The sequence below is a fragment of the Chenopodium album genome, chromosome 18, assembly GCF_948465745.1.
Source record: "Chenopodium album chromosome 18, dcCheAlbu1.1, whole genome shotgun sequence".
Classification (NCBI taxonomy): Eukaryota; Viridiplantae; Streptophyta; class Magnoliopsida; order Caryophyllales; family Amaranthaceae; genus Chenopodium; species Chenopodium album.
This window is the reverse complement of record NC_137851.1, coordinates 40475078-40547166: the sequence shown is the minus strand read 5'-3', so window position 1 is coordinate 40547166 and position 72089 is coordinate 40475078. Positions and strand designations below refer to the sequence as shown.

Sequence of the window (72089 nt, the reverse complement as noted above, 5' to 3'; positions counted from 1 at the left end):
ATAAGTTTAGTTCAGTTCACATATCTTAATGCTTTCGGAATCAACGAACATAGTGTGTCCTAAGTCGGTAGCAAGATCAGAAGGCTCTAAGAACTCTAGATAAAGATTGAAATCTTGAACTAATCAAAACTCTCGTTCAATTCAGTTCAGTCAATGAGAATAGACCCTAAGTTAAGTGGAGAAATAAGGTCCAAGGATTAATAACAGTAGATGTTGAGTGATTGACTGTGTGAAATTGTCAATCAAGTTCATTCCCAATTCAAATTTCTACCAAGCTAGTCTTCAGTTCAAATGAGTAAAAACTTGGGCAATTATTGCTGAATCTTAAGAGTCACCAAACTAACTAAACTATCTCAATGGCATTAATACCGCAATCTCTTGAATAACTTTCTGGTTATTGTATTTGACCAACCTTTGTCTTAGCTTCTAGTTTTTTTTTTTATTTTTTATTTTTTATTATTTTTTTTAGAACTACTCATATGATCTTTTGGATTTCACTTTCATGAACTTTTTTAAATGAACCAATACCCTTGTAAACTTATATCAAAATCATGGACATCGGTTTTCTCTTACTGTCCGAAATATAACCGATTCACCAACCCACACTTGAGCCTGATTTCTCATATATCAATTTCAGTTTCAAGTTGCTTTTGCACTATATTGGACAAATGCTTGCTTCCATAGTTCCTTGTGCTTCATATAGGAAAGAATGTAAAATCAAAACCTCTCATAATCATACTTATGAAGGTTAGGTTTTAAAAAAAAAAAAATACTTATGAAGGTTAGAATAATTAAAGCAATCCTAAATTGATTATACTGACAAGTGAGCAATTAAATTAACGATAAAAGCCATGTTGTGAAATTGATCAATAATAACAAATTAGCAATAAAATAAATACATTGATTATTCATAAACTACTCATACAACATTAATGGGGGTATAAAGGTAATTAAATATTTTCAGGGTTAAAAATATCCTAACACTATTCATAAGAGTATTTTCCCACTTTTTATAAGGTAGGGATATATATAAATATTTTTTTTTGAAGAGTGCATGTAATAATAGGCTGTGTATACGGCAAAAAAAAAAAGCATTCAAAGAACAAAATCTTATTGAGTAAGAGCTCTGTTCACTCCACTTTAGAAAAATGATATTGAGTAAAAATAATTTCAGTTCAATAAAAATAATTTCAGTTCACCAAAAATAAGTTCAGTTGAGTAAAAATAATATTCAGTTCAGTAAAAATCAATATCTTCAAAGAACAAATATAATAAACAATCAGTAAAAATTATTTCAGTTCAGCAAAATTAATTTCACTTCAATAAAAATAATTTAAGTTCAAAAAAGTAATTTCAGTTCAGCAAAAATAAGGTGAAGTGAACGGGGCCTAACTCTTAAGAATTTTGCTGTATTCCTCCAGCATAATATGGGGTAGACATGAAACAAACCAATTCAAGGCATCAAACTAAAAGGTTGTACATAGTTCAACTTATTTTTACTTATTTTAGATCAAATTAAGAAAAATAAATTCAAATTAATCAGTTTAGAAAATAAAAATAAAAATTTGACATGCTTTATCGTTTAAATTTGCGGGTTTTCATAGCTAAATATCAATAATTTAATAATGAAAAAAATATAAAGTGTACATATTAATAAAATACATATTATTACGAATCTAACAATACCTCATTTATACATTTTTTTCTAATATTTATAAATTAGCATACAAATGAGGTCAAATTTTAGTCTAATCTTAAATCAGATTAGATTAAAAAAGAAAAAATAAGTACTGATTACATAAGTAAAAATAACTCGAATCAAATAAGCCCTAAGTTTATTTTAATGATAGCACTTTCCTTCCAATCATAAGGTTGATGGTTCAGTTCCCCACTAGGGTCCCAATAGGGGACAAATCCATTTTGAGAGTAAGAATCCCTTAACTTCACCCATCACCTTTTAAGTGACTAAATTGATATAATTGGGTTATATTTACCTTCAAAATAATAAGTATTAGGATTAATTAAGTCTAATCAGAGTCTAATACTTTGTAAGAAATTAGAGGTAATCAGCTTTACTCAAGTGTATTAAGGCAACAATTAGAACTAATCAAGTCTAATACTTTGTAAGATATACTACCATAAACTTTTTAAAAAATTCAGATGAAGAAAAACGTATGCTATCCCAACTCCCAAGAGTTAACTTATATTGATCTAACCCGGGAGTTAACTTTTATTGGATTTTGACCCAATAAGACAGTTATTCTTGCTTAAGAAGAATAATAAGAATTCATGGCTTACAAGGTTGAAGACAATTCCTAGCAAAATCTATTCCTTTCCTTTCCTAACTTTGCCATCAACATCTAATTCCTTTCCTCCCTTCAATACAGAGGTTACCGTTTACTTCAACTCCAAAACTGCCAAATGTCAACCATCCAAACTGTCACCCAATTCACCCACATTAGCCGTCCGATTAAACTTTAAACATTCAACTAACTCATTTTCATCCCCACTATAAAATAAAATAAATAAATAAATAAAAAACCTTGAAAAATAAATTTTCCCAAAAAAAAAAAAAAAAAAAAAAAAATCTAAAATCCAAAAAAATGAAGAGAGAGAGAGGGAGGTGGTAAATTTGAAAAAAAACAGGGATAGGCACAAATAAACATCTCTGACTCTCTCTCTTCCCTTACTTTCTCTCTCCTCTTTCTCAGTCACTATCTCCGCCGACTTCGCAACGGTTAGCCGTCGCTCTTCGGCGGAGAAATTTTCGACCGCCGCCTCCGTCGTCGTCTTCTCTCTCTTCTTCTTCTGCTCTTATTCATTTTTCAATAATCCGTTAAGATAATCTACTACAGGTACGGAACTACGGATAATCTATTTATTTAGTTTTTTTGAATGTTTGATATTCTAATTTGTTTGATTTTTGTAATGATTTTGTGATTGTATATCTCATTGTAGTATTTGATTTAAAATTTTGTATGTTTCTTATTGTTTTTTTTTTTATTTTTTATTTTTTATTTTTTTTTTTTTTTTACCTTATTTGAAGATGTTTGTTGGAATTGAATTTTTGAATCTGATTTTGTGCATATGCATTGATCGAAGTTGTTTTTGTTTGATTTTTGATTGTATTATTGTAATTACTTCAAGTTTCAGCTTCGAATGTTATTGTATTAAGCTTTAATTCATTTATTTTTGATGTCAGAATATTGATATATGTAAAATCATCTTTTGTACAATGCATTTGATGCAATTAATCGTAATATTACTATGTGAATCTTAGCTCAATAGCTATGAATTATCATCATTGTGGTTTAATGGTGTATTTAAGCTGCGATTTTTATTGATTGCGGCTTGAATTAGGCGATTCATTTGAAATTATTTAACAAACATTGGAGTTTTGTATAATTCCTTCATTTGGTAATTATATCTATGTTATGAATGTAATAGTTATTGCAGGTGCTGAACATGTCTTATTTTGGGTGGAATTTTGATTACCTTTTCTGCATTTGTTTTGTTGTGTGTTTCAGGAACTCAAAATGATTGGGCATTTTCTTACTAGAGGACTTGTGTAAGTCACTTACTAATACTCTATTGTCTTGCGATTTTAGTGGTGGCTCTAATTTCGGTCTTAATTGGATGATTGTTTCGCAGGATGATTTTTGGCTATGCCTATCCAGCATATGAGTGTTATAAAACGGTTGAGAAGAATAAACCAGAGATAGAGCAGCTCCGCTTTTGGTGTCAATACTGGTATATACTAATCTGATACCATCTTTTGTGTATTTCTTTTACTTGTATTTGCAATTTTTAATATTGTTTCGGTATGATTTCAGGATTTTAGTTGCTCTAATGACGGTCTTTGAGAGGGTTAGTGATACGTTCATTTCATGGTAAGGGTGCTGCTGGAATTGATTTTGATTTTCTTTGCAATGTCATATGGTCGTTTAATATTCATTTTTTTATAGGCTTCCCATGTACAGTGAGGCTAAATTGGCATTCATAATCTACCTGTGGTATCCTAGGACAAAGGTAATAATATACGTATGCACAATTGTTTGATTTTGATGTCAATAGATTAGTTTTTATTTCTTGTGCGACTGATTATTTTTCTTCAGGGAACAACATACGTATATGATTCCTTCTTTAAACCATATGTTTCAAAGCATGAGACGGAAATTGATCGCAACTTGCTGGAATTAAGAATTAGGGCTGGTGATATGACTTACACGTACTGTCAAAAAGCCATGAGCTATGGTCAGACAAGAATCTTTGAGATTTTACAGTATGTTGCAGCACAATCTACCCCAAATCGTCGTCCTACCCAGGTATTCATTTTGAGCTTTATTGTTCACCAGGAAAATGACAGTGTGACATTTTTACAACTGTTATATAGTCATTTCCATTAATATCTTTGGTTGATTTGTGTTTGGGTAAGTGTGGTTTGCTAGTTCAACTTGGGAAAAAAATTTACAGAGTTTAGGTAAGCCACAGCCCACAAGTAATATTCAGCCTTTTGTGATTCGTCATTTTATCACCAAAAGATTCAAACTCTTTTATATTCAGTAACAAATTCATAATATTTCTGGCATTTAGAAATAGAAGTTTCAATTCTGGAAATCTTTATAGATTGCTAATGCATCTGATTATGATGAATAGTTTTAGTTATCAGAGATATAGAACCCCTGCTGTTCTCAATACTTTTATGGTTATCTCATTTATAAGACAGAAGGAAGTTGAATTATACAGCTCAATTTTACAAATGGTCTGTTGGCCATTTTCTTGTTATTTGGGGAAGTGTGTAATGGGCAATGTTTGGTCTCCACTTTAAATAATCAATAGTCTTGTTTGTGAATGCTTTTTGAAAGGGTAGGGCATATCCAGAGGTTAATTGTTTATGTCGTTTGTGTTTATCAATCGATATCTAATTATTTCTTTTGTTAATGTTGATTAAAAATGTGCTATCCTGTTCATGAAAAGGGCATCTAAGTGCAATCCTTGTCATCAAATTGATGCTAGTTATACTTGGTTTACGTTATTTTTTGGTTCAACTGATCATGCAATCCTGCTTGTATCCAGCCTCAACAACCAGCTCCAAGACCCCGCCCATCTCCTCCTGCTGTCAATGGCACTGCTGCTCCTCGGCAACCTTCGACAAAACCCCAAACTACAACACAGACGCAGGATGAGGAACCTATGTCTCCTACTTCAAGTACATCCTCCAGTCAAGACAATGAGATGGAGGAGGATCTCAGCTCTGCCAAAGAGCCATCAAGCTCTGCTTCTGCTCCTGCTCCTGCTCCAGCTGCCGCTGCTCCTCCTTCACCATCCTCAACCTCTATAAAGAAGTCGGTATCATTGCCTTCTGCACCTGAGAGCCGCTCAAGTCAACCAGCAAGTAACACACTAGATGTCAAGCTGATTGAATCAGCTCCCACCAAGGTTGTAAAATCACCAATCAAGCCTTCAGGGGCAAAGTCTCTGCCTACCCCAGAAGAGACGGTAATGGAAGAAGCTATTCGGGTGACTCGGGGCAGATTGAGGAAGACTAAATCCACCACAGCAAACAAATAGATTGACTTGCCACACTTCTCATCTCATTATATTAAATGTGAGTATTTTAGCAGTAGGTTGGATGTGCTTGTGAAATGATTATCCGATATAAAGATGGAATAACTGGGGATTATATTTTGGTCTCCTTGTATATTCGTTCCTCATCTATTTTGATTCAATTGGTTGCTTTATATAGTTTATATATCTTCTGATCTCATTAGCTATGGTAAGAATATACACAATGTGACGCCTTATGCGTTACCAACTTTCTTTAAGTTGCCATCACCTGCAAGGACCACCACTGGTTAGTGGTTACAGTTTTGGGTAGTTTGGATAGCATTTATTGTAATTTGTTTTATGTTTTATTTTGGTTACGTAGCATAGATGAGATTTGGTAAAAGAGACATACTACTATTAAATGTATTGTTGGTTTAAATTTAATCAATCTTATGTTGATTAGGTAGATGGAAAATCAGCTTTACAGTGTTTAAAAACTTGATGTTCCATTTAAGCTTTACATGTTAGAATATGCCTTGAATCTGTTTGTCTACTACAAACGACTTAGCATGGGGATTTCACTTCTTGGTTAGTGACTCGGGGTCTGGGCGTAATGTGCTCTTGTTGTAGGGTTTAGTGGTGCAATGATATTTATTACATTGGGCTATGATAATTTGTTTGGCTCAAGTTCAGGGGACTTATTTTAACTCTTCAAGTTTTAAACTAGCAATCTAGCATATTTTTAATTTGTACTCGGAGTTAACATTGTTAGTGAATTACTTGGTCAGCGAGTCAGGGTACTAGGGTGACACGCCTTAGTTTGGGGGCGTAGGGGTGCATTAATTTTTGTTATATTAGGCAATGATTTGTGTTAAGGCCTATTTTGTGGCCTTTTTCATTAGTGTTTTGGGAATGTCATATAAACAATTTAGTTTTAAGCTAATCTCTCCGTAATCTGTATTATCTTCCAAACCAATAAAACTTCCTCTCGCATGATTCATTGTCGTGGATATAGACAACTAGAGTTGGTAAAACCCGACACGACACGACACGAACTATACATGAAAAAATCAGGTTGTTGTCAAGGGTTTACGACATGCTTAATTAAACAAGTTAACATGACACGACACGTTCAATTAAATAGGTCAGGTTAATGTTGAGAATTCCAACATGAAACTAACATAAATCAACCCAGTTAAGAAAAATAACCAACAGTGTAAGAAAATTATGATAAATGTTGTGCTTTTTTTTTTTAAAAAAAAAAGCTAACATTTAATTTATGACACGACAACACGAATCAGATACGAAGATAGTGGGTAAGTGTTAAGAATATTCAACATGATTGATTAAGCAGGTCAATATGACACGTTTATTAAGTGGGTCGAGTTAGTGTTGAGGTGCTCCAATCTGTTTAACTTCAAACATGAATACGATAATGACTCAACACAACACGTTTGTTAATTATGTACGTATGTTCTTAGCATGTCTTTCATAACATAACATCTAACGATGTGGATCGGATCACCCCCTTTTGGCCCCGGCCGAACTCTAAAGAAACGTAGTGTTCCAACATCTAGAGGATTACATTGTTGGAAATGCGACTGATCCACCTACCAAAGAGGGCAACACGACTATAATCCAAGTATATACTTATTGTTTTATCTTTTGCGAGAACCTATGAATGATTTTATCGTTTACTTGTTCACAATCTCAGAGGAGATGATCACGTGGATTAGGTGATTACTCTGATTAGGGTTGGATTGTTTGATTTAGAAAATCTGCTTATTTCCCTGGGTCTCGGGACCCAGATTATAACATAATTAGAGAATGCTCATTGGAAGATCTTGTTTCATGTCTAACGTTCAACAATTATAAGAACTCTCACTCTCACCGTCTCATAATATCGGCAAATATAAATTTATCTGCCAAATAAACGAATTTTTGTTAATCTGGTGATATTTCTGTAAAAATATTAAAAAAAAACGTGGTAATTTATTTAATACTTTTGGTGAACTGTCAATTACTGTTTGCAACTTGCTTTTACTGTTTGGTAAAGAAATTACACATGTACCCCTCAACTAGTACATGAAAAGACACATATACCCCTCCACTGGTACTTGAAAAGACGATTATACCTCTAGATAAACAAATGGGGAATTAGCTGGGCACAACTCTTATAATATAGCGTATATTTTCATTATACAGTTTTCAACGTATAACTTTGACCATCAATATCATTATTTACATATTAACAAAATTTATATAGAGCTAATGGTAAAAAACTATATGTTGAAACGAATCTATAAATATTTCTATTAGAGCAACTCCAATGGTTGTAGCTAGAAACTTGCTTGCAATATTAAATAATCTCTAGCCACTAGCTTAACCATTGGAGCTTGAAAATGCAAATAGCTTGGCCAATTTGCTTGGAAAAAAACTTACTAAAATAAAACAAATTAGAATAAATACAATGAATTTTATCAACTTAAATTAAGGAGGTGTGGTCTACGTTAATAGTAAGCTATTAGCTAGCAATTGAAGCTAAAATGACAATTAATTTAAAAGTTTATGTGGCATGACAAGCTAATTTGACAATTAGCTTGCCATTGGAATTACTCTTATTATGCTGGTTGTAGAGGTAGATACTACTAAGAAACTTAGTCAAAATGTAGAACGTGTAACTACAGATATGGAAATAGGCACCTTATTATAAAACGAAAGGAGTAAAAAATTTATAAATATTGAAATGTAGTGTCGGAGTATTTGCATGTCTGATTTTCATTGTTAATAATAGCATTATGCGGCAACACACTATCCAACATTGTGTTACAGATTGCGGACTGCTCTATTATTAAAGATTGTACCAAATGGCTAAAAGCTATTTAAAGATCAAGTTTAATACGAAGTAGAAAGTAGAACCTAGTCTCAATTGACCGGGCCCTGATACAGATTGGGCTGCTCAGCCTTGTATCTAAAAATCCACTCCTACTTGGTACCACTCCAAACTAATTACTCCTTAGCAGTTGACAAGGCTCGCCTAATCTAATCATCCAAAATCATTAAAGTTTAATTTAAACTGACCTACCGAACAACAAATATGTATAATAATGATTATTTGGTATATAATTCCATTGACAAGAGAAGTAATTATGATTTTGACTTGAATCGATCCAAACCGAAATCAACCCTAACGATGCTTTAGTCAAATTTGGCTTAATTTGAAATGAATAGACTCAAGTCACTCAACTATGGCCTGAACGAGTTTAGTGTCATCTCTAGTGATCATGTCTCCATCTATGTCATCATAACCCGACAGATGATGTGGTGTCATGTCATACTATTAAAGATTACTATTACTCCTTAAATAAAAAGTTACAAATGCTAACATAATTTAGAGAACATTAATGTGTGAACCCATGACCTCATGTAAATCGTCCAGGCCATAAACTATTTCTACAGCTAAAAAATCTTCTCTAAATTGAATGAATTTGTTACCGTATGCTATTAAAATTTAGAGTATTTAAGCCACATTAAAGTGACGATGTACATCGTAATTTGTAACGCTATACAACTTGATTGGTAAGGGGCTTCAATCAGAGTTATGGCCTTGTGGGGCACTAGGGCTTGTGTTGTTGTGGGGATTCATTGCATATGGGCCAAGTGATCGAGTTCTAAAAGGACAGGAGGATACAATGTGAAATGTACAGCATAGAATTGTTCTATGTAACAACTGAAACGAGCTTAAAAATCCGAGAGTGCCTTTGCCACTATCAAGAAGTCAAGAATTGGCACCAATGGCATTTAGTATAGGAAAATACCTACACCTCTTTATAATAAATAAATAATACTCCGTAAAAAAAAAAAAATTCCTACTGCTCCAAGTAATTGCATTACTTATATTATCATATTTATTGATGTACAAATTTAATCCTTAATTTGACTCGAGAATTTTAGTACCAGAATTTGATCTTTAATTGATCTAAACTTAACCTGAATTTGAATATTCATGTTTTTTTTATTCAATTTGTACTTTTTTTTTTTTTTTTTTTTTTTTTTTTTTTTTTTTTTTACGAGAAGAAAAAGGATTTTATTTATGAAAGATAGCCAAACGACACTTACAAACAATTCCTAGGAAATCTAAAATTCCAATACAAGTACAAATCACCTTAGAACTAGTTACATCGCAGATTCGATCAACGATCGCCTTAATAAAAAAACTTCATCTAAAGCAATACAATCTGTGAGTTAGCTCTAATTCGGCTTGAGATCCATGGATGAATAGTTGTTTGGGTGAAGAAACTCATATGGCCTTCTAGATACTTTCGGAGACGATGAAACCCTAAATCTTCAATCTTTAGCACACGTACAAAAAAAAAAGAGCGTAATTGAATAAACCCCATCATAAAGATGGGATCCATTTGTTGAAAGCAATTAAAAAGTTTTTTGGGGCTTACCACCGGTGGAAGCTCCTACAAAAATTTACAATGGAGATCCGAAAAAAAGAGATGGAAGAGAAGAGAAAAAAAGGAGAAGAATGAAAGAAAACCTTCAAAAAAGCAGAAAAAATCTAGCAATGGTGGCTAGAAAAACCCTCCTAAAGAAAAACCCTAGAGGGAACCAAAAAACCCTCCCAAGGAGAAAACCTAGAGGGAACCTGGAGCAACGCTATGCAATTTGTACTCATATGTCTAACTTAGCTTTCATTGGTGGTAAGGGCAAGCATGGGTCGGTTCTCAAACCATGAATTGAACCAAAGTTTTTAAATCGAATATCTAAATAATATCCATGTTTGAAAAGTTATAAACTTTAAAATTAATATAAGTTATTATGATATCATTCAACACTAATTACAACACTACCACATAATTTCAACTAAATTACAAAATTATCCGTATTGTTAAGGTTACTGGATTGGGTAACCTATTTTGTATCGAATGTTTGGATTTTCAGTTTTTAGAAATAAATATGTTTAGCCCAAATTATTGGCTGTTAAATTTAAGTCTTGTAATTTAAGGATTAGCTTAAAACCTTTGTTAATTATGGATTTGTTATTTATATTCGCATATCTATTAGTTTAGTTACATTTACTCCAACCAAAAAAAAAAAGCTATAAAATTTTAATTTCTGTTTCGAACAAGATGTTAGAATTACAATTTGGTTTAGTTTAGGTTGAGTTCTAATTTTGGCAATGGTGTGGCAGACCACATTTAACGTTTTTTTAAAATACATTTATAATTTAATATGAACTTATTTATATAATTTTTCTTTGAAAAAAAAAAAATTCTATAACACACTTTTAAAATCTTTGTACATACTCGTAGGTTCTAACACAGTAACACATTACTCCCTGAATTAGCTAAGATAGTTAATTACAATTTTTTTGTGTCTTTCAAAAATAAAATCCAAATAGTAAGAAAACAAAATTATAATTACAAAAGCAATGTTGCTGGAAATTTATATTATGTTTCAGTATAATACACAAGTATGAAATTCTGAAAGGCAACCTTTTTTTTATATGGTAATGATCCAATGAAACACCAAAAATGTTAATTGTAAAAATGTAAGCGACAAGGGAACACCACTAGTTGTGAAATGGGGTGTCCGAACCCTGAAATTTATACTTTCTAACCACTCACTCACTTCTTACATATTATTCAAACAACCAAAATTCTTTCCACTATTCTGTTATTATATCATGATGTTCATCTTTTTATTTTTATGTGGAGCACTCCTAAGTCTTTTCCCCAAAACCTTCATAAAAGCCACCTTATATTAAAAGTAAGATAAATTTGCATGGATGTTAATGTTATATCTGAGCATTATAACGGGCGTACACTTTTTTTTTTCGTATGGAAAAGTAATGGATTAGACATACCTTGTCGATCTTTTACATTTATGATTCATAACAGTTCAATTTAATTTGAATTGGGAAAAAAAAAAAGGAAAAAAAAGAAGCAAAGGTTGCATGATTTTTGGTTATGTTGGAGTTAGTTGGACCTCAAATCTTGTTTTGGTGACACTCATATAAGATAATTGGTACATTATCAAAATCAAGCAAATTTAATTTGGCTTAGGTGTGAGTTTGGTCTCATGACCTGATAAGGATTGTTTGAGGTTGGGATTCTCATATTCTTCTCCTTCATTGTCAATGTTCCCAAATGCAAATCTTTACTAGATTGACTTGTGAGAGGTATAAATTTGCTTAATACGATTGACCGTGAATGACCTTGTAATCGCGGTTATTGAGAGCCCAAAGGAGGCTTCAATACTGAGCCAATATGATTGCTTGGACGTGCAGATCAACGGCGACAAGGCCTTGATCCGCGAGGCCACCCTGAGGGGTGGGTAGGGGCGAATGTTGAGCAGGGATGAGTCTAGTCAATATAGGTCGAGTTCAATATTGAATCATGCAAAACCATTGTATCCATGCAGGTCGAAATCTAAATTGAGTCATTTTAGATCGCGTCGGATGTAGTCAAGTTAATTTCTTTGTACCTATAGTAATTTAATAACCCATATAAATCTAAATACATTCTAGATGTCTTAAGTTTGAGTAGTAGCATCTTCTTTTTGATTCAGAGCAGTGGCATCTTTATTCTTTCTTGATCAAGATATAATGTCCGTTAAATTTCAACTACCCCACATGCCAATTTGCTCAAAATGGTAAGCCTCATATACGATTATACATATAAGACAATTTAGATATAACATAGGTGGATTATGTCGATAATTATTAAACTAATATTGAAGAATTATTAATTAATATTGAAGAAATTAAGGGTACAATCTGAATTTGGAATCCCAAAAATAGATGGTTGGTAATTGTATCCAAAGAATGCATATTAACATGGTGATGTTGCTAACTATACTTTCTTCATTCCTGTTGTATATGCTGTCATCTGGCTCTTTACCCTTTTGCTAGATTCCGGAATCTTAATTTAGATTTTTGCATACTAAAAATAACACCATGCAAAAAAAAAAAAAAAAAAAAAAAAAAGCGTTTCCCAATAGATAAATGACCACATGCTTTCATTATATTGCATATATATAATTTACAAATTCAAAAAGTTTATTAAGGAATAAAAGTAGACAAGATCATGAAAATCTTCATGGTGTCCTGCATTTTATTAGTGTTTTATTTTTTTTGGATTAGCCACTTAGAAAAAGGCACTTTATACAAATATTTAAATTTGAAATTTAAAAATCAATGTAATACTATTACATTACTTGTTACTTACTTATGAACTTGTATTTTATATGATGTAATTCCATTACATACAATAAAGTGTTAGCAACAAAAACTATAGGGGAGGACAAAAAAGGGCAAAAAGATGTACTTTAAAAGAACTTTTGTACTTTTGTAATTTTTGTTCCCTTTCAAAATGAAGAGCTACTTATATTTTTCCCATCAAATTATTATTTGGCTCCCACTAAATTCGCATAAATATAATCTTTGCTAGCATTGTTTTAAATTACAAGGTTTAATTTGAGAGAATGTCAATTAACTTAGTATGGGTTAACATATATTGATATAAAACATATTAGAGCTAATTAGATCAACTTGATTAATCTTGATTTTCTTGATATATGTATGCTTGATTGGACTTTGATATCTTTATTATACCTACTTAATTAGCCATGAAACTTACTTTTTAAAGGAGAGCAAAACACTTCCTTAAAATTAAGGGAATTACTCAATACTTATGGTTGAATTCCATTTATATAATTTGTTCTTTAAATTAATATTATTAGTAGCATTTGCAAGACTAGTGACTCCTTTGCTTAATTTTTTTTTATTTATTTTTTTGCTTAAAACATTTCTACTGTAATAAACAAAATACGTTCTATTGTTTTTGCCAAAATTTTCCACAAGACTGACCAAAAGTCATGGCTGTTGTGGTGCATATAGGCATATAGCAAACATAATGTAGCTGCACACAACATATACAGAGTATTTCAACCAATAAATGTGCACGTGATAATATGTATGACACTGAAGGCCGGAGATTGCACTTAAATATTGAGAATTTTAAATATTTTACGAGTATTATTTAACATTTAAAGTAATAATAGCTATGATAAATAACACAAATAATGGCAAAGGCACTCAACACACAACCTGAATATGTAAAATTTATTTTTCAACCCATTTATTTTTCAACCCATTTATTTTTGTGAGGAGCTCATTTGTAAATTGAACTCAATTGTTTGAATTAGGACTTTTTGTTTGGCTCATCAATTGTACTATTTGTGCCTTTAGTTCTTTGAATTAGCCCAATTCAATATTTTAATAATTAAGTGGTCATTATTTTAGTAGGTAAACAAAACACCTCCAACACTTAGTCAGAATACCCACAATTATTCTTGGAATATTAATAAGCTAAAAACCTCCTACATTTTACTTTTTAATTATTTTTTTTATCTCAAATAATTTGCATTTCATTGGTCATAAATTCATATATAAATATTACGGAGTAAGTAAGATAGCAATAATTATCCACTTTTATTTATTTATTTATTTATTTTGAAACAAACCAATTCATTAATAAAAATCCATCCGGCATCTATAAATGAAATCTAAATTAACAAATACACAAAATTGAATCACATTAGGGTTTCCTTCATCAAAACTACGATCGTTGAAAAGATTTTGCACTGTAGTACATCTCTCGCATATATTGCTGGAATATACAACCTTTTCGGATAGATGGTCTAACGATTTGTTATAGCCCGTAAGGATGATTCTCATCTGATTCGTCTGAACGCATTAGAAAATTTGACAACCGTTGCGATCCTGAACAAATCTTTACCAAAGAACTGACAATTGGGCAAAAGATGATTACTTTTTTGATGAACCCTAACACACAAACAAACCCTAAACATAAACAAACAACTAAACTAACAAAAATTAACGATTCCACCATAGGGAGACTGTTATCTACACTACTCCCTCCGTTTTTAAAAACTTGCTCCACTTTCCTTTTTTTAGCCATTTTTAAATACTTGTTCCATTCCTTATTTGGAAAGCTTTTATAATATTTAATTAATTTCTCTCCCCTATTAGACCCACCATTAATCATATTTTATTTATTTCATGTTCTCTCTCCTCCAATTTTCTCCACTATCTTTGCTCTTTACAATTTTTTATTCTTCCACCTCTCCCACTACCTCCATATTTTATTACTTTCTCCAATTTCTCCTAAAACTCCGCGCATGGAGAAATGGAGCAAGTATTTAAGAACGAAGGGAGTACTTGTATATATTTATTAAAACCTAAATTGCAAAACTAAATAAAATTAAGGAAAAAGGGTCGAAAATAGTTTAATTTGGCCTAATTTGGAGAAACCCTAGAAGGGAGGAGGAGAGAAGAGGAGAGCAGAGGCGAGGCGAGAGACTTATAAGAATATTATTTTTTTCCACTTTTATTTAATTACATAAATGTATAACTTCATAATAATAATAATAATAATAATAATAATAATAATAATAAAATTAGGCAATAGCATATAATAGTGATACGACTAAAGGTGAAATATATATTGTAGAAAGTATTACTCAGTACATAAGAATTATTAATTTGTGGAATTTCAGGGGGAAAAAATTAGTTAAGTAATGGGAAGGAGTTTCAAATCCAATCACTCCAATAGAAAATTACTCCATCCGTTTTGTCACAATACTAGGTATTGCATATAGTTTTAGGAAAATTACAAGGCGGGGACCAAAAGTAGAATTTGTTAATATAAAATATAGTTGGTAAAGATATATTTAGTTGATAGTATGAGAGAAAAATAATAATAATAAAAAAAGTAATATAAGTGAGGTTGGTAGGAGACAAAAATAATACGGAGTAAAATATAAATGGGTCCTTATCAAATAAGGAAGTGTTACAATTATTATGAAATAGATGTAAAAGGAAAGTATTGTGATTATTATGAAATGAAGGGAGTAACAAGGTTCTACTTTCGTGATTATAAAATTCCAACTTTTGGGACCCCAAGAAATTTGAGTTTGGGCTGTTGCGGACTAATAGCCTGCGTCGTCTTTGATATTAGATTACTACACATTGACCTTATTTGCTAAATACCTTTTAGCTTATTGAAGCCTTTTAGAGGTTTGACCAATTGAAAGAATAAGTTAATTTGATTATTTGGTAAATAACTTATTGAGAGAGCTTAAAAAAAAGTTTTTTAAAATTAGCTTATTGAACATTTAACATTTTAGTTATAGCGTCAAAGGAAACTGCTATTAATTAACAAATATTTAAAACTTTTAGACAATTAACTAGTCAAATTAGCTACTACAACTGATTAGGCAAACTAGTTAATAGAACCAGCTATATTCATCGATTACCATTTTATTAACAAACAATTTATTATCGACTTATGATACTTGACTGGCTTTAATATCAACTTGATTCGTCCATAAGTAGGCTACACCTACGCGACCCTCACCTTTTGGGGTCCTATAAGTACCCAACTAGCATACTAAAATTTGAAAGTACTAAACAATTTCTCCCTCCATTCTAAAATAACTACAGGTTGAATTTTTTTTTTTTTACTATTAATATATTAACTTTGACTATACTTTTTTTTATTAACATAATAACAACACACATTTTATTGTAAAATATGTTATTAGATAGGTATTGATATAAAGTTTCATATATAACTTTTTCATAATTTTCATTAATAAATACAAAGTATTTAGGTACAAATAAGGTCAAAGTAGTATCTCAGCATATGTATATGCAAAGTTTGACTGTGTCAGTTATTATGGGACAGATAAAGTATCATAAAATGCACTCAATAAAAACTTTACCTTTTACTGAATTAAAAGAAAAAAATCATTTAATAATACCAACATTGCCTTTTATAATATCAATTTTCAATTATTTTGTAATAATCCCAACTTTTCCCTGCGTTTTCTTCTAATAATTATGAACTAGTTAACAACGAACCTATAATCATACGTTATCTAATTAGAAATAATAATCCCAACTTTACTGCATTTTGTCTCAATAATCCCAATTTTGGATTATTCTGGAATAATCCGAACTTTGGGGGCGATTGATTGTCTTCAATCCCTAATCGGTCAACAAAAGTCAATGACTTATTATATCAGGTCATTTGACACGTGTCAAGTCCTGATTGGTCCAAAAAAAATAAAAAAAATTAAATAAATGAAAAAGAAAAATCACAAAACTGCCCACCTTAACACCAGCCCACCGCCCCACCTTAACACCCGCTCTCTACCCGGCCAGATCGCCGCCTAATCTGTGCTGATCGACTGCCCCTTTTCGTCCGCCACTTTCCTCCCCTGCTATTTCCCCATTCAACCACAAAGCAAAATCCTCCCCTAGTCACAAAAACCCTTAATGCCCTTTTCCCCACCTCAAACCCCAACGGATAGGGTATTCGGTGGTTGGGAAAGGGTGTTTAGGGGGGTTTTTGGGAGTTGGGGAGAGTTTTAAAGGGAGTTTCAAGTGGTGGTGGTGGTGGTGGTGGCTGGAAAAAGGAGCTTCGCTAGCGGGAGTGACGTTTTAAGGGAGATTGCATGCGGATCGAAAAAGGAGGGGAGAAGGTGGGTCGTATCACTGGCGTTGGGGGAGGGGGGAAACCGGTGCAAAGAGAAGGGGAGTACAGTAGCCGCTGGTGGTAAGGTTTTGGGTGGCCGAATCTAGGGTATGGCTGGTGATTTTTTTATATATAATTTTGTTTGTTTTTTATTTTGTTTGTTTTAATTTTTTTAACCAATTAACTTGTGACACGTGTCATTTTTAAAAAAAAAAAATTTACCTGTTCAACCGATCATCAGTTTTTGGGATTGAAGAAAAAGAAGAACCCCCAAAGTCCGGTTTATTCCAAAATAACCCAAAATTGGGATTATTCTAGAAAAATTCATGAAAGTTGGGATTATTATTTCTAATTTTTTCAAAAAAAAAAAAAATCAATAAATAAAAACAAAAAAAAACCCAACATTTAAGCTACCAGCTCACAACCAAAACCACGCTCTTCCTTGCCGCATTACCGGAAACATCCCCCTTCCCCAGCCCCTACCACGCCCAACACCGCGCCTCAACCTTCCCCATTCCCAAAACAACTCATAACCAAACCCCCATCCTTGAAATACCTACCTCGAAACCACGCTTAACCAAAACCCCCGCGCCCAAAACCCAAATGTCCCTTCCCTACTACCCCAAAAACTACGTGTATCTCAAACCCCCAACTCCCGAAATTGATGAGTGCCCACCCATTTGATGAGTTTTTAGGTTGTTTTTACCGTCTTTTCATGGCTTTCTTCCTTAATAAATGCTTAGTTTTATTCATTTTTCTCTTTAGTTTCCTTATTATTACTTATTTTGTATTTTGTCCACTTTTGTGGATTTTCTAGCGTTTTTTCCCTTTTATTTGTTCTTTTCGTTTGGTTGTAGGTTTAAGGCGAAGCTCGAGACTCATCACGATGATCCTCCGGGTTGGAAGAAGCCTTTTTGTACAAAACTTTAGCTCATGAAAGCTAATGGAACAATTGATGGCTAACTCCAAGGCTTAGTGGTTGCGCTTGCATGCTACACTCACATGAAAATATGATGTTGAACCCACCGTCAAATCCATTTGAATCTGCCATACCTAATGTTGATCATGAAGAGTGCACAATCAACATGAAGCTCGATCACACCGAAGGAAAGTCCCTTGCTCTAGCAGTGCGGGTGCGTAGGAAAACTCTACCACGACACGGTAACCACTGACGCGCCACGGCAGGCACAACCGCGACACGTCAACCTTCGCCGCAACACGAGAGTCTTTGCCGCGCCATGATGATCCTCTGGTTGCTCGGGCGCGTTCCTCTAGGACCTGTTTTCGTACCCTGATTATCATGGGCGCGCTAGCTCAAGCGAGGGCGCGCTCGGCTTCTTTTATTTCAGGATATTTGCTTTACTTCCTTTGTATTATAAATAGCTTTTCTATTTATTTTTTTTAAGTAATTCATTAAGCAATTTTAGATTGGAATTCTTAGCTTAGTTAAATTTCTCTCTCTAGTTTTAGGGTTAGTTTTGGATTAGATTTAGAGAGAGAAAGTGAAATATTTCAATAGTGATTTAAGAGATTGAAGATTCAAGGTGACAATTGTATTGAAGATCTCCATAATCAATCAATGAGGATTTCTAACTCTATTTCATTTTATTGCTTTGTTTAAATTTATGTTTGTTTGATTTGGTTTTGATGATTGATTCTTGATTAGCATAGTTGTTCTTGAATATTTGTTGATGCTTGATTTCTTTCACTTGCTTCTTTGATTTGAAGATGATTCTTGAGTAGTTGTTTGCTAGGGTTGGGTAAAACATGTATGATCGATGGATTGAGATTGATTTGGGAATTTGAGTAGTTCTTGTGTTGTAATTAAATTGATTATTAGAGGTTTGCATGTTGTCTACCTAGTTTCATTGGAGTAGCTAACCATGATGATAAACTTGATTGCATGATTGAATTGATTAACATGACCACTTGATATTAGTTTGATCATAATTGGTTGATATTTCGATTATGTTTCTTCTTATTATTTAGCACTAGAGAAATCTAGGTTAAAGAGTATGAGAACGATTAATTGAATACTCCTAATTGCTCCTACTATTTGTCTTTATATTGCTTGCATTGTTTGATTTCCTAATTAGCTTGATTATCATGAATGCATGTTGATCCCCATTCCCTAGTGTTTCATTTGTTTGTTTCTTATTTTGTTAGTTGGTTATTAGTATTGGTTACTGTATCCTTTACCTTTGATTTTGACCTAGCTTAGGCATTGATTTAAAGAAATTGAACATAACCGTTCCTAGTAGTTCGACCCTAGACTTACCTCTATACTTGTATTTTGATTTGTTAAGTGATTATAAATATTGTTTGGCTCTAAAGAGGATTAATCAACGACCTAGTTTTCCCTACGTCAAAAACCACCTCCCCCACCCTCGAAACCAGCCAAAGCCTAAACCCCCACTTTCTTGATCTCTCCTCCATGTACCGGAAAACCCAAATAAAATGGGGTGAGGGGAAGGTTTTCGATGTAGAGGGAAAGGAGGGAGGTCGAAAATGTGGGGTCAGGGATCGGTAAGGATGGTTCGGGGGTGGGGTTGGCCAGCCGAGGAAAGGGGTAGCCACGTTTGTGGCTGGTGGTTTTTATTTTTATTTATTTATTTTTTAAAAAAATAATATTTAATTTTTTTTGGAGTCAATTAACATGCAACACGTGGCAAATAAATAATTTGTTTTTATAAATTCAACCTTTTCTCCAGGTTATCGATGTTTGAGATTTAAAAAAGAAAACGTAGGTGAAAGTTGAGATTGTTGTAGATTAAGCAAAAGTAGGGATTATTAAATGTAAATTGGACACAGTTGGGATAATTGTTAAATGTATTTATTCTAAAATGAATAGACTTTATCAGCGTAGCGGGTTTCCTTGAATTACACCCGAATGTAATTGATTTTATTAACTGTGCAAATCATAAGAGACTCTTCAAAATCATACGTCGCTAAACAAGTTTCCTAATCCATACCCATAACTAGACATGGTTATTGGGCTGGTCGGGTCAAGGTCATTGTGGGTCGGGTCAAAGATGGTCACATTTTATAGGCCCGATAGCACGTCAGGATAATGTGGGTCGTGGATCAATTGCGGATCGATAATGGACATGCCAATTAATTACTTATTTAGATAAATATTGGACAAAACCATCGTTAGTTATTTTTTATTTTTTATTTTTTTTTTTTTTTTTTTTTGAAGACAAACAAAACTTTTGTTAAATACTACCTTCGTTTTTTTTAGTTGACACGTTTTGACTTTAACAATATTCTCACACTCCCCTTTGACCGTATTTTGTGGTTTATACATGATGAAAAATATAGTCATGTGAGATCTTGTTAGATTTGTCATGATATATGTTTTCAAAATATCAAATTTTCATATTTTTTTTGCTTATCGGTAATTAAAGATATGAACAGTTGAAGTTGTGCGTTTGCAAACGTGACTAAGAAAACTTGTCAATTAAAGAGAAACGGATGAAGTATATATTAATACGAAAATATCTATATAAATTTTTTACAACATCTATTTTCTTTATGTATTAAATTGGATAAACACTTTGGCCCTATATCGACCCTATCCAATAAAAGCCATGTCCATTAAAAACCCTATCTATTAAGAAACATTAGCTCGACCCAAATCCTGTTATCATTTGGATACCAATATACATACCCAATAACCAAGTCTACCCGTAACAGATTTTGTAAAAAACAAAAAAAAAATTGTAACACCACCTCACACACTACAGAACCAGATCGAACCTTTCATTCTGTTTTGTGCGTCGTGATAATTTTTGGATTACTACCAATACTGGGAATTACAAATTTGATTTTATCAAAATCCTAGAATTCAGTTAGCAATAACGTAGGTGTCTAGTTTGTCTAGAAGTATTTGGGGGGTAGCAAAGTTGGAATACGTAAATGTGGTTTAGAGAAGTTGATCTAACAGACAAGACGCTTCCAATGCGGTGACCTCACTTAGTGATGGAATGAGGAATACTATGCTACAATAATATGCATTAACATGCCAAATTATTGTGAGTTGGTTTAGGTTACGTAGCGTTTTGGTTGGACGACTTTAAATAACTTATTGTAGGTTGCACGAATTCATGTTAGTCAACCTTTGGTAATTGCTATATACGAGTATTATGGTATTATTACTTCGATGGAGTTGGTCGACGTATCTTGCTTCAATCTTCATTTTGATGCTTCATTTGACTATACTGTTCACTTTGTCAATTTGTTACGATACATTTATAAATAGGCTAAACTAGTCTCAATAGCATCAATTATTATAAATTGATCGCAGGTTAGTAGGGCCATTTTGAAATTAGGAGTTGGGATATCATAACTTTTACAATGGATTTAGCGTATGTCTTATATATTTATAGGGTTGAATTTGTCTTGCAAAACCTGATGTTGTTATGGCTACTAGCCAAAGATGGTGTTAATGTGTTATTTTGTTAAGTAAATACATAGCAGATCTTTTGTCAAAAAAAAAAAAAAAAGAAAAAAGTAGTAGATCTTTTTTAAAATGCATGTAGCTAAGTAAATTTTTATGTAGTCATCCGAGTAGAAGTTCACTATTAATCGATCTTAAGGAACATTTAATCAACCCTATAGCGAGAGTTATATACTACTAGAGACTTCCGTGTAATCAATCCTATAGCGAGAGTTATATACTTGCTATATATACAGAATAGGCAAGGTTACCTAGAGAGTTATATACTACTCCCTCCGTCTCTAAATTAGAATTCTATTTCTCTTTATTTTGTGAGTTATAAATATTAAACTAGGCTTCTAATAAAGGGATTGAGAGAGTACTATACAGAGTACATATAGCGAGACTTCCGTGTTTGATTATTCCAAGGGGCATTCATATTTAAGACATATTTTCACGAATTATTTCATATATGAATAACTTTCACCTTCTGTCTTTGGCAAGTAACTAAACTCATATTTCTTATAGTTGGGACAAGATTTATTGTTGGATATAATGATATGATTCATTTTATCAATCCTTCGATCTCATAGTGGCTTTATTTCATGTTTTGTACCCGAAAAAACCAAATCTAATGGCCTTTATTAATTTCATTATGAACTTATAATTGTTATGTCGAATTTATTGTCACCCATTAGATTTATCCGCTAAGGATAATTCAAATGCAAAGGTACCGTTTATAAATTAATCATTTCAAATATTATACAATTAATTTAAAGTTGTACTCGTACAATTGAGTCATTAGGACCGTCAATGTGGGAAGAAAAGGAAGTAATATTCTCTCCAAGCATAAATTCTCACTTCACAAACTCTGATTCAAATAACATAACTTTATGATTTGAGTAAACTTCTTTTTCACGGAATAAAGATACGGATCTATGTCTGTTGTGTAATTTAATGAAGTAGGGATCAATAGATGGGTCATCACTTGTGTACATGCATACCCAAAAAAAAAAAAAAAAAAGGAAACAATATCATTGAGTAAGTTCATAAACAAATTCATATATGTGGTTGGCCAATCATCATGGAGGATTATTACGTTAGTGTTATAGGAGTTACTCGGTCAGTTTTATCGGAGATATTTCATCAGTTTTATAGGGGTTACACTTTCAGTATTAAAGAGGTTACTCAGTCAGTGTTATAGGAGTTATTTGTTCTATTACAAGCGATCATATGGTGTAATCAGCCGCACACAAAGCATATAGTTATAATTTTAAAAAGTAAAATATGCAAAAATTATAGAGTATGTAACACTTGAGTGAAAGATATAACCAATATTAAAGTTACATACAACAAAATAATATAAGTATTATGCTTTCGAAAAACAAAAAGTATGTTTGTAAAAAAAAAAAAAAAGAATATTATTAGAATTCTTTCAAAACTTCTATATAATAAACAAATAATAAAAACTCCAATTATAAAAAAATGTAATACTATACTTCCTTTATTCCAGTATAAGTTTTTGATTTTTTATTTCTCAGGCAAAATTCCACCATATTTTAAATAAATATTTCTTCTCACTCTCAAAAGTTAAGGACCCATACTATCACTGAATTAATTAAAAAGTTCATATTTCACTATCTCTCTCCCATCACATCTAACATTTTATTAATATAAAAATAATTAATAACCACATTTTCAAATGCCACCTAAAACTATACGAATTATATCTTAATAAAGAGGTGAATTAAATTTGGAGGGGGGGGGGGGGGAGAGGAGGTGTTTTACTATGCTTAGCTTAGGGCTTCAAATGTGTTAAAAGTACATATTTATAATACATAAGAAAATTTGATAATTACCACAAATTATAATTCACGTTTTAGTAATAACTACGCACCAATATTTTATTTTATTTTATTTTTATTTTACCATGTACCAAAAATAGTTCAAAACCTTAAATTTTACCACCAATTTGCCCCAACATTTACTTTTCATTTTCTCTCGATTCCTGTTCAATGACGACCATAATAATGATAATCATAACATGAATCCTCACTATAATCAAATTCCCAATTTGATTCAAAAACCTAATTTCATTTCAAAATCCCGAATTTAATTTCCAAAAACATAAAACAACAATACATAGCTTTTTTCTCAATTGCATTCGTGTATTGAAGCTAGGAGAATTGATTTTTAAAAATCTAGTTTTTGTTTTCTCTTTTCGATTTAAGTGTTAACCTAAGTTTGAGATAGAGTCATGAATAAAGAAGGAAAAATAGTGAGCATAAGGAAAAAGAACATGGAATAATAGTAAGGGGTGGGGCCTAAAGTGTCTTCATGCAAGTGGATTTGGGCAAAGAGGTAGTAATATTAATGTTTTAGAAAATTGTTGGTTGTAAAATAAAAAAAAAATAATTGTTGGAGTTATTAATAAAACGTGAATTATAATAGGTCATAATTATCAGATTTTTTTAACACATAATTTCTACATTTCTTAAATTTTACTCACTTTTCATTTTTGTCTATATATTTTTCTTGATTTTACACAATTTTTCTTTATTTTATATGACAACCTTTTTTTTATTTTTATTTTATTTTATTTTATTTTATTTTTATCAACTAAAATCCACTTTGTTGGGTGCAATTCTATTAAATTAATTAATTTCTTATCTATATGTCTCTCATTTTAAAACTATGACCTTGTTCACTTCATTAAAAAAATAGTACTCCCTCCGTTTTTGTAAGTGCCCCATACCCTTGGGCACATAGTTTTAGGGAAAAGAATAAAATAATATATGAGTGGGTAAAGCGAGGAATAAAGAAATTTTGGAAAAAAAAAGATAGAAGAGAAAAATATGAATGAGGATTGCTAAGAGTAATGTGAAGGGGAGAAAATATTACATGAAATGATAGTGGGGTTAAACGAAATAGAAATATATAATTAGTATGAGTGAAATTTTCACTTTTGGTAATAGACTAATAGGGCACTTTTTTTTTTTTTTTTTTTTAAAGTTCGTTTTCAAAAAGTGGAGTGCTTAAGAAAAACACATGGAGTAAAATAATTTTAATTCAGTAAAAATTATTGCAGTGCAGTAAAAAGTTCAGTTTAGTAACAATAATAACTTTTAAAAAGAAAGATAATAGAGATCGAATCTGCTAAATAATTTCAGTTCACTAAATTTAAGGATTTTTTGGCTTTTACTACCAAGAAAAAACATGCAATTGTTTTTTTACCACCAAACTTTTGAAAGTTTTATTTTACCACTAACTAAAAATAAAAAATTATTTTTCACCACCAGCTGTCAAAGGAACCGTTAAATTTAACGGTTTTAAAAAAAAATTATTCGATATCATGCAAAAAACATGTTCTTTAGAGGTCTCGGGGGTCATTTTGGCCCTTTGGGTCCGATTTAATGTCAGAATTGACTAAAAAATATCGAAAATGTATCATTTTTTGTGGGTTACGCAAATTGAGGTATTTTTAGTAGGCAAAATGAGGTATTTACGATAATTTTTAATCAATTCTGACCTCAAATCGAATCCAAAGAGCCAAATTGACCCCACAAACATTAAAAAAATATTTTTGACACGAAAATCGAAGAACTTTTTTAATTTCGTTAGATTTAATGGTTATTTTGACAGCAGGGGGTGAAAAGCAATTTTTAGATTTTTAGTTGGTGGTAATATAAAACTTTTAAAAATTTGACGGTAAAAAACAATTTTGTGTTTTTTCTTGGTGGTAAATGTAAAAAAAAAAAAAACATAAATTTAATTTAATTTAAGTAAAAATAATTTAATTTCAGCAAAAATAATTTTTGTTCACTGAAAATAATTTCAGTTCAGCAAAAATGATGAAGTAAACTAAAAGTAGTCACATGTATAGACTTCATTTTTTATTTATTTTGGGTTTTTGTAGCTACAATAATCGAGTAGCAGAAAAGCAGAGGGAGAATAATGAGTTATATATATCGAGCCAAAACATATTAAAAATATATAATCTAAAATAAATTAAAAAACTATTAGGAAGATGAACGTTAAAAGAGTAGAAATTGTGAAACAAAAATGTTTGATGTAAAGAAAGAAGAATAATAATAATAATAATAATAATAATAATAATAATAATAATAATAATAATAATACCCACTTCACTATCCATGAATCCATGATCCATGACCTTAATTAACGACACACAAATAGAAAAAAAAAAAAAAATACTACGTATTCTAAATGGTTTAATAATAAAATTACATGCATATTTGGTTATAATTAATCATTTTTTATTTTAAATCATGTAAACTTTTTTTTTTTTTTTTTTATAGTTGAGTTAACATGTACTATGTATACAGACTCTCAATCTTAATCACTTAGCTTAACACCTGATAACTTAAAAATAATTTAAACTTATATAATCTAATTTATATTGGAAGTTTGGAACATAGCTTATAATTTAGTATACTTCTCAAAACGTAGTTTCACTTAGTATATTTAATTTTGTCAAAAACACATCCAAATTTATTAAAACCAAATTTACGTGAATTAAACATAACACAGCATGACAAATAAAGTTTTCTTAGTACGGAGTAGGTTTTTTGATATTGATTCATTTATTGTATATGTTTTTTTTTTTAGACAATGAGATCATAAAATATTAAAATAATGGATAAAGACACATTGGAATCCATTAGCTAAACAACTTCTCAAACCAAAGAAGCCAAAAATAAAAGACCCACCACTATAATCTATAACAAACCTCTTCAATTCCCTCCCATTTCTTAATTTCTTATATCCCCCCCTCTTTCCCTTCTTTCTTCGGTCCCATTTCACACACACATAATTACACCAAATTCCAGTCCACTATGCACATGACATGACTACCTTCTCATTCTTCTAAAATCTCCCACCCTTCTTCTTCTCTTCTCATTCTCTTCTTTATTTCCTTCTTCTCATGACACCTTTGTTAGGCCTCATCTTCATGGGTATTCTCACTTTCATCCCTCCTGAATCAGCCACCACCACCGCCCGTACCAATAAGCTGAAGTCAAAGCCGAAACACGGCCGTAAACACAAACACCATCACAAAGAAGAAAAACAAGAAAATAAGAACCTACAGACGCCAATAAAACAATCAACGAACCCGAAACCAAAACAACCTTCGTCATGGGACCAGATCAAGAACCTTCTTACTTGCAAGCAAGTAGAAGGTTCTAGAGTTCATGACCCTTCTAAAGGTAGTAGTAGTGCCATATCCTCTTGTGGGTCTATGTGTAGTTTCCGTGACGTAGTTCATGGAAACACTAGGGTTGTTCACCGGTCCGATAACTCGTCCCCCGAAAGTAGCTCGTTGGGCCAAGAGGCTCGGCTCCTGCACCGGGGTAAGACTGGTGCAGGGTCCGTGTCGAGCCGGTCTTTATCGGCTTCGGTTCGATCGGGTTCAAGTGTGACAACTGCGCATTCCATATCGTCTAGAGGGATGCCATTGAGGAAGTTGTCCGGGTGTTATGAGTGCCATATGATTGTTGATCCTAGCAGGTTTGTTATTTATATAATCTATTATTAGCAGTTAAGTTGGATTTAATTAAATTAGGGCGAACAATAAAGAACGAAAGAAGTACATAAATTTAATTATGTTAGTCGTACCAGTTGAGTTGGTAAAATTATTAATGAAATTGAATTATCAGGTACCCAATAATTCCGAGGACAACTGTATGTGCATGCCCACACTGTGGAGAAGTTTTTCCGAAAATTGAAAGCTTAGAGCATCATCAAGCTGTTAGGCATGCAGGTATATAATTTTTATGTTGTTTAATATGGAATATTCAGTAAAAATAAATTAAATTCGTAACAATAAATTTACTATATAGGTATTAAAAAATATCGGATTTTCGAGTAATCATATTATAATTTACAGTATAAATAACTTTTGGAGACAGATAAATATATAAGGTCGGTCCAAGACAGTCAAGTATGCCAATTTTTTCGCCGGATATTTTGTAGTAATATAATACGAGTATAATAATAATAATTACCCATAAGGTCCTAGTATTAAATTGTGTAGAAATAAGTGTAAATCGACATATTAATGGAGCTTGGTCGTTGGGCACTTAAGATTCAAATTTTAATTTTGGAAATGAATGAGATGTCAGAGCTTTAAAGAAGTAAGGTACTTTTATCGAAAACTAATTCAATGTCCTACCAAAAATAACACTGAAAGCAAAAACTATTTACTGTATTTTAGGAACATAAAGCAGAAATGTAGTGTAAGTAGAAAAGCTGGTTGTTGAATAGTGATTTTTTAAAGGTCTTTTTAACTTTGATTGGCCAATTAGTAGTTTATCCATTTGTGCCATGCTAATACTTCTAGTGTATGGCAGCTGATTTTTACAGTCAAATAAAACAGTCAAAAGTTTTGTGATAATTATGTCTCATAAAACTTCTACTTGTTTGTAGCTCGAGTTCATCATCTACACCACTAAAGAAGACAAACTTTGTTTAATTGATGTGGCTTTTCAGGTAGTTTAATATATTTAGCTATCTAGTACTCCGTAATCGATCAAACTAATCTAGATAAGATTTTATACTAGTAAAGTAGTAGTAGACTCCGTTACATAATCGTTAATGATATAAAGTACGAGCTTAAAAGGACTTTATAACTGTTTCACCGTTCTAATTAAGATGATACACCAAAACTAGAAGACTTTGTTACATAATCGTCGTTGATGATACAGTCAAACACTCAAACTTATAAAGGATTTGTTGCAATTTAGTTTTTGGGTTTGAGTTTTGAAAATGCAACAATAATATAATTTGGAGAGACTATACCCATTAGAAATATCATTTGACTCGAATTCGAATTAATTGCGACCTTGTAGTTAAATAAGGTTTGAATATTTTATGTTGACCAAAAGAGAAGTAGTGAGATTATAAAATCAAGGGGGTGGTGGGGAGAAATAACGAGTTTAATAATTTCACCATGTCAAGATGCTAAATGTTTAATTATGTGAGATTTTTTTTTGTTTTTTTATTGAATAAATTAATTATGTGAGTTTTTTGGACCACCTAGGAGCAATTTAATTCAAATAAGGAATTAAATGATGAGAGTAAACAAAAAGGCCCACCGACAACAAATAAAAACCCAAAAAATCGATTTCGATTCCAAGATGTGAAAACTTTAGATTACACAATTAAAGCATTAGTTCAATGTGGTACAAGTTTAATAAATGTTATATACTTATATGTTGTCAAACTAGCTAATGGGCAAATACAAATTTATCTGTCAGATTAACGAATTTTGTTAATCAGGTGACAATTTATGTAAATATATTCAAAAAGTGTAGTCATTTATTTATTACTTTTGGTGAGCTGTTCAATTACTGTTTACAACTAACATTTAGGAAATTACACATGTACCCCTCAACTAGTACATGAAAAAGACGCATGTATCCCTCCACTGCTACTTAAAAAGACGATTATACCCCAAATAAACAAATCTCTGGAAGATAAACTAGGCACAACTCTTAGCTAATTACTTCGTCGCATTATTCTTTTCATTGGTTCATTAGCTAGTCATTCGTTAAAATTACTCATGTTAAACTGATATGCAACGAGTAAATCTCAAATTATGTGAATAATGTAATGACATAAGCAATGTCACTAAAAATTTAAAGTAAGATGAAAAAAGAATCGAAGAGATGAATATTAAAATTATTATTGTTGTTATTATTGTTCATTTTTGTTTGTAAAAGTTTGTTGTTACGGTGGATAGTGTCGGAGCTAGGTCCTGAGGATTCGGGTAGAAACATAGTGGAGATAATATTCAAGTCGAGTTGGCTAAAAAAGGACAGCCCAATATGCAAGATCGAACGGATATTGAAGGTTCAAAACACACAAAGAACGATTCAACGGTTCGAAGATTGCAGGGATGCAGTGAAATTAAGAGTAAATAACAACGCAAAAAAGAACCCAAGATGCGCTGCAGATGGGAATGAACTACTAAGATTCCATTGTACTGCTCTTACTTGTTCGCTTGGCGCACGTGGTTCTTCTAACCTTTGTGGCTCTGTCGCTGGTTGCGGCGTTTGTACCATCATTAGGTAATTTTCTTACTCTCAATACAATTGATTTTTACGCTATATTTTTATTTTTATGTGTGTCGACTTATAACTGTGATTATTTATTAATATTTTTAATTGCTAATTTTGTGTACAAGTTTATGTGTTGTAATTAATTAAAATATATGGATTATAGAGTACTATAGGATTAAAATCAAATAATGTGTTTTAGTTTGTCTAATATGGATAAGCATTTGCAATAATCTCCTAGAAGACCGTCTTAGTACATAAAGATTGATTCTAGCTATGCATATTGCTTCTTCCATGCGACACTTATCACATACATATTGTGTGTTTAACTTATATAAGAAGTATTTAATTACTCAAGAAGTATTCAAAGTTAAGGATAGTGTCAAAAGTAACCCCCTTTTTTTTTTTGGCTATGTGATAACTAAAGGCAATTATATAGAAAACCTCCTATTTTATTTATTTATTTTTTGAAACAAATCAATTCATTAATAAAAAGCCATTCAACATTTACAAATGAAATGTACATTAACAAATACATAAAATTGAATCAAATTAGGGTTTCCTTCATCAAAGCTATGATCGTTGAAAAAATCTTGCACTGTGGTACATCTCTTGCACATATCGCTGGAATATACAACCTTTTCAGAGAGACGGTCTAACGATTTGTTGTAGCGTAAGGATGATTCTCATTTGATTCACTTGAACGCATTTGAAAACTTGACAACCGTTGCGGTCCCGAACAAATCTTTACCAAAGAACTGACAATAGGGCAAAAGATGATTACCTTTTTGATAAACCCTAAAACACAAACAAACCCTAAACATAAACAAACAACTAAACCAACAAAAACTAACGACTCCACCATAGGGAGACACTCCACCATAGGGAGACGGACGTATCTACACTTACTCGTGTAGATTTATTAAAACCTAAATTGCAAAACTAAAGAAAATTTAGGGAAAAGGGTCGGAAATAGTCTAATTTTCGAAGAAATTAGACTATTTCCGGCCTAAACGGCCGAAATTTTGGAGAAACCCTAGAAGAGAGGAGGAGAGAAGAGGAGTGGAGAGGCGAGTCCAAACACCTATTTTATTAAGTTAGTTGATATTGGAACTGTGTCAAAGTAACCCCTTTTTTTGGCTATGTGATAAGTAAGAAAATTTTTATAGAAAACCTCCTGTTTTGTAAAGTTAGTTCGTTGATATTGGAATAAATAACCTCATTGGGTTTGACAATGTTACTTATTTAAGGAAATTTACTTGTTAATATAACTTTATAGGACATGAATTCTACTTTCAATAGATATTGAAAATTATGAAAAATTAAAAACCTATGTATCACTAATTCACTATATTATTTGGTGTTACAAAATGCTGCCAATAAAACATTACGCGGTGTCAGTGTCACTATATTATTAGCTATAAAGTTTTGATTTTAATGTGAATTATGCTTATGAACAAGTAATGATTTTTCTACACAATATTTATTATTGTGTGTCTGTCACGATAGTGTATCATTCACGATAGTGTATCTTGAATGATTGATGTTTATCTTGTAAAGAGTTTTACGGTGCACAATTTCAACACTACACTAATAAGATCCGAGTACTAGACGAGTACAAGAACAAAGGACAAACATTTAATTGTGCCAATTAATCTTGTTATCAACCCACTTCCTGTTTACATGAATAGTGTACATCTCAACTTTACTTTTCTTCATTTTTTTGGCATTTTCTCCTCAACTTTTTGCAACTCACACCTTCTAAAAACATGCAAATTATGGTCCAATCACAAAATCATTACCCCATTATTTTCTCTCTAATTAAATTATTATTTGAAATATTAACTTGTTTTATTTGTGGGTGAACATTAGACATGGGTTCCAAGGAAACAAGGGAGTGAGGACAACCGCAAGTAGTGGGAGGGCCCACGATTGCTTAGATTGTACGGATGAACGTAGGGCAATGCTTGTATGCCGAGTAATCGCTGGTAGGGTGAAGCGCAGCGCCAACGACGCGCCGGCCGAAGAGGAGATCATGTCCCTCGAGGGTCCTTCGGGTAATGCCGCCTCCTATGACTCGGTTGCCGGTTCCGCCGGAATCTACTCTAACCTTGAAGATTTGGTAGTGACCAACCCCAAGGCTATTCTTCCTTGCTTTGTAGTTATTTATAAAACCCTAACCACAGCCTAGCTAGCTAGCTAGCTTATTTGTAATTTTGGCCAACTTGCAAGAAGAAATTAACCGAGTGCTTTGTCACGTGCTGACTAGTTAAATCACAGACGTACTTGTAACCATCTTTACGCATTTTCGTAATTAAATTAAAGTAATTTCCACCTTTAGTTTTAGTTAATCAAGTTAGAGTTTTTCTTTGTTGTATATATTAATTGTACGTATAATGTATTTAAATTTAATTTTCATTTGTTTAGTTTATTTTTATATCTACGTACCATATGATTAGAGAGTGGTTTAATTGAATTAGTTCAGCTGATGATCAACTAAATTAATGTGTGTTAGTTTTGTCATATTCTTTGACAACAATCCAACAACTACAAAATAAGTAGATCTAATTTTATTAGCTAGCTTCGGATAACTATATCATCAACCTTTAATATTTCACTTATAAATGATATAAACATTATGAAAGATCTACTTACATGGATCAAATCTAAGCTAGCTAATTTAAGTACGTAATTAGCTACGCTAACTAATTTGTCCTTTTCTTCAAGTGACAAAAGGAACACAACAATTAATTATTGGTTAGGAAAGAGTAGCCATGTAACAGACAACTAAGCTACTCACTTTATTAAGACATGGATCTTTGAGAATTCATGATGTGATGAGTTTTTGTTTTCTAGCACAACTTACAGTTTTTTAGGCAACTAGTTAGATTATCCAACTTTGTAATTATATTGTTTAAGCTTAATCAATTTATAATTATACAACCTAGCTAGTATGATTGTCGTTGTCTTAATAAATCAGATGTATCAGTACTACCACAATCATTATGTTAATTGTATGCATCACAAGCTGATGTATATGACTTTTGGAATCGGATTTCATAAAATGAAAGATTAATGATAAATTAATTATATGTATTTAATAGCTAAGATTGAAAATGAAACAAAGCTAAGGTAAGCTAAAGCACGAAGTTATATATTGCATACAATCTTATTTAAGTTAATGTACTCCTATGTACGTAGGTTCTTATGATTTTGCAGATATACCAAAATATGTCCACTAATTGATGTGCTTAAACAACATTCCTATGCTAGTTTAGAGGCTTGGACAGAATGTTGCGCTAGGGTAACTTTCGTCCCTAGGCGTTTCAATCGATCATTCCTTAGCTAGCTAGGCATGATCCACAACTTAGTTTGCAAGCTATGTCATGCCATGTCAAAGGGCCTATGAGTTAGGCATAGGATGGTAAAAACCCATCATGTATAGATCAAGAATGCCAAGCTTGGGCAATTCATTTAGCCATGCAAGATACAATTGTCGTTACATTTTATTTTTTTTTTTTTTTTTTTTTTTTTTTATCATTTACCTTCTTAATTATATTATGGAAAATGATAAACATAGCCCTAAGGGCTATATATAAGAAGTTAAATAAGGAAATATTGAGGATAAATTAACATTAATTACACCGATCTGCGTGTGATTTTGTCATGAATTTCTAACTTAATTTCATTTTAGGAAATATATTGGGAGTTGTTAAATAACGCCCACATTCTTATTAAAATCGCCCACAAATTAGGAATGAATTTACGTTCTTACCCACACTCAAAATCCTAAACTCTTTCTCTCTTTCACTCTCTAACATCACCTCTTTCTCTCTCCTCACTTAAAACCTCTCAAGAAAACTTAAAATCACCACCACCACCAACCAACACCACCATTGCCGCCGCTACCGCCGCAAAATAACATTCACCACCTTAAATCACCACCACCACTGCACATTGCAACCACCACCACAAGGTCCACCACTTCAATATCACCACCACCACCGCCCATAACTGCCGAGAATGCCACGGTCGAGGAACGCAGCACGCGCGAGGGAGGAGGACGCAGCCCAGGCGGAGCGGGTATATTTTTTTCACCGGAAAAGTACTCAAACCGCCCTGTCTGTGCGATTCAACCGTGGTACAACCGCCCAAGTTAGACGATTTGACCATGGTCAAAACGCCCAGGATATACGGTTTGACCATGGTTCAATCGTATAGTTTGGGCGGTTTGACCACGGTCAAACCGTATTTTCTGGGCGGTTTGTCTACGGTAAAACTGTATTGCCTGGGCGATTTGACCGTGGTTAAACCGTCTTGGGCAGTTTACGTAATTAAAAAAAAATTAATTTAATTATATATTTATTTTGCATATTAATAAAATTATATATTTGTTTATTTTAAGTACATATTAATTAGAAATATGTTTAGGAAATAAAATTATGTAATTGTTTATTTTAAGTGAATGTTAATTAGAAATATGTTTAAGAAATTAACTAATATAATTGTTTATTTTAAGTGAATATTAATTAGATTTATGTGTAGGAAATAAAATTATGTAATTGTTTATTATTAGTGAATATTAATTAGATTTATGTTTAGGAAAATAAAATAATGTAATTGATTATTGGTAGTGAATATTAATTAGATTTATGTTTAGGAAAATAAAATAATGTAATTGTTTATTTTAAGTGATTATAAATTAGATTTATGTTTAGGAAAATAAAATAATGTAATTTTTTTTTATTAGTGAATGTTAATTAGATTTATGCTTAGGAAAATAAAATTATGTAATTGTTTATTATTAGTGAATATTAATTAGATTTATGTTTAGGAAATCAAATAATGTAATTGTTTATTATTAGTGAATATTAATTATGTTTATGTTTAGGAAATCAAATAATGTAATTGTTTATTATTATTGAATATTAATTAGATTTATGTTTAGGAAATCAAATAATGTAATTGTTTATTATTAGTGAATATTAATTATGTTTATGTTTAGGAAATCAAATAATGTAATTGTTTATTATTATTGAATATTAATTTAGATTTATGTTTAGGAAATCAAATAATGTAATTGTTTATTTTAAGTGAATATTAATTATGTTTATGTTTAGGAAATCAAATAATGTAATTGTTTATTATTAGTGAATATTAATTAGATTTATTTTTAGGAAAATAAAATAATGTAATTGTTTATTTTAAGTGATTATAAATTAGATTTATGTTTAGGAAAATAAAATAATGTAATTTTTTTATTATTAGTGAATATTAATTAGATTTATAGAATTGAGTATTAATATTTGTATTACATTTTTTCATTAAATAATAGCCATTATTTGTTAGAAGGCTAAATATCGAGTTCACACGTGTCGAAGGATCGGGTCCTCGACATACTCAATTTCGTGGTGTTGATGCTTCTGTTAGGAGGGAGAGGATAGCTTCTCGCACGGTAGATGATGTCCTGGGTTGGTCTTCGGATGCTCAGCACGAGCTAGATCAGGTCATGGATGATTATGATTCTGATCATCATGACACGGAGGATGCCACGACTTCCGAGAGTGGGCGAGGAGGATTCGAGCACGGGGAGTCGTCGTCTGGGATTTTCGTGAGGAAAGGTAGAGGAGGGAGGTTTGTGGGTTCTACGACTACGACTTCGAGCACCGGCCGTACTCGTAGGTCTCGTGGTTCTCGAGACTCAGATACGTCTTGGCTTGTTCACGAGGCGATGCCAGGTGGTCCAGCTGATGGCAGTCTTATCCCTAGCTATGCAGCTCACGTTGCTTCTCGTGTTTGGGTCGGGGATGATCGTGATCCGTTGAGGTGCCACAGTAGGATTCAGTGGTGTAGTTCGCTGCAGGAATGGGAGACAAAGCTGAGTGCGGATTTACAAGCACGCCTTAGTGTCATTGGAGTACAGCACTTGCCGTCTATCATGCATTTCCACATTGATTGGCCTCTGATCTCTGCGTTCGTTGAACGGTGGCAGCCGGATACGAACACTTTTCATCAACCCTTTGGTAAGATGACGATCATGCTACACGACGTCGCTTATATTCTGAGGATCCCCGTTGAGGGTGACTTGGTTGACATGGTTAGCGACAGTGCATCTCTCCAGGTTGACTTTCAGGAGTTGTTGGGGCTGAGTAGGGATGAGCTTTTGGTGAAGCCGAAAGCTATTTGGGAGAACGGTGCTGTAGCGGTGACTAGCATCTATGAACGGTGCAAGTTGTTGGATCGGGTCCCAGACGTTGAGTTCATGGGTTTCTTTGTCACACTACTTGGTAGCACCTTGTTCGTTGACAAGAGTGGTCACTGCCTTCTTCCCTCCTGCATTTTAGAGGTGAAGAAGTCTTATGACGATCTTCACCGATATTCTTGGGGGTCAGCTACACTTTCTTTCCTGTATCGGCAGTTGGGTATCGCCTCCCGTATTGAGTGTAAGGCTATCAGAGGTTGTCTCACGCTTCTGCAGGCGTGGATATACGAGTACTTCCCATGTTTTCGGCCTTGTCAGGGAGCTTTAGTGGTACAGCCAGGTGAGGCATGGGCCTCGATGTGGGATCCACGCTCAGAGTCGAGGGATCACCAACGACTTATATCTTTCCGTACCCGACTTGATTAGATGACTGATGCTGAGGTAGTATGTGAACTTAGCTTGCGTATATTATATTATTATTTAACGTCTTCACAACTAATGTAACATTCTTCTTATGATTGCGTGTGCAGGTTAACTAGCGGCCCTATACACTTACCCCCGCACAGGACGTCCCGAGAACCACGTACATGGGATGTATACAGTTTCGGGACATCGTCAAGCCGTATAACCTAGACAGGGTTTTACGGCAACTTGGTCATGTGCAGGGGATACCGCGGCCCGGTTTTAGGCCTGACAGCGCGTATATACCTGCTAATGTCCGGTCGTATAGCGTTACTTTTCGAGGTCAGGGGTTATGGGATAAGTTTGGTCCTGGGAGCTGCTGTTTCGGCCTGTCGTTCCATCCACCTCTATTGGATGGACAGCCCACATGCACACCTGACTACTTGGCCTGGTTTTACACGTACTCCCATCCTCGGCTTATAAGTGATATCGCGGTACTTGCCCCCCCACCAATTCCAGGGAGGACGAACACTGATTACGTAAGTATTTGTTACTTGTTTTCCATAGATTACTGTGCAACTTAATATTGGTACTGATTATTTTTTGTATTTTTTACAGTGGATGGGTCGCTCCATGCATGTTATACGACGATTCATTGTTGATAGCGGCGGTGAGATTACCCAGACAGTGGTTGAGGCCCAGGAGCTTATTGCGGCGTGGGACGCAATGATGAGGATGTAGTTGATTTCATTTCTTATTTAGAAACTAACTTCATTGTTTTAGGTTATGTTGTAAAATTTTTTAAATTTATTGTTTGAATTTAAATTTGCATAATATATTGCTTAATTCTACAACTATGCAAAGTTCTACAAGTAAACATTGCAAAGTTCTATCACTAGTTTGTAGCTAAAGTATGCCATGTTGCTATCTGACCTACATATCGTTAATCCCAGTCTTGCACACTAAAATCGCGCACGTTGTACCAAAAACCTGCTACAGGAGGGACTGGAAAATTAGGTGACATGTCCAATCGAACATAGTGATAGTTTGCCACTGTGAGGAGTGCATACTCCCTATATGGGCCCGTGGCAGTGGACGGGGCACTCCATGGTAGCACAGTGATGCATGGATACACACCTATTCCATCTACGCCAGCACCGAAAAGCATAATGGCAGTGTTGAATAGGTTAGCGATCGAAAACAAGTCCTGAAACACTACCATCCAATGTTCACTTGTGCATCTCCCACCAGTCCATCTGATACGACGAACCTCGTTCTCCAGTTGATCAGCATAAATTTGAGAGTAAAGGTTAGGATGCGCGGCAACCTCGTTTGCAACCATAGTCCTGGCCAACATCCACTGCTCCTGGTCACCCAAAAAGAAATTTGCAACACATCAAAATCCGCAATTTCCATCACCTATCGGGTCAATCCAACCTTCCAAAAACGGCAACATGAATTTCGAAAAATGATCGACGTATAAAAAATCATCGATGTTCATCTGACTACCTGTAATAATCACCAGGAAAGTATTTTAGCATTATAAAAACCCGACAACGTCCGCACTAATTAAATCCCAAAAGAATTAATTAAATTTAAAACATATTAACAACAACAACAACAATAATAATAATAATAATAATAATAGCAAGTAACAATAATAACAATAATAATAATAATAATAATTATAATAATAATAGCAAGTAACAACAACAATAACAACAACAACAACAATAATAATAATAAAGCATATACCAGAAGGCGTTTCCATGTTTACTGATGATTGTGATCGACCACGTCCGGAGCTAGATGTAGAAGTAGCACGACCCCTACTTCGGCCGCGACCTCGCCCACGACCACGACTACGACCCCCCGGAATATGCTCGAAGCCACTTAGATCACGCCTGGTAGATGAGGACCACTGTTGGCCTTGTGGTCGACCCTTGGTTGTCTCATTTATCTCGGGCTCTTCATAATCTACATCTTCAGAGTAAAGCTCCGCAAACAACACTCGGTTCACACTTCGCACAAAACTGGCATCACGAAGTAGTACCTCATCAACCAGGGATCTAAACTGCGTCGTGTCCTGTTCCAACTCATCCTCAAAGATAGGAATGTCAACACCGTCTCCAATGACTAGGGTTTTCCAAAAAGGATGGACCTGATCCAAATACAACCCCGTACCACCCTGAATCGAGGTGTGTATAGTACAAGCGCATGGGAGTCCGTGTGTCATCAACATCGCACAACCACAACGCTTGTACACATCATCAGATAACTTTCTCATCCTGTTCACCTCCTGCTTAAGAATTTTGAGAGCATGGAAGGAAACATAGCCACTAAGATTGTGCAAGGGCATTCCCCTGTACTCCACTCCAATTCGTCGTCTGGAATCCTCCAAATGATGACGAATTTGAATAAGCAAACCCTCAGTGGCGCGGTGTACACGGTTGAAGATAGAATCCATTGACCCTTTGGAGCTTCCGAGCCACTGTTTAAGCACAGAATGTTGACTCTCCACCCTACACGTGTTCACGTTGCCAAAGTGCAACACCTTATTTGTCCAAGCCGGAATAAACTTGTTCTTATGCACAAGCCAAGTTTTTTTCACATAATCCACAATGGTATGCCTTGACCTTCCCCAAGTATCCTTCATTTGTTGCAACTCAAATTCATATTCATCCTCAGTTGTCGCATTCATGATTTTTGACCACCTCCCATTCCTAAATTTCTCGGCAGTCACCATGTCTTTCTTACACAAATGGTATACCTTGGCCAACACATCTTTGTTGATGTGCCACCTACATAGCAAGTGAGCTGTGTTTGGGAATATCTCTTTCACCGCCTTCATAAGTCCCAACTCTCGATCAGTTAGTATCACCTTAGGAGTCACTTCAAAACCTATATACAACTTCAATTTCTCCAAGACCCACTTGTAACTCTCATAGGACTCTGTCTTCATTAAAGCATACGCGATCAAAAAGTTTTGATTTGTCGGTGTGATCCCAACAATCTCGAAAAACGGCTTGTTGTATCTGTTTGTCTTGTAAGTGGAATCCATCCCTATGACATGTGGATATGTTCGTAACATATTCGCCATCTCTGGATGTGCCATAAAGGCGTGGGTGACAACACGTGTGTCGGGGTCAGCAGCTACCCAACTAACGTATTTGCGCTCATTGGCCAAGTGAAGGAACTGGTTGACGACATCTCTCCCTTCACTAGCATCAACCCTAACACGACTTCTAAAATTGTAGATGTGTCTCATGTTAGGGTTCTCAGTGGGAAACGCATCTTTCACTGCCGCCATTATGTGACTAGGTTTAGCACATGCTGAACTCATTTGACTAACCAATTGCTTCGCAGCCGGACTTAGACCACTCACTTGCCGATGACTCTCTCGATATACCATCATTGGGTGGTTATGCAAGCCATGCAAACCTGATGAAGGAATGATTTTCCACCCTTGATCGTCCACCATACATGTGACCTTGATACGAAATGGACACTTAACACCCTTTCTTTTCGTGTTTTTCCGTACAACATTCTCCACGATCGCACTTAAGATACTTGACCGGTCGACCATCTCGTTGTTTCTTATACGAAGACTTTGTAAGGAACAAGCCGTAACGTATGGAAATGTTTTGTGCCCATTCAAATGCTTCTTCAAAAGTCGGGAAGATCATTGACGTTATAAAATATGAACTGTAGTCAATGCCATCGCCACCATAATCCGGCAGTGATGCCTATTAATCATAACAACAATAATAATCATAATCATAGTTATAGTAATAATAACAACAATAATAATAATAATAATAATAATAATAATGAAATAATAATAATAATAATAATAATAATAATAATAATAATAACAATTAAATAATAATAATAAAAACAATATTAATAAAAAAAAAAACAAACCGGGCAAATCGGGCGGTTAAACCGCGGTAAAACCGTGCAATCCGGGCGGTCCAACCACGGTCAAACCGTGTAGTCCAGGCAGTTTGACCATGGTCAAACTGCCTGGACTACACGGTTTGACCGTGGTTGGACCGCCAGGATTGCACGGTTTTACCACGGTTTAACCGCCCAGTTTGACCACGGTGGACCGTTTTCTTTGGGTGGTTTGAGTTCCGGCGAAAATAAATTACCTCGCGAAGTGGATCCGGCGGAGTACATGGCCTGCCGCTATCACTGTCCGTCATGTTGGCGGTGGTGGCGACGGTGCAATGGTGGTGACGGGCGGTGGTGGTTGTGTTAGGAGAGAGAGGAAGAAAAGGGTAATGTTGGAAGTTTACATAAAAATGTGGGCGATTTCGATAAAAATGTGGGCGTTGTTTAGCAAGTCATAACATATTTAATACTTATGTATAGCCATAAGGGCTACATATATCATTACCCATAATCTAGGTATATGTAAAACCTACACAAAGTTTCATATGTAACTGACGGTCACGCCGTTTGGCCGGAATTTCTTGGTCAAGGATTACTTGGTTGATCGGTTAGGAGTTAGTTTCATTATGCATGTGAAGTAATCACACCATCAACTATTGGTATAGCTAACCACGTATAAAATACTGTAATACAGTTTAGTCCAAAAGATCTTCAGAACAAAAATTCAAAAATATAAATAAACATACTAAAGAATCAAAGATTTGTTTGACTTTGACTAGACAAACCTCCAATAGACAAGGCAGATATGTGATTCAAAAGATTATATTGTTAAAAACATATGCAAATCTATAATTGGGTTTAATAATGTTTGAATACTGATAATTGGGGTTCACATGCCACAGTGCCTACTAAAATAGATAGGCACATGAAGTATATGAAGTATATAGTTATCTTCTACTAATGTGTGGTTGGTGCACCCAGGTGCACCACGCGTATGGTGCACCCGGAAAGAACATTAGGTATATCTAAAAGAACATGGGGAAAAAAAGAACATTATAGCTATTTATTAAGAACGTGAGCATAATATGTTCTTTAAGTTTGATTATTATGTTCTTTGAGTTAGAAATATATGTTCTTTACATTATACAATATGCTCTTTAATGTTAAAAAAAAAATAAAAAAAAAAATAACCAGGTAAAAGAACATGTTCTTTAATGTATTATCATGTTCTTTTTGTAAAGACTTTATGTTCTTTGACTAGAGGTGATCAAAGTTAGACTGGCCCGGCCTGATTTTGGGCAGAATTTTTTCGCCCCCCAAATCGGGTTGGACCCGGCCTGTATATTTAAATTTTTTGGCGGGTTTGGGAATGCGTTTTTATGCATTTTAGTTGTTTTTTTTACTCGATCCGAAAAGCCCGCACGGCCGGACCATTTTGGGCGGGTTTGGGCACAAAAACTTCGGCCCAAACTTGTCCCAACCCGAGAAGTGAGCGGATTTTTTAACCTTGCCCGACCCGCCCAATAATCACCTCTATATTTGTCAAATGCAAACATGTTCTTTTTCGTCAAATATTATGTTTTTTTTCAAACATGTTCAACCACCCGAGTAACCATGAAAAATAACATGTTCTTTTTTGTCAAATATTATGTTTTTTTTCAAACACGTTCAACCACCCGACTAACCATGAAAAATAACATGTTCTTTTTGTAAAGATTTTATGTTCTTTGTAATGTCATGTTCTTGTCATACACAAACATATTCTTTTGTCAAACACATCAGGTATGTTCTTTTTCAAACACTAACATGTTCTTTTTTTGCCCATGTTCTTTAAAATATGTCTAATGTTCTTTCCGGGTGCACCATGCGCATGGTGCACCCGAGTGCACTATACTATTTTCAATCTTCTACGGAGTATTTGTTTGAATTTGATGCAAACTTCACTTCAATATTCAACTAATCCTATGAATTTATATATATTTTTTAGTGTAAGAGAGCCACGAGGGTGGGGAGAGAATCGATCTCACGATTTCTTGGAAGCGGGAGGAAAACTCTAACCACTTGAAATATCCCTCACTCTCACATGAATATATATTATAAGACTATAAAAAATGTTTGGAAGGATATATTAGATATACATCTATATGAGATGAAATAAAACAACTCCTTGCAGAGAAACATTACAATACTAATATTACGACATGGAGGATGCACATAAAACAAAGCGTTTTAAATAGTAGATGTTGTCATATTTCCACAAGATAGAAGAATTCCCATTGTTAAATCTTTCCTATTAATATATTTTCTTCAAATAATATGCATTGTAAAATAATTAATTAATGTAATCGAGTTGGATTGTACTCATTACTAAAATCACATATATGAGTATATACTAGCTACATCAAATGGGTAATCAATGGAGAAGGTGGTTGAAGTTTCTTCAGTAATTGTATATTAAGATAAAACAACAAAATATTATCGCCAGGTGAGATTTAGGGGACCATAACTAGTTGCATAAAAATATTAGGTCCTGTGCTTTTGAGATTCTTAACAGATTTTAACAGAGTAGAACAGGTGTTAGCAGAGCAAATCAAGTCAGCAGAGCAGAGCATATTTCAGCAGAGCAGAGTAGAGCAGAGCGGAGCGGAACAACTCTAAAGAATAGAGTCTTACTTATGTTAACATTTGGTATTGCATTGGAAAGAAACTTCCTTAAACTTGAACTCCTGATTACAGTAACTAATTAACTACAAGTAGTACTCGTAGTTAATTATCACGCGTTGAGCCGTTGACAGACTTGTCAGGTTCATTAATATAAATACGGAGTAAAATAAATATTTGTATATGTTAAAACACTGCAATAGTAATTAATTCTGCAGTTTACTATCTAAAATTCCTCTGCTTCTGTGCTTCTCCTTGTATTGCTCAATTTTTTTTGAAATTTCAAGTTTTTAAAAACTAAATTTAAAAATAATTGATCATTTTCATGCATGCGTAGGTAAAAATTGAAGGGTATAAGCACTGAATTCAATGGTTATGTGTAGTATCATCATCTTATTTTGGAATAATCTTTGTTTTTTGTTTTTGATTTCTAGGCCGAAGCTTCCAAATATTGATAATTACCATTGAGAAGTTGATAAGATTACGATAAAGTTATCTTGATTTGTACTCCATAATTGCACGAATTAAACTTGTTTGAAATAGTTGCTCATGGTATTGTTCCTTTCAAGAAAGTTTTAAATTAAAGTTACTTCTAGTATGTCTTGTATACTTCCTTGGTGCAATTTCACTTTGAAGGTCCGAATTTCATTTTATCATAAATAATACTCCGTAAACCCTTGATCAAATTAGTGTTTATTGTTGTCAAAAAAAAGAAAAAAAAAAGTGTTTATTGATTGAATGTTTGAATTGTATGATTGCTTATTGATTGTTTTGATTATGTGAAAGAGATTAAGAAATGCAAAACTCTTAGCTTGGTTGACCCATGCATTTTCCTAACGTTGGTCTCAAAATTGTAGCCAATCTTGTTTTAGTTGTCCTAGTTCCCTTACGTATCATCTTAAAACTCGGAATTCATGTCACATACATGATTTAAAAACCCCTGTTATTTTTGTGAACCCTAAGGTACTAGATAGTTAGTTTTAAACATATCAAAAGCCTATTTACAATTTAATGAAGGAGATATAAACAATATAACACTACTTGGCTAAAATTAGAAACCTATGACAGATAAATTCAAAGGTTTGTACCCGTCAAAAAAAAAAAAAAAAAGTCAAAGGTTTGTATTCTAATTGAGTTATGTATTAGGCTAAGCGAGGTTTGTTTGGGCTAAAAGATTTGAGGTTGGGTTATTTTGAGTTTCTAAATTGATTCAACAATTTGGCTTTATATACATTCCAATCATTGAGAGTAAGGGTCTGTTCCGATTTAGTGAAAACAACAAAACAAAACTAAACTAAATTGATTGGAAATGAATTGAACTGATTGAAACTGAATTGAACTCAATTGAACTAAAGTGAAATATTTGACTATGGATTAATGATTTTTAACTATGGATCAATCCACTAATAATTATGAAAAATAAAAATGAAGTTCAAAATTAATCCACTACAATTTTTTTTTTCTTTTTAAAATTTTTTATTTTCATGTTAATTAATGCTTGTGAAATCAATCTACTATAATAGTTTTTTTTTTTTTTTTTTTTTTTTTTTTTTTTTTTTTGTGGCAATTAAAAGAGAAATTTTATTAATCACCAAGGAAAACAGTTAACAATACACCAAAACACCCAAAAAACTGACTCAATGGTCAGAACAACCAAAAGAACAAAAAACCAACAAAAAAAACAACTCAACTATCTAACAAAAATTTCCTCTGAACTTCACTGCATCTACAAGCAACTTTGAAATTGACATCCTTGAACAATTGAGCAGCAGACATAGTCTTGTGGCCTTGATTAAAAATCTGGCAATTCCTATGCAGCCAGATAGCAACAGACACTCAACAAAATACATCACTACAAGAAAACAGCCCATTTCCGACGAACTGCTTCCGACGGACACGTAATTCCGTCGGAAAATTCGAAATTTCCGATGGATTTTTGTTCCATCGTATGTTTCCGACGAATCCAAAAAATCCGTCGAAAATTCGTCGGAAATTTCCGACGGAATTAAATCTGTCGGAATATTTGTACTTTCCGACGGAATATTCCGCCGCAAAAGGTCATTTTCGACGAAAAAAAATTCCGTTTCCGACGGATTTTCCGTCGGAACGTAACTTAAAAAAAAAAAGAAAAAAAAACTTTCTTTAAGCCCTAACCCTACCCCCTTTTTCTCTTCCGCCCCTTTTCTTTTTTCCCTCTCTTATCTTTCCTCTCCTTCTCTCTCCTGGTCCGCCCTTCTCTTCTCCTTCTTTCCTCTCTTCTCTTTCTTTCTCCTCTGATCCGCCTCTTCTCTTTCCTTCTCCTTCTTTCCTCTTCTCTTTTCTTCTCCTTCTTTCCTCTTCTCTGTCCGCCTCTTTCTTCTCTTCTCTTCTTTCCCGTTTTTCTTCTACCCATGACCAACTACAAACACTATTGCCATCACCAACAACCAATAACGATGGAGACCACAACACCATAACCATCGTGCAACAACGACGACCAAAAAACACTGGCAACACGCTACAATATCAATTGCACAACCACCGTCGCGAGAATCGGCAAACGCACAAGTATTGTAGATCTTGTTTTAGTTTGGTTTAGATTGTAGATCTAGTTGTATTTTTTAATAAATTTCCGATTATGGTTAATTTTTCAAGTAATTGTATTATTAATTATAAATATTTGAGGATAATTGTATACTTATTTGAATCCTTTAAATTTTTGTGGTTAATTTTATTTTTATTTTTACTGAAATTCGGAATGTTAGATCTACTTGTTTCGATTTTGTTTTTGGTTAATTGTCGTTGTTTTGGTGGTTAACTTTAGATCTACATGTTTTGGTTAATATTAGATCTACCTGTTTTGGTGGTATATTTTATTTTGGTTAATTTTATTTTCGATTCTTTTTGGTGGTGAATGGTGGTAGTGGTGTAGGGTTTGGGCTGGTGGTGGTCATGGTGTGGGGTTGGGGCTGGTGGAGAGGTGCGGGCTGCTAGAGGTTAAGAGGGAGGTGAGGCCGTGAGGAGGTGGTGGGGTAGGTGGTGGTTGTGGGGAATATTTGAGGAGTTTTTTTTTAATTTTATTTGTTGCGGTGGAGGTGGTGCTTTTGCGGTGGGGGCTGGTGGTGGTATGGGGTGGTGCAGCCTTTTTTTTTTTTTGTTTTTTTATAGGGTTTTTCGACGGAATTTCCGTCGGGAATTTCCGATGGAATTGCAATTCCGTCAGAAATTTCCGATGGACTTTTCCAGGCCTGAAAAGCCTCTAACGACGAAAATTTCCGTCGGAAAAGTGTTTTTGATGGAATTTTCGTCGGAAAAGGTCGATTTTTCTACCAACACTTTTACGACGCCACTTTCCGACGGAATTCCGTCGGAAACACGATTATCGACGAAAATCAAGGTGTTTTCGAGGGATTTTTTTTCCGTCGAAAATAGCCTTAATTCTAGTAGTGCATTAAGAACTACTGATGATTAATAGCCTTTCTTTTAGCACTTTTCACAACCCAAGTTAGCTCACTAGAGAAAGTACTAGGAGCCTTATTAAAATGCAGATGATTAAGGACCATAGCCCACACCTGAGTGGAAAAATTACACTGGAAAAAAAGATGCTCAATAGACTCAGGGGCTGCATCACAAAAACAACAGTTAACATTATCCTCAACACCTTAAACAGCCAGTCTGTCTCTAGTAGGTAACCTGTTGTGAGTAGCTAACTAGGTAATGAATAAACTTCTAAGAGAAGCCTGGTTTTGGCAAAGAACTCTACACCAGGGCTCCCTCTCAAAGTTACCTTGCAAGTGCTTATACATTTCCTTAATAGAAAATGACCCTTTCTTCACAAACCTGTCCCAAACACCTGCAGAGGCAATGATTTGAGAACAGTCAAAGATTTTCCTGAGAGCCCAAGAACTGTTAGCAGGACAGCTAACAACAGCAGGGTCCCTACTGTTAGTATAATAAGCATCAATCCATTTCAACCATAGCTTATCTTTCTTGCAAGAGATAGCCCATAAGAGCTTACAGATAGCAGCTTTATTCAACGGAACCATATCCTTAATGTTCTAACCTCTAGCAACTCTAGGAAGATAAAGAGTGCTTTAAGAGACGAGCTTTTATAGAAGGAGAAATGTTGCCTGTCCATAAGAACAGTCTATAAAATCTCTGAATCTCCTTAATAACTCTCTTATGGATGATAAAAATTTGACACTAGTAGTACTGTATACTCAGGAGAATAACCTTGACTAAATGCAGTCTACCAGAGTAAGCAAGGGTTTTAGCAGTCCAAACTGTATCCCTAGCAACCACCTTGTCAATTAAACGTTTGCATTCAGAATAAGAGAGCTTTTTAGTAGCCAAGGGAACACCTAGATACCTAAAGGGAAAGGTACCAGCAGGGATATGCAAGCTTGTAAGAATTTGCTTCTTAGTAACCAAATCAATCCCACCAAGATACACATTACTTTTCTCCAAGTTTGATACTAATCCAGAGGCACTAGAGAACTGTTTAAAAGCTTGAAAAAGCATTTTAGCTGAAATAATATTTGCCCTGCAGAAAAGCAACAAGTCATCTACAGACATTATATGAGTGATATTCAATTTTTCACACTTAGGGTGAAAGTTGAAATTAGAATCATGTTTCAGATTAGCCATATTCCTTGATAAATACTCCATGACAATAGAAAAAAGAAAGGGAGAGAGAGGGTCTTCCTGTCTCAAACCTTTCCTAGCAGGAAAAGGAGGGTTAGGCTTCCCATTAATAAGAATGTTGCAGGAGACAGAAGAGAGGCAAGCAAAAATCCAGTCCAAAAATAAATCAAGGAACACAAGCTCTTGCATTACACTTCTTAAGAAACCCCATTCAATAGAATCATAAGCCTTTTTTAGATCCACCTTGATCATACACCTAGGGGAAATATGCTTCCTAAGCTAGTGTACCCTTTGATAAGCTCTGTTGCCAGCAAAATGTTATCAGAGATGTGCCTACTAGGGATGAAGCCAGCTTGGCACTCACTAACAACAGAACCAACCACCTCCTGGAGTCTTGAAGTTAAAATCTTAGAAATGATTTTATAGATGACAGAACAACAAGCAATAGGTCTAAAATCTTTAATTTTAGAGGGATTAGAGATTTTAGGAACCAAAGTGACAGAAGTACGGTTAACCTATTTAAGAATTTGTTTCTTGTCAAAAAATTCCTTGACAGCCACACAAATATCAAGTTTCATAACACCCCAAGCTTTCTTAAAAAAGAAAGCATTCAAACCATCAAGACCAAGAGCTTTCCTATCATCAATACCCTTCAAGGCATCCTCTATCTCGATATCAGTGATAGGACTGCAAAGAAGAGCTCTTTGATCCACAGAAAGCCTAGGACAAGATCTCATAATAGGGAGATTGATCATAGGTAAAGAAGTAGCACAGGAGCCAAGTAAACCACCATAGGACCTCTTGCTAAGTATCATCATGACTAATCAGCTTCTCATTCTGATCATTTTAAATAATAGAGATCCTGTTTACTCTATTCCTCTATTTGACAGAAGAATAGAAAAACTGATGATTAGAGTCACCAACCTACAACCATTAAATTCTAGACTTTTGTCTCAAGGCAGTTTCATTAACTTTCAGCCACTTTTTAAGGGTAGCAACCCTGATACTCTCCTACCGCAAAAGAGAAGTATCAGAGTAATCATCCTGCAACTGAGTTTGAATGTCTTGCAAATCTGCTCTAGCTAACTCAATTTTCTCATAAACACCCTTAAATTCCTCGTTATGCAATCCTTTGAGCTTCTCCTTTATCATCTTGAATCTTGTCCAAACAGAGAACATATGAGTACCTCTAACTTCAGTATTTCCTGCATTCTTCAACAATAAGAAAAAAGTTACTATGATCAGCAAGAAAATCAAAGAACTTAAAGGGCCTCCCACAACCAGTAGCATTCTCAATACAAGACAGCAAAATTGGACTGTGATCTGATGTAGAAGGGTTCAGATATTCAGCAACAACATCACTTTTGTTCATCATCCAATCAGAATTCCCTAGGCACTAGTCAATTCTACTAGCAGTATTAGCACTAGCACCCTTATGCCATGAGAAATAGTGACCCACACTATTAAGAGTAGTAAAACCATAAGCATCAACAAAATCAGAGAACTCCTGAATTTCATGCACGGTAACAACAGATCCATTTATTCGATCAGTGAGATTCAACATAGTATTGAAATCACCAGAAATCAGCCAAGCATGGCTTCCCACAGAAGTAGAAATACTTCCCAAGTCAGACCACAAAAGCTTTCTAGTATCAACAGTATGCAAACCATATATAGCAAAAAGAAAAAAGAGTGACCAGCAGCATGATCAGTGATTTCACATGTATCACTTGAGTAGAAACAGAGCAAATAGAGACAGTTACAGCATTAGGTTGCCAACCTAACCAGCCAATGTCCCCCAAACTTCTTTACATATTTACTACAATTTTGCAGTTTAATTTTGGTTTCAAACAAAGCTATAACTTTGATATTATGAGTACTAATCAAATTTTTAACCTCACTTACCTTGGCAGGGTCATTTAAACCCCTAACATTCCAGGTATAGAGATTTATCATTAAACATCTGGAGGGTCCCCAGGCTCAACCTGAGAAAAAGTATCCACAGTGACCATATTTTCCACTTCAGACGCTTCTATTTCACTTAGAGCATTGAAACCATTAGAAGCCTGTATAGGAACTCCTCTATTTTTTGTCTTCTTAGGGGCAACTCTCCAGCCAGCATCAGCACCAGATTGAGTACTAGCAATGGTTTGATGCTCAGGAGTAGTGGCAGCACCAGACTAGCCTTGCTGAACTGACTGGTGTTACTAAGCAACAGTCTGCTGAGGTTGCATCTTTTTAGGAACCCAGACTTGCTTTGGGGTTGCTTCCCAGGAGCAGCAGGTTTAACAGATTTACCATATGCAGAGTAGTCATGCCCCGGCATTTGGTATTTCTTACAGTAGAATGGCTTCCAATCATAAACAACCTTCTGCTTCAATTCAACTCCTAGTTCATCTTCAATCCAAATATGATCAGGTAAAGTCGTGGTCACATCCATTTCAACCAAGATACGAGCAAAAGAAACCCTCTGCTGCCTGGTAGTACAATCATCCGCAAAAAGAGGAACACCTAAGGTGCTAGCAATTCTGCTCAAAGAATCAGCACTCCAGCAGTTTAGAGGCAAGTTAGGAAGTTTAATCCATAGAGGTATAACCTTTAGAATCTCCTCATAAAAGTTAAAATCCACAGACCGGGGCTTGATTATCAGAGGTTTATTCAGAAAATTATATGGACCACCAGTTAGAATCATATCCCTATCTTCAATGGAATTAAATTGCACAACAAAATAGCCATCATCATGCAAGAAAACATTTGGCATTTGAGCTAGATTCCAGACTGAAGCAATATACCTTTTAACCGCAGAAAGAGTTGGGGTGTCACCTACCGCATACATGATGATTGAGGCAATCCACTTTGCATTCATAGCTTCAATCTCAGTTTTCTGCATTTGCGCCACCTTCTTCCCTTCCTTCACAGTTGGGGCAACAAATTGCAGTGCCACACCTTTGCTTGTCAAGGGGGATCACTGAAAGAAGCTTGTCCAAACAGACTTCCTAGCACCTTCCATATCAAGCCGACGCTGCACCTGCCTGTCATTCCTTACTTCCTTCTCAGCCACATCTTGATCCTCACCAATAATAGCTCCCATAAAGTTCAATCGATGAGTTTCATCTTTAATCTCAGGCACAAAATCAGTTCCAAATCCAGGAACCCCCAAATTCACTGTTCCATTGGATTCATTGTTCAGCACTAGAATACCTAGAACTCGATTATGCTCCATCATAATCTCGTGTTCCTCTCTTGTAATGAGTCCATCACTTGCATGAACTAATGGCGACCAAATGAGCTCCACCCGCCCTCCTAGTCCATTAGCAGCAAGCATGGATCTAAGACCACCATTTCCATTAGATCTAGCTATAGAACTACTAGGGATACCTACTGAAGCTGTTCCACTCTTCTTCGAAGTATTATTAGCAGTCGATTTCTTCTTCCTCGCCATCTATGGAGGTCAGGGCATGATAGTAGTCGCCCTAAACATGCACTAGAGCCCTAGAGAATGTTGAATCTAAACTTCCAACTGCTAATAGTTTGGTTTTTAAAAAATGAAACATAAACAAAAAAAAAGAACGAAGAAAATATCCAAAAATTAAAAAAAATGAAACAAAGACCCAAAACTACGCACTTCCATAAGTTCCATTCCAAACCAAAAAAAAAAGCTCACATCGCACTTTCATTTTTTTTCTCCTCACTTCGCTATTATACATCGTATTGCACACCTTTCATCTCCGTCCTCCGGCCACCCTAAACCCAAAAAGCTCCTTTATCTCCATCTACTATAAGCCGACATTTGACGTTTGACGCTTCCATCTCGCTCAGTCGTTCTACAAAGGGCATCTGAGATTTATTGGTTTACTTAATTTCCAAATTTAAATCTTGAAAGACCAAGGTAATATAGTTCATTAATTCCTCTCTGTTTTTTTTTTTTGAATAATTACTTTATTTTATTATTGTCTTGTAGTTGTATGAACTTAATTTTTGTTTGCTTGTGGATTTCATTGAAGTTTGTATAAGGGTTTTTGAATTGGGGGTTTGATGTCATTGAAAGAGAATTGGGGGTTTACAATATGTTACTTGATAGGAAAATCAATCCATTTACAATAGCAATTAACTTTCAAAACCTATACAAAAAGTTTTTTCTTCCATGTAAAAGAAGGTGGATTAAGAAGACTGTACTTTTTTCAAGCTTATATTGCTCGAATTATATAGCAATTTACAAAGACCACATATTTGCAACCAATCCACCTTGTAATTGCTTTCGAGACCTGACCTCTAGCCATGATAAACGGGCGTGGGCCACACCCAATACAACTGTCCACTTTATACGATCAAGGAGGTTCCACCTCAAAACCATATGGTAATGAGGGGAGTAGCCCCTTAGCCTTATAAAGTGGACACAAATATCTTTTTTCGTCAATGTGGGATACTCATCCCAATACAAACTCTCACTTATACACTCAACCAATGTGGAACAACACACCACTCACATGTGGGTTTTCTCATGGGCTCAACACTCCCCTTCACATGTGAGTTGTCCATAATATTGGCCGAGATCACAACACAACCCAACCCAACCTGGCTCTAATACCATGTTAAACTCAAGAATATTGTGGAGAAAACGGCTTCAGCTTTGTATTGATATTAATCACATATATATGCACAATACAAAACATAACCCAACTTACCTAAAACTCCTAACAAGATACACTTGCCAAATATAAAAACATAACATAAATACACCAAATCGACTCTAATACTCCCCCTCAAGTTGGAGCATACAAATCACGAATGCCCAACTTGCATAACAGATAACCAAACTGCTGACATCCAAGAGCCTTGGTGAGAATATCTGCCAACTGATGACCAGTCGAAACATATGAGGTAGAAATATTACCGTTTAACAACTCATCACGAGCAAAATGACAATCCACCTCAATATGCTTCGTACGTTCATGAAATACCGGATTCTTAGCTATATGCAGGGCTGACTGACTATCACAAAACAACTGGATAGGCTTTGAATGCTTAACACCAAGAAGAAACAACAACTGCTTCAACCATTTCAACTCACGAGTAGTGAAAGCCATAGACCTGTATTCGACTTCAGCCGAGGACGTGGATACGGTAGGCTATTTCTTAATCTTCCAAGAAACAAGGGAACGACCTAAGAAAACAAAATAACCTAACAAGGAACACCGAGTCAACGGGCACGCCGCCCAATCACTGTCACAAAACACCGTCAACTGTAAATCCTTCACAGGTCGCAACAAGATGCCTTGTCCCGGAGTACCCTTAAGGTAGCGCAAGACACGAATGGCCGCATCCCAATGGGAAACCTGTGGAACACTCAAAAAATGTGCCAAAACATGCACCGAATAAATCAACTCTGGTTGAGTGACCGACAAATATCAATCGTCCAACCAACCGACGATACTGTTCCGGTTGAGCAAACAGCTCACCGGAAACATGTGCAAGACGATGGTTCTGCTCCATCGGAGTATCAATGGTTTACATCCCAACATTCCTGCCTCAGTCAAAATATCTAGAGCATACTTTCTTTGAGAAAGAAAGATTCCCTTCGGACTCCGAGCAATCTCAATGCCTAAGAAGTACTTAAGCACACCCAAATCCTTCACATAGAATCATTTGCACAAATAGGCATTAAACCGAACAATGGCATCATGAGAGGAGCCTGCAATAATCATGCCATCGACATATACAAGAACATGCAAAGAGATACTGCCTTGTACATAGCTAAATAGAGAGTAATCAGCATATGAGTTTTTAAACCCAAAAGCTCGCAAAGCACTAGACAAGTTTGAAAACCACTATCTCGGGGCTTGTTTCAAGCCATATAAAGACTTCTGCAACCTATAAACTTTGCCAGGTGTCGGAGTACCGTACCTTGGAGGAAACTGCATATACACTTCTTCATCCAAATCAACATGAAGAAACGCATTATGAACATCCATCTGATGTAACTCCCAATTCAAAGATAGAGCAACAGCTAATAAAATACGTATAGTACCCATCTTCGCAATAGGAGCAAACGTCTCATTATAATCAACATCTTCAATTTGTCGGTTTCCATGAACAATCAAACGAGCCTTGAGACGTTCCACCTTTGATTTGTCTGTGTACTTGACTTTGTACACCCAACCACTACCAATAGCCTTCTTGCCGGGAGAAAGATCCTCAACAGTCCATGTGCCATTACGCTCTAAAGCGGCAATCTCATCTTGCATCGCCCTACGCCATCCAACGTCTTTAACCGCCTCTTTGAATGAAGACGGTTCCTTTCCCTTAGTGATTGTCGCCAGACAACCTGTGTCGTATTAAAAAACAATTTTATTCAACATGACAAGCTATAGGGAAAGGTTTACCTGAGAAATGTGATTGAGGAGGGACGACAGTTGATGTAGAAGGGTCTATATTTCGATGCCACGAAGGAGGCCGTTTTTCGCGATGACCACGACCCAAATTATCCGACGAACTCCCCCTCAAATATTCCGGCGAAATAAAAATCTTTTTGCCGTCTAATTCATGATCAACAACACTCGAAGACCGCGCATTACCATCATCAGAACGAGAAAAATCACTAGTATCTAGAATTTCTTGCTAAAAAACCACATCGGACCGAGAACCATCACCGAAACCATCTCCGGCAGGCTGACCGGAGCCCACCGGAGGTACCACTCGCCTGGAAGCCACCTGCCTAGGCTGGGCATCACCCTGCTATTGCGTGCAGTGCTGCTGTTGCTCGCTAGCACTACCAGCACTTTGATAAACGGGCTTGAGCCATGATAAACGGGCCTGAGCTACACCCTTCACAACTGTCCACTTTATACGACCAAGGAGGTTCCACCTTAAAACCATATGGCGATGAGGGGAGTAGTCCCTTAGCCTTATAAAGTGGACACAACTTTCTTATTTCTTCAATGTGGGATACATATCCCAATACAAACTCTTACTTATAAACTCAACCAATGTAGGACAACACAACACTCACATGTGGGTTTTCTCATGGGCTCAACACTCCCCCTCACATGTGAGTAGTTCATAATGTAGCCAGATCACAACACAACATAACCTAACTTACCTAAAACTCCTAACAAGATAAACTTATCAAATATAAAAACATAACATAAATACACCAAACTGACTCTAATAAGCCAAATAATTTTCAATTCATGAAATTCTCTAGGTTGGGATTCATTTGATTATCAAGCAAACTCACTATATAACAACCCGCATTAATAGAAAAAAGGGAATTTAAGATTTTGTACGTCTTATCACAGAATTCTTTTCAGTTCTTTTGCACCAAACAATCATGATGTTTAAATTTAAACTTTAGTTAAGTTTCAGAATGAAAGTACCCCTTCAGTTAAGTAGCTTGCTAGTATTGTTAGAAAGAAAATCGAATACTTTTTACGACTTTTTGTGAAGAACTACTACCTTATATATTTCAGTTTTTGTGAAAAACTACCTTATTATTAAAATGTTGTAAGAAATTACCTCATAAATACAGAATCTTGTAAGAAACTACCTTATAAAACACTAAATGTTGGAAGAAGCTACTTTTTGGCGGATTATTGCATGGAATAAGGGAATTTTAATGACACATTTTTCAATCATATTTACTCCTTTTCCTATCCAAATTTCTCCAAAGCCCCCTTATAACCCCTAATTCCCTTCTATTTCATTGTTAAATCAAGCACATGGTAGCAATTTACAACATTTAGTTTTTATAAGGTAGTTTCTTACAATAATTTTTTTATAAGGTAGTTTTTCACAAAATATTTATGTATATAAGGTAGTTTTTCATAAAAAGTCCTACTTTTTAATATTATAGTGTGCTTTAATATATATGCTTTCACTTTGGATGTTGTTTAGCCATATCTTGTTTGCAATGAGTTCCCAATGGGAATATTTCACTTCGGATGTTGTTATTACCACACTTTTGGGAATCCTGCCCGACCATGTCTCCCCATCAAGTGGGAAAACTGATTGAGATATTGTTGCTTCAACGTTAAACAGTCGAACTGGAAAGAACTTTACATCCCTTTCTATTAAGAATTGGTTCACGAACATGAAAAATAAAAACAAAGCTTGGAATGAATTAAAGAAATGGGCTGGTATTGGATGGACTGAAAATGGATGCCCTTAAGTTGATGTTCAATCTAAAAATGGCAAGGCTTTCTTAAGGTACTTGTTAACTGATCTTCCATTTTAATTTAACATAAAGTTTTTCCTTTAACTAATATACTTCTTTGAAACGTTATCTTTTTCAACGATATAAATCCATAGCAAAAGGGTTTCTTAAGAGAATGAGGCTGAATGGGATAAGATTTTGCGTAGTGGTTATGCAACGGGTGATGATGTACTAGAATTAGTTGGGAAGAAAAAAAAGGAAGTATTGACTGTTGAAGCTAAAGCATTTGCTGACTCTGATGACGTTCATGAAATTGAAACCCGCAACAATGACATCCAGCCTTATATTTTCCATATTGAAACTAGAAAGCGTAAAAGCGTTGACAGTAATACCAAGCCCTCTAGTTAATCTAGTAAAAGGTCTAGGGAAGAGGATATTGATGCATGTCTTGATTAATTAAGGCGATCCTCTATGAGTCAATCTCTAAACCCAAAAACCCTTTTGATGAAGTTCTTAACATCTTAGAGTCCATGGGGATTGTTGCAAAGTATGAGGAAGGCTTTGCTATGGATATTCTTGATAGCTTTCGCAGTACTCCCGGTGCCATCGATCTTTTCACCTCTTTGCGCTCTGATGAAAGGGAGACTTCAATTCTTTAGAAGCATTGTGTACTTGAAGATGATGTGTATAGGCCAGTGATGCCTACAGATTCAGATAATTCTTTTGGTGGCTAACAAGGAAAATTTTTAGTTGAAATTGTGTGACTTTATGGTTGATCTTATGTTTATGGACATTTTCGTTGTGGATTTCAGTTACAACTTATGTTTTGTAATATGATCGGATGATTTATTTTGTGTGTTTGTATAAACTTTTACTACCATTATGTATCAGCTTTTCTTAACTTTATGTGCAACTTATTTCTTTTAAATTCCTCGTATTTTTTAAGTTTGTCTAAAGCAATTTGCATTAAATATTTTGGTGGTTATGTAGAATGGATGATGATTTGGTGGAAGAAATTTTAGCACGTATAGCATTGTATGAGCTAAGGAGATTGACGTCCCAAGTTGAATGGATACCTTTGCATGTTGGTTGCAAAGCAGGAAGTCAATTCATACATAGGATGTTGATAGGCCCTCATAATTTGAGCAAAGAACAACTTTGGCTAAGTAGAGAAATATTTATAAGTCTTGCTACTGTCCTTAGAGCACAACAATTGTTGAAAGATGGTAACACTACTACAAAAAACCCGTAATAAATCGGACATTTAGAGTCACTTGTACATAAGGTGGGACTTATAAACCTGTCGAGTCGCCCATACTTATTAGACGACTTGTTAAATTGAGGTTAAAATCAACAAAGCATCTAACGAGTCGCCTAATATATATGAGGCGACTTGATAGGTTAACAAGTCGCACCATATATGCATGCGACTCTATAACCTGACTTATTTGATGGTTTAAATTAGATTTTCAAAGTCACTTGTACATAAGGTGCGACTCGAAAACCTGTTGAGTAGCCTTATCCATATTAGCATTGAGGAACAACTTGGGATATGTTTGTATATGCTTGCGTACCTGCTTCCGTTCGTGATGCTGCTAAAAGATTTCAACATAGGGGATCAAATATTTTGAGGCATTTCCACAGGGTATTAGAAGCATTGCAGACATTGCCAACTCAAATAATTCAACCATATCAAAGTTTGAATGAAACGCCTCCTGATATTCAAAACAACAACAAATACTGGCCTTTCTTTAAGGTACTTATTCTACTTACGATGATATTTTTATATTAACATTATATTTACAACATGAATAGTGTCCATATAATGACAATATACTTTTGTTCTTCGGATTGTGTTATTGCCATAGACGATACCCTTATACATGCAGTTGTTGCAGATGCTGTAGGCAAGGCCTTTAGAGATCGAAAAGGGGATAAATCATGGAATGTGATGGCTTTGTGTTCACTTAACATGTTGTTTACTCAGATCACATCAATGTAGGCTACGAAGGCAGTGCACATGATACAAACATTTGGAGGCGAAGCTTAGGAGATGAAACAATTGGATTCCCTCATCCGCCGTCTGGTACAAACTAAATTACACTACCATGTATAAAATGGGAAAATGTATTAGTTTAGTAAACTAACATTATGATTGTTTTACGGGAAAATACTATGTGGCCGATTCAGCATATCCTAATACACTCGAGTACTTGAGCCACATCTAAGACCTGAGTTGAGGTATCATTTACCTGATTTCAAAAGAGGAACTCCTCCACAAAGAAAGTATGAGTAATTCAATTACTGACACTCTTCTTGTCAAAGTGTAATTGGGAGGCTTTGTCGGTTCTGAAAAATAGGTGGAAGGTTCTACAACCTAAAGCGATGCCGCAAATGGATCGGACTTTTGTTATCAGTTGCAAATTATCGTTGCTTGTTGTAGCTACACAATTATATCCATTTACCTGATCTAGGGATTCCATTCATGCACCAAGTTAAAGTCATGGAATCAAGAAAAGATCATAATATGTATGATGATAACAGAAAAGTAGATATGAATAGCGTACGACAACAAATAACTAATAAGATATGGCAGTCAATTAAGAGGAATCCCGATGTAATGTAGCAGCTTGACGGATAAGTAGAAGACGAAGAACTAACCGATTGTGAAAACTAGTAACTGTTCTGTAGTACTCTCATTTTGCCAATGAGTTCAACTGTAAAAATGTATATAGGAAATTATAACCATTTGAACAATGAATATTATTATTATTATTATTATTATTATTATTATTATTATTATTATTATTATTATAGAAGAATAACAAAAACCTACAAAGTTAAACGATTTACAAGAAATTAGAGGTGAGCCGAGATAGAATTTGGGCCCCCACCCCTCTAGCTATAGCGAACTCAATTTTGTTGAAGATGTAAGCAACTGCACGAGCACTAATATACTGAGTCTTAGCGAACGCCTGAACCCGTTTCAGAAACGCAATAACATCCTTCTCTAATTCCCCTAATGAAGAAAAGGAGAAAGTTAGAAAACCATAGCCAATAGCCCTATGCTCCATACTTGTCCCGCTTCCGTTGAGCCGCAGCCGGACACAACACGACCCGGAACATAGTCAGACAACCCAGATTGTGTCATAGGAGAAGACTCCGTCAAGTCAACACATACATCAAGGCCTCTATCCCAGGAATAAAGCAACACATCTGCTGGTCAAAGAGCCCTGTCGATCATTCCCTCCAATCAACCCAACGTTAACCTCCTTTCTTGCAGAAATCCCACATCAAAAACAAATATCAACAAGGGTGTCATGAACTACGTTGTGCCGATGTTTAATACCCACCATCCCTGCACAAGACACTGCATGATCCCCATAAATATCCTCATCAAAAACCCTTGAGCAGGCAGAAAGATCGGCCTAAAGGCATGCCTAAACTAAAAATTATTATTATTATTATTATTATTATTATTGTTGTTGTTGTTGTTGTTGTTGTTGTTGTTGTTGTTGTTGTTGTTGTTGTTGTTGTTGTTGTTGTTGTTGTTGTTGTTGTAATATATATACTAAAAAGTATGAAATTTGGCTTTAATTATCATTAGCAATATCATTAGACATAAAGATGAACTTAAAAAGATCGGCCCAAAGGCATGCCTAAACTAAATTGTTATTAATAATATTATTAGCCAATTCATATAAAACAAATAAATTAACAAAAGAATAGAACTGAATTGATTGGAGTTGAATTGAGCTGAATGGAGCTGAACTGAACTAAACTAATATTAAGCTGAACAGAACATGCTCTTAATTGGAGAGACACCATTTAGTGTATGTAGATATCGTGAGCAAAGGCTAATTGGTCTAGAAAGAACACTTAAAGAGCACTTAAAATACATTTTACATTTACATCTCAAACAAAACTTTGGATCAAATTTATGGTTGTTTTAAGATAAGTTGTCCATGTCAATACGTCAATATATCGTCGTAGAATTGGCTACTATTGTTTTTATTTTTATAATATCGAATTGTTAATAATTTGTTTTCTATTAGTTACAACGTAATGACTTTCACGTGTTGCCAATGGATTATTCTAACCCTTTATAACTACAAATAAGTAAAAGATATAAAACTTTAAAATTGTAAAAACGTAAATTAAGACGAATGTAACATGATCCTACATAACATTATAGTGTAATTTTTTAAACCTAAGTTGCATCTAAGTGAGCAAATGAAGTATCAACATATGTACACCATCCGCTCCTTGTTATTTTTTTTAAAGTTTTGAATCTTATGGTAAGTTTTTGGAAATTTTGTCTAGAACTACTCTAAAGATAGGGTCATTTGTGAACAACTACTCATATTTTTTTTTGTTTAGAACTACCAAAAGTTATAAAACGTTTGGGTAGCACTACCCATTAACATTTTCCGTCCAATTAAGACGTTATTGGGCCCACTTTTTCAGTTTTCCCACTTAATTAACTCCCCTAATTACCTTCTCTCTCCTCCCGAATTAATTTCCCTTCCATTCTCACTCAAAAATCCAAGAGAACATACTCAATCAATTGAACACAAATTCTCAATTATTCAAGTAATGTTTCACACTTTCCTTTTAATTCATGGTTTATTGTATTTGTTTACAAGTTTTAATTGAACGCAATTAACATAATTAGGGTGTAAATTAGTGATTCGGATTAGGGTTTATGGGTTCAAATAATCTTGGGGGGACGGGTTTTGATTTCTAGGCTTTAGGGCTTCAATTGAGTTCTAGGTTTTGGTTATTTTGACTCTGAGATTGAATTCAATTGTATTTTAATTACTAATTGGCCATTGTAATTCGTAGGATGTCTAATTGACCATTATAATTGATAGGATGTCTAAATTTCGGGGTTTTAATTTCTAGGGTTTAGGGGAAGTTAATTAGGGAGGAGAGAGAAGGTAATTAGAGGAGTTAATTAAGTGGGAAAAGTAAAAAAGTGGGCCCCATTAACATTTTTTTGGACGGAAAACTTTAATGGGTAGTGGTACCCAAACTTTTCTTAACTTGTGGGTAGTTCTTAACAAATAAAAAAAAAACGGGTAGTTGTTCACAAATGACCCTATCTTTATGGTAGTTCTAGACAAAATTTCATAAGTTTTTTTTTCCCTTTATTACTTTGACTATATATTTCACTATTAGTAACATGAAAACCATATCATGTTTCCAGGAGCGGAGCTAGGATTTTTAAGCTAGGGGAGCTGATGGTTGAATCAATATACTCCCTCCATCCCATAATATAGTTCCTATTTGTTTTTTTCCATGGTATTTAATAGGGGGAGAAAGTGGATGAAGTACATTGTAAAAGTGAAAAGTACAATTATAAACAAAAGTTAGAGAGAGAAAGTGGAAAAACGCACAAGACATGTGCAAAATTCAAGGGTAAATTATGAAGTACAACGAATAAAGTTAAAAAAGTGAGGGTATAACGATCTTTACATACTATCCAAAAATAGAAAAAGGAACAACATTTTGGATCTCCAAAATAGAAAAATAAGAACTATATTATGGGATAAAGGAAGTGTAATATATATGGCTCATTATAATAACAATTTTTTTTTCCTAAACAGTTTTTTATTACCTACACTAACGCTGCTCAGTGGGATTGAACATCAGACCAAGGAAAGTTTTTGTAAGCCCACAACCACTAAGCCACCAGAATTTTATCAATATTTTAATGAAACCATTAGTATATACTACCTATGATTTTTATTATTTGCAACTTTGGGGTATTACTTGTAAGATATATAATATTCAAAGTTGCAAACAATAAAAATCGGAGGTAGTATATTAAAAAACAAGGGCCAATTAATAAAAATAAGGGCCACGGATTTGGGTTACAGGGGTTGGACCTCTGCCAGCCCCCTCCTGTGACTCTGCCTCTGCATGTTTCTATTTGTGCAATCTTATAAATGTATTTCGAAATATCAATTATTTTTTTTTTAGAATTCTTATTCACTTATATTATATTGAATATATACGTAAAACGTGGTCAAATATATACACTAAATACCATGAAATTCAAAGTATAGAGAATAATCCGAACAAATAGACGAGAGGTCGGGTAATTGCATATACTAATACACCTATATTCAAATTTTTTTTTGAGATTTACAATAGTCAAACTCTTTCAAGTATTTAAAAATGAAGACACGATTCTCTTTTATCATTTTTGTTCTTCTCACAAATTTTTTTGTCTATCTTCAAAAGATTTTAAATAGGTTGAATAAAAAGGGTTGATCAAAGTATTAGAGAGGGGAAGTATATATGTTAATAGCCAATATGATCATATGAAACATTGTGTAATTGTTTTGTGCTTTCAATGGGAAATTATTATGTCTGCGGTCGATATAGCATAAAAAGTCGGTTGAAAAATATTAAGAAAACGACAAGATTCATGGATTTGTTACATCTTTTATTCGGTAGCTCGCCCTTCGATGCAATATAGAACACAAATACATATAACATATTCTGTGTTAGGGGTGTCTATTCGGTTTTCGGTTTGGATTTAGGACAAATCCAATCCGATCCGAAATAAAATTCGGTTTTTAATTTTTAAATCCAATCCAATCCGAATTTCTCATGAATCCAATCCGATCCAATCCGAAATAAAATTCGGTTATTTGGATCCGATCCGAAAATCCGAATTAAAAACATTGCAAATTTTTTAGGGACTTAAGTGATTATAAAAATAAAAATGCAATTATGAAAAGCCTAGTTTTAAATACATAGTTCCTCATGATTAATACAAATATTAAAAACATAATTTTTCATAGTTTATATTAATGTAATTATCAAAAAAAATTTACATGATTAATATAATGTATCCTTATTTGTAAAAGTGTGGTTTTATATTTCGGTTAATTCGGTTTTTTGGATCCAAACAAGGTCAATCCGATCCGATCCGAAAATCCGAATTTTCGAAAAATTTCAATCCGATCCGATCCGATTTAAAGTTTGGATCCGATCCGAATTAATAATTCGGTTTGGATTGGATTGGATTTCGGTTTTTATCCGAATAATGGACACCCCTATTCTGTGTTGTATCATTATGGTTTTTAGCTCACAGAACAACATAAGAAATCACAACCAGCGCAAAAGTTTGATTTTCAGTTATGTCATATAGACTTCTCTTACTTATGAAGAGCTTTTAACGAGACAGATAGTTCGGTTAATCATTCAAGAACATCCCCCCTCTCTAACTACCATAAAATGTCATCTATTGCCAACGATTATGTGGGGTACAATGAAAAAGATTTCGAGCTGAGTAAGAATCAGGTGAAGGGTACAAGAATAGCAACCTAAGTCGGTTACACATTACTTAAATTCGCCTTAGTGTAACTATAAAAAGGTGGACTTAATTGAAACATATGATAAGGTTAAGATCGAATTTCATATGTTACGTTAAGTAAAGTTGAATGCATTCTAGGAACATGTGAGTTTGATATTATTTTCGTATTCATTTTAGTATGATTAACAATATCATAATATTCCTAAATAATAAAAGTGCAGATTAAAAATAAAAATTAAAGAAAATCGTTAATAGTTGATGCCATCATGCATATAATTGGAGGGAAAAATTTTAATATGAGAATTATATGTAGGATAGTTTCAAGATTGATAATATCAGTATATTTATTTTAGTAGTAGTTAATAGATTTCTAAATGGAACAAACATAATAATATCAGTATATTTATTTTAGTAATAGTTAATAGATTTCTAAATGGAACAAACATAATGAAACAAATACACCACTATAAAGCTTAGTGGGTGCATGTATATAGCTGAAAATGTTTTATTTGATACTGATAGATTAGGCGACTCTACATATAGAGCTATATATTGATCTACTAGTTTAGTTGTTCATGCACAAACTTTAATTTTTGGCTGACCACTCCTTGTGGCAACTATTATGGGGGTTACTTTATCACTTCCTCCGTTTTTAAATAGTTGCTCTACTTTTTTTTTCGGCCGTTTTTAAATACTTGCTTCATTTCCTTATTTGGAAAGTTTTTACAATATTTAATTCATTTCTCTCACCTAGAGGACTCAACATAAACCATATTTTTATTAATTTTATATTTTCTTTCCTCCAATTCTCTCCACTACTTTTGCTTTTTATAATTTTTTTATTTTTCCACCTACCCCACTACTTCCATATTTCTAATTTCTTCTAAAACTCCGCGTATGGAAAAATGAAGCAAGTATTTAAAAACGAAGGGAGTAGTATATAGGAGTTACCCAGTCAGTATTACAAGGGTTACTTCATTTGTGTTATATGGGTTACTAGGCAAGTGTTATTAATGGTTACTCAGTGTGTATTACAGAAATTACTCTATCAGCATTATATATACGGGGATACTTTGTTTTTTTACAAGTGGCCATACCATTTAGCCAGCCGCACACAAAACACGTTATTTATGACTCTCTTTACACAAAAATAAAATGATTTATTATCTAATTAATTTGATTAGTACGATGTTTTTTCTTAGAAAATTAAAGAAAAAGATGAGTGATATTGATTACTCGATTGTCCCCTTTGCATTCAGTTGGCCTCAATTCAGGGTACAAGGGCTATTACTTTGAGACTTAGCAACGCAATCACTTACTTTCCGTTCACCTACACTTGTAATGCTTCCTTATCATACTAATTCTGTTGGCTAAAATCGTAACCTACGATTTCCTTTGTCAATCTATAAATAGACTTGTTCTAGGTATTAATTTCCAATTTTAGAATGATCTTTTTTCTAATAATATTGCTTTACACCTTGGAGCATATAACTATCCTTTTATTTGTTGAACTATGTAAAGCTTATAATTGAATTTTCATCCTAAAAATTAAACTATGTTTGCTAAAAGAGCTACCTACTTCCAGCAAAATCATAATCCATGTTTCCTAGCTACGTAGTATTATGTGGATTTTTTGTGTTAGTGGTCCTTTTTTGGTCAAAATCATCCGCTTGAGCTTTCAATAACCTAATAAGCTAAGCTAGCAATATAGAATGTCATCAATGCTTATATACTTATTTTCTAATATCAATACGTATATGAGTACATGACTACAAATGAAACATATATAATTATTTAAGCATATTTTTAGTTGCTAAAATCTATACCTATAGTCCATTGTACTTTTTATCTTTAAATTTCACTTCTCCTTTTTTATTTTATTCTTCTTGTATCCCTAATGAAATAAAATAATATGGAGAATTTGCCCTTCTTTAATGCTTTTATTGGTTTCTCACGATTCTCACCCAATTTCTACCGGTGAAAAACAATAAAAGAAAAAATAATAATAATTAGTGTAAATGGAGTACAACTTTTCTTTATAGAATGTTTCAAGATTATTATTACCAAATTCTTTCAAACAAACAAAAAAAAAAAAAAAAAAAAGAAGATTATTATTAACAATTGTATTTCCTCTATGATTTTTTTACTCTACCCGTTTTTAATTTTTTTATTAATAAAATTATGATTATGTAATAGGAGAAAAAAAATTATGAATCCTTAACCGTTGTTTGGTGTTTTTGAAAAGGTCCAATTATTTATAGTCTCCATTTCTAAGGGATGTCTTCCAAAACACAATTATCTAAAACTTAAGGTAACTTACTAAATCAATTAATTGAGTCACATATTAATGAAAATGAAATTAAAGGCCAAAAAATTTGCCATCTGGCATAGTTATTTATTTATTTATTTTTTCTTGTCAAAAAAAAAAAAAAAAGTTTGGGGACTATTTTGAAAAAACCTCTTAAAGATAATTTTTTTTTAAAATTAAGCTAATTGAAATTAAAGTCAAGACTGTTTATTTATAAAGAGTGATAAAAGTTATTAGGGGACTGATAGCATATAATAAACCATATGTTAATTTGCGGCAATGAAACTCAAGAACAAACTATCATTAAGTCACTAATAACATCTACCCTAAAAGAATGTGGAAGGTCACTTCTACACCAAGGTCCGTCACAAATGATGGATAATGTACATTTCTTAGTAAACATTGCTTAAACTTAAAGATGATTAAATGACCAAAATCCATATAAAATATGCTTAATTAGTTAAGATAGACAAGAGAAACCCAAAAATGATTATAGTCACATGCATGTAACATAGTTAGGCGGGCAAACCATGCTTTTCTTTTCCTTTTCAATCATCTTCATCAAGTCTAAACAAAATTAGACTCATGCCTTTTTACGTAGCATTTTATTTATAAATACAAACATTCACATATTCTTAGGACATTCATAATAACACTACACTTCCCAAGCCTTATTACAAGAGATTGAAAAAAAAAGATGGTTTTTTGAAAGAATAATTAGAGAGATATTTATAGTGCTCTAATGTATAGTCATCACAAGCAAAAGTCTAAATCTTCTCAACTTAATAATAATAACAATTTCTCGGCTATGAAGATCTTCAACCGTTTTCGAAAGGTGTTTATGAGGTTGATGTTCTCTTTTCCTTCAAAAACCGGCGTTGCTCCGGGTTCATCTGAGGGGTTTATGTCTCGAAGGCAATCTTGTGATCGCCCCGAACCTCCAAAGACTTCATGTAGCTCATCATATTATTCTCCCAACTCTCATTATTCAGAGGCTATTGCGGATTGCATTGAGTTCTTTAATAACTCTTCTCAAGAAGGATGTTTGAATGAAAGAAATTTGGATGTGGTTGTTTGATGAACTCATGCATTCATGTCATGTTTTGTATTTCACAATATGATTATGTTTGCCATAATGCAATCGAGATCTCTCCGCTGTTATTACTTCAAATAAATGTAGATGACTTTTGATGCTTGAGTGTTAGAGATATGATATATCGGAAAATATATGTGATATATTTTCCGTATAGATATTGTTATGAGAATAATATATTTAGTATTATGTTATGTTAAGATATTATTTAGAAAATATATTTTTATGGTTTATTGTTATGCTAGTATATCTTTAGGAAGATTGTTTCCTATCTTATGAGCCTAGGTTTGTATAAATACTCAACCTATTGATGAATAATGATCGAGCAATACAAAGTCATTCTATTCTCTCTCTCTCTCTAATTTATCATGGTATCAAGAGCAGGTTAAGTCTTGAGACCGCTCACATAAACTTTCCCCCTGCCGGTGGGTTAGAAAGTTTAACCCACCGGTGGGATTCAAAATTTTGCTTCCGCTATACAATATTAATACTCTTTATTTTTTTTTTATTTTTTTTTGGTTGGTACACGTGATTAATCATCATATATGTGTATGTGAATTTCTTTTTTTTTTTGGGAGTATGTGAGTGGACTTCCTCCACCATAACACATCTTTGGAGATGAAGAAATTAAATAGCGTTATGCTTAACGCAAAAAGGTTTTCGGCTCTCTTGTGTCGTGAGACAAGATATATTTGGTTCTCCTTGTGCCGTGAGACGAGGTTTGTGACTTGATTCGAGCATTAACATTGCTCCTTTTGATATGAGCTTGGTTTACTCTGACAGACCAAGAGATTTGAGCGTGGTTTACTCTGAAAGACCAGTAAAAGATTTGAGTGTGGTTTACTCTTAAAAGACCAAGAGATTTGAGTGTGGTTTACTCTGAAAGGCCAATAAAAGATTTGAGTGTGGTTTACTCTGAAAAAACCAATATTTGATTGAGCTCGGTTTTGCTCTAGAAAAACCAAAATTGTTATATTTGCAGGTTCGAAAAGAATGACGTTCCTGCTTGATTGATAATTGATGAGTTCGAAAAGATAAACGTTCTCATCGATGAAAAAGAAAAACCAAAAATTGAAGGCGACATCACAAAAGTGTGCATCTCGACTTCAACAAATTGAAAAATTTCCAATCGCAACGTTCGTGTTACTGTCGTTACGATTGCGGGAGGGTGTTAGAGATATGATATATCGGAAAATATATGTGATATATTTTCCGTATAGATATTGTTATGAGAATAATATATTTAGTATTATGTTATGTTAAGATATTATTTAGAAAATATATTTTTATGGTTTATTGTTATGCTAGTATATCTTTAGGAAGATTGTTTCCTATCTTATGAGCCTAGGTTTGTATAAATACTCAACCTATTGATGAATAATGATCGAGCAATACAAAGTCATTCTATTCTCTCTCTCTCTCTAATTTATCATTGAGCTTTGTTTTGGCTTAAAATTTTAATGTAAATATTAAGATCAAAGTTTTCTTTTCGAAGAGATTGAGCTTAGTATATTTTAAAGAGTTAGATTAGGTTTATTCCAGTGTATTATGTTTGTTCATTATTAGATTATTGCATTAATCATTTCAAGGCCTCCAAATGAGTAAAATGGACTAATGAACAAATAAATACGTATAGAAGTTAGTTTACTTGCTGTTTATTAAGATAAAAACCCATAAATTTTATAAGGTTGGTGTTAGCGACGACTAAGCATCGGAAAATCCGATATATGAAAAATAGGAGAATACAAATTAAGACACTAGCTAAATTATAAGGAGTGAGTAATGCATATACAACTATCATTTTCTAGACAATTAGATGACAAAGGAGTAGTGCTAGGTACAAAGAGGAATAGTGGATTAATATTATTAACATAGGTGGATAATATACAAGGAGGGTATGTATGAATTCTATGAAGGCTTGTGTATGGTTTTCTGTTTGCATAATGTGTGGAATTGTATACAGGTGAGACATATATGTGTAGAATGCTCCTAGTTTGTCCACATAGAAATGTTCTAGAACTATCATGAGCTATAGATTCAAAACTAGCCACACCATGTGCTAGCTTGTAAAAGAACAAAGTAATCCCTCTAATACTAACATAGTAACCCTTGTAATCCCTCTAATACTAACATAGTAACCCCTACATATAACACCGACAAAGTAACTTCTATAAAACTGATCGAGTAACTTCTATAATACTAACGAAGTAACCACCATGATGGCATGGTGTAGCCAGTCACATATAAGAATCTGTGATAGACTTAATTAAGCAATTCTTTGTTCTCCACTATTAATATCAATTCGTCACTACCATGTCCAAAAAGTTTCCATGGTACAAGATCATAGATAAACCTACAGAAATCAAGTGCAATCATTAATCTTGCTTGATTTATGAGAAAGCTTCTAGAATATATACACTCCCCCAATACATCGGGCTAGGAACATTTGGGCCACACTTAACAATCTCCACCTTGGGCTAAAGGTGGCCAACCATGCGGGCTAGGTGGTATATATAGGGTCAGGTAAGGTGGGTTGTGGGATGGATCTTGATCGGAGTAGGTTAACTCGTTAAGGGTGTGTCCATGAGTTATGTAGTTAGTAAGTTTTGTTGGTGTACTGTAATTAAGGGTGAGTTTGAAGGGTAGTTTGACTAGCGGTGAGCATGAATTGAATATCCGATTCGAAACTGGGTTTTTGGAACGGATATTCGATATCTCTATCCGAAAATTCCTATATATGATATCCATATTCGATCCGAAATTTTTGAAAATATAGGATATTTGAAAATTTTGGATCGGATATCTCGAATACCCAATATCTAACCTTTTTAAAAAATTGTTTAAATACTATTTAATAGCCAAATTAAAATTTTTTTAAGGCAAATTGAAATATTTTGTATATTGAAGTTGAGCCAAGACTAAATTAATTTACTGCACCAACTCCCAAAAAAATAAAAAATTCATTGCAACAACCTGAACAAGGAGAAGAACAAATAGACTACATTTTTTTAAAATCAAACAGCTATTTCACTAATTAAAAAACAAAGAAATTTTACCCTTACAAACCTGCAAACTAATTGTCAATAATTACAAAACAAAGAAATTTTTATGGAAATTTTCACTTTTGCTACCATTCAAATATCCCTATTTCACTTTTGTTACCCATTTTAAATTTTATTTTATTTTGCTACCACCTAAAATCACAAAAGTTAAATTTCACTGCCATTTAACGGAATTCGTTAGGGTTCCGTTAAGTTTATTCAAAAATAAAAAAATATTAATTTTTTTTTTAAAAAGTAAAATCTAGCCACCACCTTCCAACTATCCAGCCCCCTCCCGTAAGCCACCCACCCTCCTCTCCCCTCTGACGGCCGCCATTCGGCGCCTAAAGTGTCGCCCGGCATCAATGACTCCACTCCCCCTCCCTTTCCTCCCCCTACGCAGCCCACCCCCTCCCTTATCCCCTTCTCGCTGCCCCAACCCCTACTTCTAAACCAGAAAACAACCCCCTCCAGATCCCTGTACTGAAATCAGCCCCCCTTCTCTTAACCCACCCAGCCTGAATTGACCCCCCTCGCTCCCCCTTCCCCCTTCCCCCACCCAAAACCGCCACCTCTATTTCTTAAACACCAGCCTGAAACCACCCTAAACATCATTTAAGGTTTCGTTTATGGTTTTGGCGGGTGTTTAAGGGTAAGGAGTCGCTGTTTTGGGTCGGAGAAGTGGAGGGGAGTCGATTCAGGGTGGGGGAAGGGGGGGTTGTTTTCTGGTTTCGAGGTGGGGGTTGGGGCAGTGAGAAGGGAATAAGGGAGGGGGTTGGTCGCCGGCGTCGCTTTTGGCGCCGGTAGGGGGGAGGAGCGGTTGCTGAGTAGTGATGGCGGCTGGGTGTTTTTATTTTTAAAAATTTATTTTATGGTGGGTCAAAGGCGGTTGACGGGGAGGTTGTGAGGGTGTTTGAGGTGGGAGGGTGGTAGTGAGGGTTGTTAGATCTCACTAACGAAAATTGTAACTGAAAGTGTTAAGCGGTAGCAAAATTAAAATTATGTGATTTTGGGCGGTAGCAAAATTAAAATTATGTGATTTTGGGTGGTAGTAAAATAAAATAAAAATTTTAAGGGGTAGCAAAAGTGAAATACGTGTATTTTGGTGGTAGCAAACGTAAAATTTTTCAAATTTTAAACTAATTGTCATCGAGGAAAAAGCTGAGAATAGAAGCTGCCACTGGAGGAGCTAGTAGCCATGAGAGTGACGGAGTGGGATTTGAAAGCGGCCGCTACGTGCTAGTGGATGCGATGATGGACTAATGATGGTGTTGCGGGTTGGAATATCAAGGGAATGCTAAGCAAACATGCAAAGATCCTCTCTGGTCGTAATTTTTATAAATATGAATTATTTATTTTATTTATAAATTTATAAATTTATAAATTTTATTTCATTTTAATTATTTATTAAATATAGAATAAGTTTGTATAAAATAATATGAGCTAGTAATTTGGGCAATAAAAAGTTTTAATTTAGGTCTACATCAATAAAAATATTAGATTAACTTATTGGGAATAAAAGAGTTTTTAGGGGCCCACCAAGTTAGTCTCAAAGAGAAATTCAAGGAGGAATAGGATTAGTAATGGAAATATTGTAAATAAGTGTTTTTTGTTTTTGCAATGGGATATAAATACCCCAAAACTCAAGAATTTCACACTCAAGAATCAAATTGTCACATTTTACAAAACCCCAAACTTTTTCTATATTTTTCTCTCTCCTTTTTCCTCTCTTTCCCACGCCTCTCTCTCTCTCTCTATCCACGCACCACCGGTGCCACCATTAGCGGCCATTAACAGCACTGGCAACTACCGGCACCAGCCACCCTCCTCTTCTCTCTCCTCTTTTGTGGTTTGGTATTAAAGAAAAAAAAACTCTCTTTTTCCTAATTTAATTTCTAAGCTTGTTTTAATTAATTCAAAGCATGATTTTAATTATATTTTGATGTTGTTTTTGGATAGTTGATATTGTTAATTTATTCCTATAATTTTCAGATTTTAATATGATCTTTTTTAAAAAAAACCCTAATTTACAAACCCTAGAATTTAGCAGTTTAATGTTTATGATTAGGCTTTGATTCTAGGTTGTGTGGTTGTTAAATTAATGATTAGAACATGTTTTAATGAGTTTCAAGCACTCAATTAATGCTAGAATTTAATTATACACATTACTTTTTAATTATTATGTTAGGGTTTGATTACCCATAAAAGGAAAAAGTTCTTGATGATTTAAATATAATTTTCTAGCTAGTTTATTAGTGATATTTTATACTCAGTATATTGGAATTTTATTTAAGTCATGAAAACTAAGTCTTTTTGAAAGGATTTAAAGTACCCACTTAAAGAGCAGGTTTTAGGGCTTTTAAACAATTAAATTGGGTTAATTAGTGAAGTCTAAAGTAAATGATAGTTACTGAAAATTTGTGATAATAGTAGATTAATTATGGTTATGTATGTTTAATTGTAGGAAGCTTTGAGCTAGGCGATTTCTAGCGAGTGTAGCTGGTTTTAGTCATTATTCAAGGTACGTATGCGCATAGAAATATTTATGTATGTGTAGTATCATGCTAGGAATGTAAAGTATGTTTTAAGTGATAATTTAGTAGCATGTTTGGTTGATTATATGTTTGGATTTGGTGTTGTTTGATTATAAATTATTATTCAAGAATGTGAACATGTTATTTGATGCATGATACAAGTTGAATAAGTATAAATCATGAAAGTATGTTTTATTTTCAAGTATCAAG

General features: G+C 34.1%; 3 protein-coding genes across 3 annotated transcripts; 2 read left to right on the top strand and 1 right to left on the bottom strand.

Annotated features, from left to right (window-relative positions):
- The first annotated feature begins 2566 nt into the window (after positions 1-2566).
- On the top strand, positions 2567-5741 carry LOC145590874 (uncharacterized). Its single transcript, XM_081647266.1, has 7 exons — positions 2567-2855; positions 3528-3568; positions 3652-3750; positions 3834-3890; positions 3966-4029; positions 4116-4325; positions 5077-5741. The coding sequence occupies exons 2-7, from the start codon at positions 3537-3539 to the stop codon at positions 5569-5571; spliced, it is 957 nt and encodes a 318-aa protein (XP_081503392.1). The 5' UTR covers positions 2567-2855; positions 3528-3536; the 3' UTR covers positions 5572-5741.
- Positions 5742-26335: 20594 nt separating this feature from the next.
- Positions 26336-32054, top strand: LOC145592409 (uncharacterized). Its single transcript, XM_081648857.1, has 4 exons — positions 26336-27087; positions 27237-27340; positions 29321-29648; positions 31509-32054. Exons 1-4 carry the CDS (start codon positions 26504-26506, stop codon positions 31825-31827), a joined length of 1335 nt encoding a protein of 444 aa, XP_081504983.1. The 5' UTR covers positions 26336-26503; the 3' UTR covers positions 31828-32054.
- A 5582-nt stretch (positions 32055-37636) lies between these two features.
- On the bottom strand, positions 37637-39721 carry LOC145592143 (PKS-NRPS hybrid synthetase cheA-like). The gene is made up of 2 exons (XM_081648602.1): positions 37996-39721; positions 37637-37749 (listed from the first exon to the last, which is right to left on the bottom strand). The coding sequence occupies exons 1-2, from the start codon at positions 39719-39721 to the stop codon at positions 37637-37639; spliced, it is 1839 nt and encodes a 612-aa protein (XP_081504728.1).
- Positions 39722-72089: the final 32368 nt, after the last annotated feature.

Coding starts and splice junctions, on each gene's coding strand:
- LOC145590874 (XM_081647266.1), top strand. CDS start 3,537: ATGATTGGGCATTTTCTTACTAGAGGACTTGT. Junction 4,030..4,115: donor TGTGGTATCCTAGGACAAAG/GTAATAATATAC, acceptor ATTTTTCTTCAG/GGAACAACATACGTATATGA. Junction 4,326..5,076: donor CAAATCGTCGTCCTACCCAG/GTATTCATTTTG, acceptor GCTTGTATCCAG/CCTCAACAACCAGCTCCAAG.
- LOC145592409 (XM_081648857.1), top strand. CDS start 26,504: ATGACACCTTTGTTAGGCCTCATCTTCATGGGTATTCTCACTTTCATC. Junction 27,341..29,320: donor TCAAGCTGTTAGGCATGCAG/GTATATAATTTT, acceptor TACGGTGGATAG/TGTCGGAGCTAGGTCCTGAG. Junction 29,649..31,508: donor GGCGTTTGTACCATCATTAG/GTAATTTTCTTA, acceptor GGTGAACATTAG/ACATGGGTTCCAAGGAAACA.
- LOC145592143 (XM_081648602.1), bottom strand. CDS start 39,721: ATGGTGGACGATCAAGGGTGGAAAATCATTCCTTCATCAGGTTTGCAT. Junction 37,750..37,995: donor AAACATGGAAACGCCTTCTG/GTATATGCTTTA, acceptor TGATTATTACAG/GTAGTCAGATGAACATCGAT.